We start from the raw sequence: 72089 nt of genomic DNA, 5'->3' as shown, positions 1-72089 counted from the left end.
TGATGAATATGTTGTAAGCCCATGTTTAAGACAAAAGGTTAAAAATCTCTAAGTACATTGTAATGAAAGATTAAGAGGGAAAGATGAGTGCATTTGTTGTAAATGGACCAAAGCCCATTGAAACAAAAGGCAAAGCCCATGAGAGGAAAGTGAGTGATTTTGTAATTGGGCCTTAATTAAAATGGACTTAAAGATTTTCTAAGAACACCTAAAAACAAAAGGAACCTTTTTAATTATGACATGGACTTAATAAAAATGGGACTTCTTTTCAGGCACCATTGCACCTCCAATGTAAAATAAATAAAAAGACACGTCCCCACTCCAATTTGGACTCGAGAAAAGCACAGAAGGTGTTTGGTCAAGATTGAGGACACATATCAAGAAGAAGAGTTCCAAGTAGGGGAATCTTTTCAAGCAACAATGTCCGCTCCAATTAGTGATGAAATTGCACAAAAGATATTCAAGGCAATGGAAGAACAAAGTGATGCTCTTAAGAAGATGGGAGTCGCCTCACTAAGCTAGAAGAGGCCAAGTTGAAGAAGCCAAACCCACAAGTAGAGGTTCTCGATGATGAATAAGGGGAAGATTAGGATGAAAGGGACAATGCTGATAATGAAAGGAACAAACAATTTGAGAAACTCACGGCGGAAACCATAGTTATGAGAGAGAAGATGGAGAAAATGCAACTAGCCTTTCACAAGGCCCAAGGGATGGATGATTGTCTCTATAACATGGGGGGCATAAACTCTAAAACTCCCATTGCAGTACCTCCAAAGTTCAAGATTTCCGATGCGAAAAAGTTTGATGGAGCTGGAGATCCAAAGCAACATGTTAAGAGGTGCCTAAGCATTGCCGAAATGAAGGGCTGGGATAAAAAGCAAACTTTGCATGCATTTCCTTTCTCACTTACGGGAGGTGCATCAAGATGATACTATAGTTTGGATCCTAGTAAGACTAAGGTGTGGAAGAGCTAGTAGAGTTGTTTGTGGATCAATTCATCTTCAATACCATGATTGATGTGACTTTAAGAGACTTGGAGACCACTAAGCAAGGGGTAGGGGAGGCATTCTCCGAATACATGACAAGATGGAAGGGAAAGGCATCTAGGGTGATTAATAGGCCAAATGAGAAAGATCAAATCCCTATGATTATCAGGAATTTGCTTCTGACATATAATAGTAGGCTCTTGTCATCGTCTATTAGTTCTTTTGGAGAGTTGTGTGATTGTGGAACTAGGATAGAGGATGCCATCAACAATGGACAATTGGAGAAAGGTGAGAGCAAACCTCCAATCAAGAAGACATATGGAGGAGGAGCAAATACCTCTAAAGCTCCCAATCTTGTGAATATGAGTGCCATCATACCTCAATAAACCTTAGCTTACCCAAACTTCACAAAGAAAGCCCGTAGAGAATTTTCTGACCTAGGAATGACCCTTGCCCAAACGTATGAGAATTTATCTTCCAAAGGATTCATCAAGCCTCTAGATCCCACACCTATGCCTAATCCCATACCTCCTACTTAGAACCTCAATGAGTATTGTCACTTCCATCAAAAATCCGACCATAAAACCGACAATTGCTTGATTAGGAAGGACCCTTTCCCTGATTACCATAAAGATCCTCCTCCATATCAGAATTGGGTGCAAATCGATGAGATTGAATGGGATTTTTCAAAGTTGATAGAGACCGTGGAAGTTAATACCGTAGAAGTCCAAGGAATATGGGATAAAGAAGATCAGGCTTTGAAGAATGTGGTGATTGAGCTCCCCAATTTCAAGACTTAACTAACCAACGAAGGTTTGGGATTCTTTGAAGGCTGTGACGAAATCAAAAAGAACCTTGGTACCCTTAATGGAAACTTTGTGAAGGAGGGAGGAGACTTCCTTTATTGTGGCTTCCCCAAACTTTGGGAGATATTCTTCAATGAGAAGCTTACCTTCAAGGAGAAGCCTATGATGGTGATCAAGGAGGTTCAAGAAGAAGTTGACTGGGTGGACTACATGGATACTGAAGTAATGAAGACTATGCTAAAGATGGAGGGGGACGTGTTCACCATCACTAATGAGGAGCCAAGTGATCCTTCCACCTTCATCATGCCTATTGTGGGGCAACTTAATATTTGGACTTGGGTTGGGAATTTGAAAATGTGGGAAAGAAAATGTGTAATGCAAGTCCCAATGTACTTTTCAACATTTTTAATAAGATGAATTCTGATTTGGCTTATTTTAATGTGTCCTATAATATTGAAATTTTGCACTTAAATGATTCAAATGAATTTGAAAATGAAATTAATAAGCAATTGGAAAAGAAAATTGAACCTATGGAACCAACTTTTGAAACTCTTAATTTGGGCAATGATAAGAATCCTCGTTTAATTAAAATTGGCTCAACCCTAAATGAAAAAGAAAGAAAAGATCTCAAAGAGTTGCTCACCGAGTTTCAAGAGGTGTTTGCATGGTCCTATGAAGATATGCCCAGTATTGATCCCGAGATAGCCCAACATCACATTGACACTCATGCTCACATGGTGCCCGTCAAGCAAAAGTTGAGACGTATGAGAACCGAATGGCTTTTAAAGATCAAAGAAGAGGTCACCAAGCAATTAAAGGTAGGGTTCATCAAACCCGTACACTAGGCTGAGTGGATAGCCAATGTTGTGCCCATACCCAAGAAGGATGGGAAGGTAAGAATGTGTGTGGATTTTAGAGATTTGAACAAATCTTGCCCTAAGGATTACTTGCCCCTTCCACATATAGATGTCTTAGTGGATAATATTGCTGGTAGTGCCTTGATGTCTTTCATGGATGGTTTCTCAGGATACAACCAAATAAAAATGGCTCTAAGGGATATGACCAAGACTACCTCTACCACAGAATAGGGAATCTATTACTACACTGTGATGCCATTCGGGCTTAAGAATGCAGATGCGACCTACCAAAGAATGGCTACAACCTTGTTACGTGAAATGATGCACAATGAGGTAGAAGTGTATGTCAATGATATGATTTTGAAATCCAAGGAGAGAGAGGGTCACATTGTTAACTTAAGGAAGTTCTTCGAAAGGATCAAGGAGTATAGGCTGAGATTGAACTTGCAAAAATGCACTTTTGGAGTAACTGCAAGAAAGTTGTTGGGCTTTTTGGTAAGTGATAGGAGGATAGAAGTTTACCTATCAAAGATCAAAGCCATATTAGAAACTCCTCCACCCAAGAGTGAGAAGGAGATAAGGGGATTTTTGGGCTAATTACAATACATTAGCTGATTCATTGCCAAACTCACTTCCACTTGTGAGCCCATCTTCAAGCTCCTAAGGAAGAATGAACCTCATGAATGGAATGATGAATGTCAAAAATCTTTTGAACTCATTAAGGAATATCTCCTCCATCCACCTATCTTGGTACCCCCGACGCATGGGAAACCATTACTCCTTTATCTTTCTATCATATAGGATACGGTTGGAAGTATGCTTGCACAAGAAGACGATGATAAGAATGAGACTATTTAAGCAAGAAGTTCCATGACTATGAGACTAGGTACACCTATAGAAAAATTGAGCTTTGCTCTCGTATGGGCTGCATAAAAGTTAAGACACATTATCCTACCTTTCCAGATATGGGGGTAGTAGCCCTAATGGATCCATTGAAGTACTTGTTTAAGAAGCCCGCTTTGAGTGGAAGATTGTCGAGATGGTTGATCCTACTAGCGGAATTCGATTTGAAGTATGTGGCAAGGAAAACTATCAAAGGGAGTATTGTATCATATTTTTGTGCCAAGAACCCCGTGGAAGGAGATGATGGTAGAGAAGACTTTCTAGATGAGGGTATTTTGGATGTTGAGCTAAGGGCATGGAAGATGTATTTCGATGGAGCTGGGAACCAATATTGAAATGGGATAGGAGTACACTTGATCACTCTCGAAGGATCTCACAAACTTTTAGCAGTTAAGTTGAACTTTGAGGCAACCAATAATATTGTAGAATATGAGGCTTGTATTGCCGAAATGGAAGCTCTCCGAGAATTAGGGGTGAAAGAGGCCAAGGTCTTTTGAGATTCGACTTTAGTAATAGCTCAAGTGCAAAGGTTGTGGAAAGTAAAAGAGGAGCACTTAAAACCTTATCAGCAGTATCTAGAGGATTTGACCAAAACTTTTGACAAGATTGAGTACACAATCATCCCTAGAGCTTAGAATCAGTTTGTAGATACTTTGGCTACCTTAGCTTCCATGGTTGAAATACCCAAAGGAGTATGGATACGACCCTTAGAAATTGAACAAAGTTATGGGATGGTACACAAAGAGAAGGCCGAAGCTCCAGTCTTGATTATAGAAGAAGAAGGGGTTAAATGGTATTTTGACTTCATGAAGATCTTGGAATTGGGGGTATATTCAAATGGTGCCGACAAGAGAGAGTGTCATTCGATTAGGATGATGGCAATGCAATACATCTTATGTGGAGGTCAGCTCTATAGGAGATCCTATGATGGTATACACCTTCGTTGTCTAAAGAAGGAAGAAGCCGAGAAAGTTATAGAAGAAATTCATCAAGGGATTTGTGGTCCTCATATGAATGGGAGAGTGTTAGCCAAGAAAATCTTAAGGATAGTGTACTACTGGAACACGATGAAGACTGATTGTGTAGACTTTGTGAAGAGTTGTCACGATTGCCAAACACATGCAAACTTGAATCATGTACCACCTAGTGAACTATACAGCATGACCCTCTCTATCTCCTTTCTTAGTTTGGGGCATAAATGTGATTGGAAGGATAGCCCCTAAGGCCTCGAATGGATACGAATACATCCTAGTGGCAATTTACTACTTCACCAAGTGGGTGGAAACGGCCTCCTATTTCATGCTAAAGGCCAAACATGTGGCTCGATTCATAGAGAATAACATCATTTGTCGGTATGGGGTACTCCAAGAGATTATCTCCAATAATGGTTCGCACTTTGAGGGAGAGGTTAAAACAATCATGGAATTGTACAACATTGAGCATCACAAGTCTACACCGTATTGACCACAGACCAATGGGGCCATCGAAGCAGCCAATAAGAACATCAAGAACATCCTAGCTAAGATGGTAGTGACAAACAAAGATTGGACTGTGAAGCTCCCATTTAGCTTATGGGGTTATAGAACTTCTATCTACGCATCAACTAGGGCAACCCTCTACTCTTTGGTCTACAGTAGTGAAGTGGTACTCCCTATTGAGGTGGAGATACAATCTTTAAGGATACTAGCAGAAACCAAAGTTCTAGAACAAGATTGGGTGAAACAAAGATATGAGCAATTGGATTTGATAGATGAGAAGAGAGCTAGGGCACAATACCATGCACAAGGGTACCAAAAGAGGATTGCTAGAGCATTTAACAAAAAGGTGAAATTTGGAAACCTTAAAGAAGGGGACTTGGTTCTGAAAGTGCTTAGAGATGAAACTTTCGATCTGAGAGGAAAGATGAAGCCAAGATGGTCTGGCCTTTTTATCATCAAGAAGATCATGTTAGGAGGTGCTACTAGAATTACAGATTTGGATGTGGAAAAGATGCTTTGCCCAATCAACTTGGATAGAATCCGAAGATACCACATTTGATAAAAAGAAAAAAAGAAGAAAAAGGCCTGCTAGGTTGAAAACCTGAAAGGGCGGCCTAGGCAAAAGTTAAAGCAAAAGAACCCCGCTAGGTTGAAAACCCGAAAGGGTGATCTAGGCAAAAGATAAGGGCAAAGACCATGGGAATGGCAAAAATTCCTCAAAGGACGTCATGGGCAAAAATTACATGACATGGAAAAAAGGAAAAGAAAAAGAAAAAAAGAAGAAAAATGATGACAATAAGCAAAGATAATAAATGGGTGGTTCTTTCATTGCTTAAATTAAAAGATGATAAAGTGTTTCTATAGGGGATGTGAGACATTCCAATCCTTTATTAAATTCATAAGCAAAGACATGAGAATCATAAAGTGCAAAAAAGTAAAATTTGGAGCATATCAAGGTAGTTGGTTAGTCTTTCTTTCTTTTAATTGATTGGACTTTTATAAGCTTTCTCAACTATGTGAACCCATTTCATGACAATCCTAAGTCATTTCTTATATACTAAAGTTGAATGAGAGAAGATGTGAGAGAAAGGAAAAAAAAAAGGGAGAAAAAAAAATGATGAAAAAATGAAAAGGAGATCAAAGACGATATAATGAGCCTCAATGGGTGGAAAACCAAAAGGCAATCCATGCACAAGTTAAAGGAATCCCGCTAGGTCGAGGACCTAGGCAAAAATTAGGGATTGAGAGAAAAAAATTCATGCACTTTAACTTGGTGATATGGGAAGGTACAAAGGAGATACTAAAGAAACTATTCAAGGCATAATTCAAGCATAGAGTTTCCAAGAACAACAGAATAGCATAAAGTTCCCATAAGTTTGTAATTTAAGTATATATCCCAAATAAAAGCATAAATGTAAAAGGTGTTCTTAAAATATATCCCAATGTCTCAAACCAAATGTAAAGTGCAAGAATGTGTGCTAAAAAGAGAAAAATAATAAAAGCAACAAAAAAAAAAGAAAAGAAAAAAAGTATGCTATACTGTTTGTGTCTGTGTCTGTCTATCTGCAAGATCATCTGAAGCACCTCTTCCTCTATTGATGGCTCGGAGTCGACTCTGAACCTCCCACACCATCACCACCACCACCATCATCATCATCCTCTTCGACCCCACTTTCGTACAGCTACCGAGAGTACTTAGTCAACTCTAGCTTAAGGTTTCCCACAAGCAAGACAGACTCCTTATACTCCTGGATAGTAGGCTGAATTTTGAAGGAAAGGTTGTTGGAACAAGTATTCAAATGCAATGATAGAAAGGAAAAGGGAACATGGATGAAAGAGAACTCACATCCCAGGGGCCTTCAAGAAAGGGGTAGCCCATGACATTTGTGTTGCGCCCAATAAGATGCTCCCGAGCAAAGTCATCAGGGTCGTAAGCATAAACCAGCCAAGGCAGATAGGGAGGATCAATAAGAGCACCAGTAGCAGGGCCTTCTTGACTCAAGTGTTTCATTTGAATGTTACTAATGTATAAGAATGCAGATGATGACTGATTAAAGAAAATGAGAGAGAGGCTGAAGGTTTTTGTAGGGAGAGTTAGAGAATGTGACGAGGTGAGGGAGACGAAGAGAATGAAAAGAAAAAGAGATGGTTGGTAATCGTTGGAGAAAAATGAAGAGGTGGGAACGCACTAGATGGCTAAACTATGCGTCGTTTAGGCCTCCCGCTAAACTACATGTAGTTTAGCCCCAAAAAAAAAAAAAAAATCAAAAGTCCCCATGGAGTTCCCAGAAGGTTAGAGTGCAAAGGAAAGTTCAAAAGTACATCCAAAAATGCCAAAAATATCCCCAATGGATTAACATACATCAAAAGTATCCCCAATGGATCAAAAGCATCAAGATCACTCCCCAGCGGATCGTAATTATCAAAAAAATATCCCCAATGGATCAAAGGCACCAAACATCTCTCAATGGACCAAACATCATCATGAATACTCCTCTGTGAGTCAAGATCATCAACTAAATCTCAAGTAAATCCAATATCATAGACAGACTCCCTCATGCGTCTAAGGCATAGAAGTATCTCCCTCGAGAGTTGCAAAACAAAATTTTAACAGTAGAGTTTGGTAAAATCCCTTCGAGGGTGGAGTCAACATCAATCCTCAGCAATTTATGAGAAAGAAGAAGAAAACCATTTCCCCTATAGAGGGAAGTTCCCTAGTGAACAACATATCGTCAAAAAATCCCTAGTAAGCTACCTCCTCCTTAGTGAGCCATACACCATTAAGACTTCATGGTAAGTCAGAATTACCACCCAAATCACTTTCCAACAGAATCATACTCCCTAGTGAGTCCTCCAGCATCCCTAGTGGATCTTTCATCCAAAAATAGTCAAGGAAGTCAGAATGCAGATCTTGTGCACATATCCTTTGGGAATTGTATATGCAGGTACAGATCTTGTGCAAGTCAGAGTGCTGCACATATCCTCCGGGAATTGAATATGCAGGCACCGATCCCATGTAACAGATTTTATGCACATATCCTATGGGATTTGAACATGCTGGCATAGAACTCATGCAAGTCAGAGAGTCAGAGTATAGACCTTGTGCACATATCCTACAAGAATTGAACATGCAGGCACAGATCTTCTACAAGTCAGAGTGGTGCACATATCCACCGAGAATTGAATAAGCAGGCACTAATCCCATGTAACATAGATTTTCTGCACATATCTTACGAGAATTGAACATGTAGGCATAGATTTCATACAAGTTAGAAAGTCAGAATACAGACCTTGTGCACATATCCTACGGGAATTGAACATACAGGCACAAATTTCATACTAGTTAGAATACAGACCTTGTGCACATACCCTACGGGAATTGAACATGCAAGCACATATCTCATACAAGTCAGAAAGTTAGAACACAGAATTCGTGCACATATCCTACGGGAATTGAACATGTAGGCACGAAATCCCATACAAGTCAAAAAGTTAGAATGCGGATTTTGTGCACATATCCTACAAGAATTGAATATGCACGTACAAATCTTATAAAAGTCAGAGTTGAACATGTAGGCACACCTACAAATTTCGCGCACATATCCTATGAGAATTGAACATGCAGGCGTGGTAGAAGAGGTAGAGATGGAGGTGGAGACCAAGTTCTGTTAGGGACATATTTGATATAATTAGCTAATTCTTTGACAAAACGCACTTTACTTATACTTGGGTAGATCTAGGATGGGTTTAGTACTTCAAGAAACAAGTGTTCAAGTTTAGTATTGAAGCCAAGCAAGTCTAACTAAGAAACAAGTGAAGAAGTGCTGTTCTTTAAAGCTTGACAGATGTCTTGACATAATCCTTTCTATTGAGGTTTAATGTTGAAGCTCGACAGAAGCTCAACAGAAGCTGTATCTATCGAGAATTACGAAATCAGAAATTTCAAATCTGATTACATGCATATCCTTGAGTATTTGTGTAGGGGTTCTTTTCTCACAATTCTAGACATATATAAGGATTATTTTAAGGGCTGTCACACTTGATGCAAAGGTCATTGCACTTGTTGTTACAAGTAATTGTGACCAGAGACAGAAATTGTCCTAGTTTATCTTTCCCTCTATAGAAGCTACTGTGTCTTTACACAAAGTGTTTTGTGACCAAAGAGCTTCCTGATCTTCATCGTTGATGAACTGAAGAACATTGCAGCCAACATCTTCCTCAAGTTGGTATGTTAGTCACGTACTGGGATTCATGCATTGAAAGGAGAGATTGCCGCTACAATACAAGTCCAATTAGGTATTGGGGTAAGGGTTCAACTGTAGGTTAATATTAGGTACTGGGATTCCTTTTACTTGTAATCGCTTGTTTGATAATAGTGGATTCTCGGGAGTGGTGACCCTAAATTCATCCGGTGGGGTTTTGCCTCGGTGGTTTTCCCCATTCGTAAACAAATCACCTATGTCAAATTTATTTTCCACTGCATTTAACTTAATTGGTGATTTGTTTGTGCTACCACACTATTGCATGTTAAATTGACTTAAATAATTCACTTGGTTAATTAATTAATTAATTTGCCAAAGGGGTCAATACATTCTTGGCCTATCAAGTGGTATCAGAGCTGGCACACTCGGATTAGGTTTAATCTTTGTTATGTGATCCATTGACCCCTGTTGTCATGGCTACAAGCGGCATGGAAAGATCTTTTATTTCAAATACATCTTTCTTTTCTAATCTCTATTTGACTGAGTGTTTCAGAAAATGTAAGTCTAAAAGTTATTTGAAAGCTATCTTGATGATTGTTGAAAAAGGTCTTAGTATGACAAGGAAGAAACTAGACTGTCTTAAAATGAAGATATGTAAAGGAGTTCGTCTGAGAAAGGTGAAACTTAAAGGTTTTATTCACAAATGGCAGATGAGAGAGAAAACCATTCCTACTAATTGGTCAAGCAAGCATGAAGTGTGTTTTATGATGAAGTCTGCATTTAAGGTAATGGACACATATTTGTGGTACCTTGACAGTGGATGCTTGAGATACATGACTGGAGACCGTTCTCTCTTTATGTTTTTCGAGTCTAAGAAAAGTGGAAATGTCACTTTTGGTGATGGGAGCAAATCACAAATAAAGGGGAAGGGAACCATCTCCCTATCTGGACTGTCAGACATTACAAATGTGTTGTATGTAAAAGGCCTAAGAGTGAACTTGTTGAGCATATGTCAGATATTTGATCAAGACTTCATGGTGCTGTTCTCAAAAGGGAAATGTCTCATTTTGAATGAGTCTGGAAAGAAACTCATAAGCAGAGTCCGCACTCTAGATAACTGCTATGGATTGGTACCTAATGCTGATATTTTGTGCAATAGTATTTTTTTGCCAAATGAAGACTTACGGCACCAAAGAATGGGACATGCTAACTACAAACATCTGTCAATTGTATCTAAACATGAATCAGTGTTGGGAATATCAAAGCTCAGCAGGGTTAGCAATGTTGTATGTAGACCGTGTCAGCTTGGGAAACAGATGAAAGCAAAACATCCAGACACTCATACATCAACTTCATCTAGACCTTTGGAGCTACTACATTTGGATCTCATGGATCCAACTAGAACCAAATCTCTTGGAAGAAAGAGATACATCATGGTTGTAGTAGATGATTTCACCAGGTACACTTGGGTCATTCTTTTAAAATCCAAGTCAGATGCTTCTGAGCACATTGAAGCCTTGTGTACAAGACTGCAAAATGAGAAGAACATGAAGATTGATCGAATTTGAAGTGATCATGGTAAAGAATTCGAGAACTCATAAATGGAATCTTTTTGTACTAGATCTGGTATATCTCAAGAATTCTCTACTCCTATTACTCCTCAGCAAAATGGTGTAGTAGAAAGAAAGAATAGAGTCATTTAGGAGGTGGCTAGAGCCATGTTACAGAATAAAAATGTGGCTAGAAATTTATGGGGAGAAGTAGTTAACACCGCATGTCATATGGTTAATAGGGAATATTTTAGAGTTGGTACAAAGAAGACTCCCTATGAATTGTGGAAAGGAAGAAAGTCGAATGTGAAGTATTTCAGAATCTTTTGAAGCACTTAATTCATCCTTAAAGATAGAGAGAATGTGGGAAGTATGACTCCCGAAGCGATGAAGGAATATTTTTGGGATACTCCTCCACAAGCAAAGCTTATCAGGTGTATAACAAAAGAACCAAGAAGGTGATGGAAACCATTAATGTTGTTATTGATGAAGTTTCAGATTCTGGTTTCGTGAAAAGTAGTGAGGAAATACCTAAGGAAGTTCTTCCTTCAAAGCCTAAGGTTGTTCAAGAAGAAGTTGATCAAGAGCTCATTTCTCCAAGTACTCTAATTGTTGTAGAAGTCTCAGCAGGTATTCTTACATCACCTAAGTTTGAATCTCATGAAGAGAAAGGACCTTCCTCAAGGATCAAGTTGAATCACCCTCTTGCAGTTATTGTGGGAAATATGAATGAACTTACACTAAGAAAGTGTACAGTTGATAAATGTGTTACTAACTTTTTGTCTTATTCTTGCTATTTGTCGCAGTTTGAACCCACCAAGGTTGAGGATGCTCTCCAAGATGAAAGTTGGGTTGAGGCCATGCATGATGAATTGCTCCAATTTCAAAGGAATGATGTCTGGACCCTAGTACCTAGACCGGAAAGAGAGCACATCATTGGCACAAAGTGGATATTCTGCAATAAAACTAAAGAGGAGGGAAATGTGATTCACAACAAGGCTCGTCTGGTGGCCCAAGGATACTCTTAAGTGGAAGGAGTAGATTTTGATGAAACATTTGCTCCAGTAGCTCGCATGGAATCCATTAGGGTTCTCCTAGCCCTGGCTTGTCACTTGAAGTTTAAGCTTTACCAAATGGATGTGAAGACTGCATTCTTGAACGAGTTTCTTAAAGAAGATGTCTATGTTGCTCAGCCTAAAGGATTCATTGATCCACACTTTCCGGATCTTGTGTTGTACCTCAAGAAGGCTCTCTATGGACTAAAGTAAGCACCTAAAGCTTGGTATGATCAACTTACACAATACCTGGTCTCACATGGTTTCACAAGAGGACAAGCTTATCAAACTCTTTTTATTAAAAGGGAGAATGGCAAGTTGATAGTTGCTCAAGTCTATGTTGATGATATCATCTTCGAATCTACAAAGGATGAACTTGCTCATGACTTTTCAAAGCTTATGTAGGTCGAGTTCGAGATGAGCATGATTGGAGAGTTGAATTACTTCCTTGGATTGTAGATTCATCAGCAAGAGTCAGGTATATTCATATCTCAATCTAAATATGCCAAAAATCTTGTGAGAAAATTTGGTTTGGATTCTGCTAGTCCTGTTAGAACCCCCATGAGCCCTAATTTTAAACTCACTGTTGACTTGTTAGGCAAAAGTGTTGATTCTTTTTTATATAGAAGCATGATAGGTAGTCTTCTTTACCTTACTGCTAGTAGACCTAACATTCGTTACAGTGTAGGAGTGTGTGCTAGATATCAGGCAAACCCTAAAAAGTTTCATATGATTACCTTAAAAAGAATCATAAAATATGTCAAATATTCTGGGCTGGGAATGCTAATGATAGAAAAAGTACTTCGAGGGGTTGTTTTTATGTGGGTAATAATTTTGTCTCCTAGATGAGTAAGAAGCAGAATTCCATCTCATTATCCACTGCTGAGGCTGAATACATTGCTGCTGGTAGTTGTTGCACCCAACTTCTGTGGATACAAAAACTCCTCCTTGATTATGGTATTTGTGAAGAACATCTTGCCATTTATTGTGACAATACCAGTGCCATTAATATTTCTAAAAATCCTGTTCAACATTCTCAAACAAAACATATAGAGATACGACACCACTTCATTCGGGAGGTCGTCAAAGATGGCACATTCACTCTTGAGTTCATCCATACTGATGATCAGAAGGGCGATCTGTTAACTAAGCCTCTTGATAGCAAATAGTTTGAATTCCTAAGCCAAAACATTGATGTAATCTCCATGGAGTGATCTCTCCTCTTTCTCCTCCTTCCTCATGCATTTGCATCTAGTTTTATGCTTTGTATGTTTCTTTATGTTTTTGTTTGGTTGCTTTTCAGTTTTTGTTTATTTTGCTTTTCATAAAAAAAAAAATTAAAAAAATCAGAAAAATATAAAAATAGTGTGTGTTTGTGTATATTGGTACTTGTGTACCTTGGATGGCCATTGAAACAAAGTTTTCTAAACTTTGTATCTCTTGTAGCTTAGATGAGCATTTCAATGCACAACTAAGCAAGTGAGCTTTGTGGCTCATGTTTGTGATGAGTACGATTAAGTAATCTCTTATACTTAACACTCATATCACTCTTTTTGACAAGAATGACTAGAAAATCCTAAGAAAAAGGCATAAATAACCATCTCACCACTAAAGTTCGCCAATCATATATAACATCTGTGTGCTTCGGCATAGCAAAATTGTGATGTTTAAGCTTACATAATTGGGTATTTCTTTTCTCTCTCTTATATGCCCATGCATGCTATGCTCAAAAAGAAAAATATGCAAAGAAAATCAAAAGCAAAAAGAATCAAAATGCTTTTACATATGGTTGCAAGCATGTTTCTAGGAGATGTAGGAGTTATAGGATGTACCTCGAAGGTGATAATCCCCTTCAAGAAGTTATGATTATGTGTAAGTGTATTTGATTTTCTCATATCTCGAATTGTCATAATATGAAACACTTATGAACTCTTGCAATGTTTTTCACACACAACACGCAAATTCTTTGCTACTTTTGATACATGTGCAGGTACAATGTGATTTGGCCATCATAAGGAATACATGTGTTAATATATGCTTACTAAACTGTCTTAACTTGTTTTTGAAATATAAAATTGGTTAGACTTGTTTAGTGTATGCGCGTGTGTATTTTGGATCTTGAATGCTTTGCATATTTGTTGAGAGATGTTTTGAGAGCTTAACATGTTGATTGGATCTATGTTTGAGTAGCTTGCTTGTTGCATTCATCTCTTTGTGTTTTTCCCTTCTTTGAAAAACTCCTTTTCTTCAAGCTCGATAGCTTCTCGACAGATCCTCGACAAATTCTCTTCTATCGAGCCCCTCTTTCTTCTTTTCTCAATAGATCTTATTGCAATCTCAATCCATCGAGGTTTCTAGATTTCTTCTCGATAGATGCTCGATAGCTACTTCGATCCATCGAGCAACTTTCTATCTAGTCGAAAGATTCTTGACAGCTTCTCGATCCATCTAGGTGTTTTTGCCGTTGATAGATCCTTGATAGCACCTCGACAGATTCATTTCTGTCTAGATTTAGTGCTCGACAAATATCTCAATCTATCGAGCTGCAATTTCTATTTAAGGTCTGAGCGCGAATAAATTTCATTTCTTCTTCTCTCTCTCAATAGAAAACTTCTTTCTCTCCCTCTATACACTCTTTTCTCACTCAAATCTCTCTACCCATTGCATTTTTAGCCTATATCAAGATCAAATCACTTGGTAAGCTTCCTAAAACCCTCATTTTTCATGCATTCATGCATTTTACACCTAGGTTTTGGGGTTTTTGAAAATTTTTGGGGTTTTTGAGATTTTTGTAAAATTGTTGGGTTGGGTGTTTTTGATTTGATGTTATATGTTCATGCATTGCGTTCTCACTGCATTTTAACAATGTTTCATGCATTTAGATGTGTGTTTGATTATTGGAATGTGTGCTGGTAGGTTTGGATTAGGTTTTACCCATAATGCAATTTAAATTTTGCACGTCACATGTTCATGCATACGTCTTTTCTTTTCTTTTTCTATTCTTGTTTTCTGATTGTAATGTTGTTCTCTCTCTCTCTCTCTCTCTCTCTCTCGCGAATAAACTTTGCATGGCACCCAAAGCGCGTAAATCCACTCCGAGCCAGAATCCTCTTCAAGGTTTCGATTCTTCTTCTTCTGATCCCATTCCCCCTCCTCACGTTCGGTACCATGATGAGAAGGCTCGAAAGGACTTCTTGGAGAACTTTCAAAAACGTGGTGTTCATCCGGAGCGTCATGTTATTCTGTCAGACTTTTCTGACACTCCTTTCCCCACTTTTATTTGAACTATGGGCTAGGAATCTTTGCTTGAGAGTCCCTTGAGGTGTCCCATCATGTTTATACATGAGTTTTACTCTAATATACACTACATCGATACCTCTGTACCTCAGTTTGCCACGACATTTCGAGGTACACATATCGTAGTTACCTTGGATCTTATATCTGAAGTTCTACATTTTCCAAGGGTAGCGCATCCTAACTACCCCGACTGTGATCGTCTTCGAACTGTGTCTAGAGACGAGCTTCTGTCTCAGTTTTATGAGACGCCTGCCTTATAGGGTGGAAAGCAAAACACCCCGTGCTCAGGCTTTATAAAAGGTCCAAGATTCCTTAACATGGTGATGACATTTACTCTTACTCCATTGTCTCACTATAACTCTATCACAGAGCCTCGTGCTCGTTTTCTTTGTCCCTCTTAGAGGTTCTTTCTATAAACTTCCCCTCTCACTTCATCACTTCTATCATCAATGTCTATCAGGATACGGCAACCCATGATAAGCTCATATTTCCTTCGGCTATCACGCAGATCCATTGCCACTTTTCCATCCCTATTCCTGATTCTCTATACTACACCACCATAGGTGCCATCGACGCCAGTTCTGTTCGATGAAGTGAGGCTCAACTTCGACCGAAGTGGCCATGTGTGGAGTCTACTGGTCCTACAGCTCCTACTATTCCTTCCACCTTTTCTTCTTCTTCCTCAATTGGTGATGTGACCCTAGAGGCTATCATGGCGCAACTTCAGTGCTTGGATGCTCGCCTTGACACTCTCATTGATGAGTTGTGTCAGGTGAACACCCGTGCTGGTCGTATAGCACGATGACAGGCTCGCCTTGGTGGTTTTGCTGCTTCTCCTCTCTTTCTCCAAAGGCTTCGGCAGATAAGGATGATGAGGATAGTGATGATGGTGATGATGAGGATGCTAGCTCTTTCAGTGATGATGAGATGACGACCTCTCGGTGACTTACCCTTTGTCATTTGTGACAAAAAAAATGGAGTAGTTTTGGGATGAAAGTAGTCTTGTACTTAGAGGGAGAGTTAGTATAGGACATTTTTGTTAGGGGGAGTGTTTATAGATCTTGAGGGATGTAGTGAGGTTCTTATGTATTTTCTTTTCTTTCTTTTACTTTAACCTCATGTATACTGGTCTTGTGACCATTTATTGACATACATTGTACTCATATTTTTATTTATATATGATGATGTATGTTTTTCTCCACCTATCTCTCCATGTGTTGTTTCTTTTCTCTCTTTATACACATGTTTCTTTATGTATGCAATCCTTTATTTCTGTATCACACAAGATGCCTTGATGAGTTTTGTTTAAGTGTTTCAGAAAGACAAGTTGTGAAAGTCTACCATGCCATGAACTCTCTTCTTGCAAAATTTTTCAAGAGTTTATGTTAGGGTTAGATTTGTTTTGTAATTCAACAAGTGATTATGAGTTTAGTGATTTAAGACTTCTCTCATGATTCATTTGTTTGTTATGGTTTTGTCACGGATTGCCAAAGTGGGAGATTGTTAGGGACATATTTGATGCAATTAGCTAATCCTTTGACAAAACGCATTTTACTTGTACTTTGGTAGATCTAGGATGTGTTTAGTACTTCAAGAAACAAGTATTCAAGTTTAGTATTGAAGCCAAGCAAGTCTGACCAAGAAACAAGTGAAGAAATGCTGTTGTTTAAAGCTCAACAGATATCTTGACAAAATCCTTTCTATCGAGGTTTAATGTTGAAGCTCGATAGAAGCTCGACAGAAGCTATATTTGTCGAGAATTACGAAATCAAAAATTCTAGATCTAATTACACGCATGTCCTTGAGTATTTGAGTAGGAGTTCTTTTCTCACAACCCTAGACATATATAAGAATTATTTTAAGGGCCATCACACTTAATGCAAAGGTTGTTGCACATGTTGTTACATGTATATTGTGATTGGAGACAGAAATTGCCCTAGTTCATCTCTCTCTCTGTAGAAGCTACTGTGTCTTTACGCCAAGTTTTTTGTGACCAAAGAGCTTCTTGATCTTCATCGTTGATGAACTAAAGAACTTTGTAGCCAACATCTTCCTCAAGTTGGTATGTTAGTCATGTACTGGGATTCAACTATTGGTTGGTATTAGGTACTAGGATTCCTAGTACTTGTAATCGCTTGTTTTGATAATAGTGGGTTCTCGGGAGTGGTGACCTTAAATTCACCTAATGGGGTTTTGTCTCGGTGGTTTTCCCCATTCGTAAACAAATCACCTGTGTCAAATTTATTTTCCATTGCATTTAACTTAATTGGTGATTTATTTGTGCTACCATGCTATTGCATGTTAAATTGACTTAATTAATTCACTTGGGTAATTAATTAATTAATTTGCCAAAGGGGTCAATATATTCTTGGCCTATCAAGTTCAACCTGAGGCAAGAGCCCCAGATGGACACCGCAAAGATATATCCTTTTAAGCTCGTAAGAGCACTTTTGTTTGATTGTTTGAGCTTGTAAGAGCACCCTTGTTTGATTGTTTGAGCTCGTAAGAGCTCCTTTGTTGTTCTTTTTAGTGACTCTCGGATAGTAAGTCACTCACCTTTTGCTTGCAATTGGCAAAATAGGTTCTGGGATAGCAAACCTATCATTGCTCATTTCTTGAGCAACAAAGGCGGGAATTCGAATGTATGAAATCCTACATAACTCTTCGGAGTTGCACCCTGCCCTATGTGTGCGTGAAACGTGTCATGTGCGTGGGTTGGGCCTGAGTCGTACGTCGTAACAAAATGTTTTGTCTCTTATTCTTTTGATTCTGCTAGCAAAGCTCACGAATCAAAAGAAGGGCATCCATAGACACCACATTTTGTATCCCTTATGACTAGGGCCCCCGTTCCTCAATGATGCTGAATTCTAAAACCCCAATGTTGGTTTAGGGCCCAATCAGAAGTTTAAATTGACTTGAGAAGTGTTAAAATGAAAAATATAACATTTAATGAACAGATATATCAGTTTTTGAAAAATAAGGCCAAAGGAAACCCTCACTATGCGTAAGCGTGAATCAGCCTACATATGTGGCTTTTTGTATGCGTATGTAGGCTTGATCTTGTGCATGCATAGCGATTTCTAGAAAGTTATATAAGGCAAGTTTTTTGCATTTATGTTGAGGTTTGGAACGAATCCCACATCGTCTGGGGATCATTCCAAACCCCTTTTTTTCACACTATAAAAAGCCTTACATGGTATATTTTCAAAACACACAGAAATCCCATAGCAAAAGACTAAGATTCACTAGAAATAGTGAATCAAAAGGGAGTTTTTCACAAAACACCCTTAAGTCAATTTTCTTTTGATTAGGGCCTTTTTTAGCCTTAATCTTTGAGTTTAATCTTTACTAATCACTTTTTTTTTTATTGAATTTTAAATAGATTTGACTGAAGGGAACGGTAAAAATCAAGCTTGGAGAGCTTTTCTTTGAGGTATCTAATCTAAACTTTTCTTTTTCCTTTCTTTCTTTTTCTGCTTTAAATCTTTCTGTTTGTCATGTTTCTTTGTTATAATATGCTTTAACATGTTTATCTAGTTTAGGTTTATATATTTGTATGTTTAAAATGCATGTTAGGTTGTTAGAATTCCCGTTTTGAGGTTCTGCCCTGTTTTTGGGCAAGAATTTGCGTACGCTTAATCTTGCTTGTGTATGCAAGCATGATTATGCGTACGCAGTTTTGTTCTTGCGTACGCAAGCCATTGCCTAGAAACCCTAATTTTTGGTTGTTGATTGTTTTGCTTTTGTTTTCACATGTTTGTTTGTTTAGCTTCTTTTTTCATGTTTTTATTCTTTTAAAGTCCCTGTTTCATATGTTTAATTGCTTGTTTGCTATCACATGATAGAATTATGGTTTATTTTGTGTTTTTATTGTTTTGATGACATGATCATTCATTCATATGCTTATGCATGAGGCCATAGGTGCTGAGTTATTGCAAGGTAAGTGCAGGGTAAGTCATGCATTTGAAATGTTTATGCATTTGTATATGATCTTGTTTTGGTGTTAGAGATGAATATGCTTGTTAGAGATGAATATGCTTGTTTGGATGAGTTATGCTTAATCACATGTTTGCTTGATCTTTTCTTATGCTTATGCTTATGCCTTGATTTGATTATACATGTTGCTACCTTGAATATGATATGATGCCATGCTAGATGAATGCTGGGATGATATGATGAGATTTATGTTAAGGTATGTTATGATGTGATATGACTTGTGATGAAGCATGCTAGATGTATGTTAGGAGATGCCAAGCTAGATGAATACTAGGGTCTATGATGAGATGTTGTGCCATGATTAGATGTATGGTAGGCTTTGTTTGCAAGCATGATAGATGTATGGTTAGGGATGTTTGATGCCATGTTGATTGCTAGATGTATGTTACCGTGTGTGTGAGTTAGATACAAGTATTGAGTGTGCCTTTAGGATTAAGACATAAGACACAATGATAAGAAGTCAACCTTAGGGTTTGGCAGTTTTGGGTGCCTAACACCTTCCCAAGACTGTACCTTAACTCTGAACCCTTATCTCTGGTAGTAAGATCAAAAGGTCCTTCCTCGAAAGGACGCTAAATATATGGTTCCTAAACCATTGCAAAAACTAGGTGGCGACTCCATTTCGACCCCCCCCCCCCTTGCGTCCACAATTAGCGTCCTTCATGGAAGGATTAATCTACTACTAAAGCACGTGTTCGGAGTTTAGGTTTAGGGATGGGAAGGTGTTAGACACCCAACCTCACCCGACTCATGGGTCGGCTTCCACTCATTGTGTTTCACGTCTTAATCCCATTAAAGGCATACTCAACATTGTTATCCTAACTCACACACACCCTAGCATGCATCTAAAGCAAGCAAGCATTAAACATATATTTCTAAGGGTAGAAACATCCTAAGGCAGAGACATGTTATGGTAGAATCAACATATTAGAGTGATCTAAACATCAAAACGCATAACATTCAAACAAGCATGTCCATATCCATCCATAAGGCAATGTCATCATCAAATGCATGTTCATGTGAATGCATGACTTACCTCACTTACCTCACCGCATCACAACACCTATGCATCAATACATGTTCATACTCACATGCATATTCATAGTAAACAAACAAGACAAATCCTAACTAGCATCATAGAGGCAAAATAAATGACACAAAACAAAACAGAGAACCAAAGACTTATAGATGTGAAAAACAACTCAAACAGAGGCATGTTGCATAAATAAAAAAAGAAAAACAGAAAAGCATACATAGATTAGGGTTTCTAGCAAGAGTATGTGTGCGCATACATAGGGCATGCGTGCACAGCCCAGTTGTATGCATACGCATACTTCGAATATGCATACACATGCAATAAGTATGTGCACACATACATGCCATAAACCCTAAACCCATAAACTTGCAGACCAGAAACACCAAAGCTTTAATCTAGCAACCTAACATACTTTAGACATAAAACAAAATGAAAACCTAATCTAAACTGACATATCAAAGCCATAAAACATATGAACAAACAAAGGAATCAAAGAAAACTAAGAAAAAGTGAAGAGCTAAAGATAGAACCTTTACCACAACACAAGAACTCTTTAGAGCTTGATTTTGACCGTTCCCCTCAGTCAATCTAGTCACAACCAAACCAAAATTAGTTAGTAAACCTTTGAAACTTGAAGATCAAGACCATAAAAGGTCTCAATTAGAAAAATATTGACTTAAGGGTGTTTTGTGAAAAACTCCCTCTTTGATTCACTATTTTCTAGTGAACCATGTGTATTTTCCTTCAGAAATCATCCTCCTTTGAAAATCTACTATTTCAAGCTTTATATAGTCGAAAATAGGGGTTTGGGGTGTCTTCCAGATGATGTGGGATTCATTCCAAACTAAGTTTTTAATGTGGAAAACCTTTCCTTTCTGGTTTCTGGAACCCTAGCATGTGCACGCATGCCCCGTGTATGTGTACACATACATGAAGTATGCACACGCAGAGCTTGAGCATGCGTGCACATACGCATGTATGCATATGCAAGCCCTACGGTTTCCGTGGTCTTTATTTTCCAAAAATATATTTATTTAGTCCAAAAAGAGTTATATTTGTCAAAAAACACTTCCTCAAGTCAATTTCTTTCCGAAAAAATGTTATGTTTTTAGTGGAACCAAACATGGCCTTAGATATTCTATATACAAATCTCATTCCCACACCTAAATAAAATGAGATGGATCTCGTGGTATACGCATAATGTCTAATGTTCATATAATTTTGATAAAAGATAACACTTTTATTTGTTAGATAATGTCATATAAATTGGATTTCAGTGCAAAAAATTCCCAATGCCTCCCACTATATAACTGGAGGAATAAAGCACATTTAACGTTTGAGTATTCGAGAGAGATCTTGAGAGAGAGCTATTAGGTGATTGTTATTCCTTTTTGTCAACCACGATAATCTTCCCCCTAAAAAGCCGAAGAATTTTTAGTTTTTGAAACTCTAAAATTATCTCAAATTAACACTTGACTACCTCGATAAATCGTAATAAAAAAGTAGTCATTGTATTATTGACTAAGAAACATATTTATTAATAGACTAGGAGTAATTTATTGTTGGGTATATTTACTTAGTGCTAAGACATTAACAAGGAAGTACATTTAATGCTTGACAATTAACTACTCATATTTATAAATATAAAAAATTAATTATGACAAATAATTTTTTATAAAACAATCAAGTTTCATGCCAGACATTGAACAACTAAAATATGACAATTTAACTTTGTGTATTTATTAAAGTAAGACAATTTAATTTGTGCAAATATTAAACAAGCATATTTATTGCAATAATTGTTTTGATTGATATATGGAAATAAATTTAGTATACAAATATTGAAAATTTAATTTTGAAATACACTTAATGTGTTATTAAGACATTTACTATGCACCTATATTTAATGTTGGATATTACAAAAAAACATTTGTTAAGACAATTGTTAATCAATGCCAAAAATAAAAACTGAAAAAATTAAATTGTTTGCCATTGATGTTAATCATTTAATATTTGAACATGGTTTGTAAATGTACAGCTGACAATCTCCAGTTATAAATAAGAAGGGCAATGCATTTCAAGTGTTACCAAATATCTTTTGAGCACTAGAAAAATGAGTCAAATGATCATAGCCCAACTCTATTGTTTTGTGCTTATCCTTCTCTTAGCCTTTGGCCAAAGTACTTCTTTTAAGTTAGCATCCTACCCAGCAAGGCGCTATGTGCGAATTGTCGACCATCTCAACAACAAAGCCCTCACCTATCATTGTAAATCTGCGGATAGTGATTTAGGCCTTAGAACTCTTCAACCCAATGGAGTTTGGGAATTCTCTTTTAAACTCGCTCTTTTTAAGACCACAGATTTCTACTGCTATTTTTTTTACGAAAACTTCAGTGCTTCTTTCGATGTTTATATAGAAGATAGTAGTCTTGATTCCAAATGTGGAGGGGACCATTGCATTTGGACAGTACAAGAGGATGGATTCTACTTACATAATACATTTTTGAATACAGATAGGAAGATGCATGATTGGAACAAATAAATATTATGGTGGTGAAATGTTTACATATCGAAAGAAATAAAATTGATGATTTTATGTGGAGAAATTTATATGGATTTTGCAACCTAACTGAAGTAGAAGTCTTGTTGACATCAATATTGGCTCGGTTTTTTATTCCTTCCTTTTATTAAATAAAAATAAAAACTTTTATTTTTATAAACACCCGATTTTGTAACATACGTTTAACTTCACAAAAGGGTAAAAAAAAATCATTTTTCAATGTACCAGAAAATCCTAATTTTGACGATTCAATCTTTTAATAAGTTCTGTAAAATAAATCTTGAATGAGAATTAGGAGGTTTCATGTGTTTTATGTAACGGTGTGTATGTTATGGTTTTTGTTCTAGAGATAATTATAATTTGCCTCCCCACATTACTGGCTTCCTTTCTTTTCGCTATTTACAGTGGTGTTAGAACTAGTTCAAGACCAACCAAATGAAGCAGAAAGCAAAAATGTTATGTTTTTAGTGAAACCAAACATGGCCTTAGATATTCTATGTGCAAATCTCATTCCCACACCTAAATAAAATAAGATGCATCTCGTGGTATATGCATAATGTTTAATGTTCATATAATTCTTATAAAAGATAACCCCTTTTATTTGTTAGATAATGTCATATAAATTGGATTTTGGTGCAAAAAATTCTTAATGTTTCCCACTATATAACTGGAGGAATAAAGCACATTTAACATTTGAGTATTCGAAAGAGATCTTGAGAAAGAGCTATTAGGTGATTGTTAATCCTTTTTGTCAACCACGATAATCTTCCCCCTAAAAAGCCAAATAATTTTTAGTTTTTGAAACTCTACAATTATCTCAAATTAACTCCTGACTACCTTGATAAATCTTAATAAAAATGTAGACATGGTATTATTGTTTAAGAAAACTTATTTATTAATAGACTAGGAGTAATTTACTGCTTGGTATATTTACTTAGTGCTAAGACATTTAACAAGAAGTACATTTAATGCTAGACAATTAACTAGTCATATTTATTAATATATAAAAATTAATTATGACAAATCATTTTTTATAAAACAATCAAGTTTCATGTTAGACATTTAATAACTAAAAAATGACAATTTCACTTTGTGTATTTATTAATGTAAGACAAATTAATTGGTGCAAATATTAAACTAGCATATTTATAGCAATTTTTTTTTTTAATTTTTATATGGCAAAAAATTTAGTATTTAAATATTGAAAATTTAAGTTAGAAATGCATTTAATGTTTTATTAATACACTTAATATGCAACTATATTTAATGTTGGATATTACAAAAAAAACATTTGTTAAGACATTTGTTAATGAATGCCAAAAATAAAAATAGAAAAATTTGCACTATCGGCCATTGATGTTAACATAAATTACATTGGCCTACCCTGTATTTCTAACTTTAAAATACTCTTGTTCTTAAAATAAACTTCAATCACATTTCTTGCAACTTAAAACAGTTTAATCAAGTAAAGGAATTTTAAATATAATTTAGACACTTTTTTGCATTTATACATTTATCCTCCTTTATAAATGTCAATACAATTTTCTTATCAATATGGGTTTAGAAACAAAAGGAAAATATTTTTAATCACAATTCAACAACGAACAAAAATCTAAAAATGTACCAATATTGCACAATTAAATATATCCCAACAAATGAATATAAGATTTCCCAGTAAAAATAACATTATTCTTAGGAATGAGATCAAAAACTTTATGGTGCACTATTTTTCCTTGTTTAGTGAATTTAAGTCTGAATAGAAGCTACCCAGAAAATTGCAAAAAGCATTCCTATATTTCATTGAGTTAACAATTTTCTTACTAATTTTATGTTTACAAAAGCTAATAATTTTGCAGAGGCCGAAGGTTGTCTAGAGGAAATTGCACAAAACATATCCTTTGAGAATGAAGGGTAAAAGCGAATGTATACAAAACATTTAGTTTAATTTTTTTATATTTGATTTAATGTTTTAACATTATAGGCAGGTGAGTGCAAAAATTCTTTTTGAAAAGTTATGGATGTTTGGGTACAATTTGAAAGAAGGGAGATGACAATATAATTTAGTAAACCTCAAAGGAGGTCAGTGCAATTTTCCTAATGTAAAGTTAATGTGCATTCATTATGTCTACCAATCATTTAATATTTGAACATGTTTTGTAAATGTACAGCTGACAATCTCCAGTTATAAATAAGAAGGGCAATGCATTTCAAGTGTTACCAAATATCTTTTTTGAGCACTAGAAAAATGAGTCAAATGATCATAGCCCAACTCTATTGTTTTGTGTTTATCCTTCTCCCAATGCGACCCCAGGTCAGGCGGGACTACCGGCAGAGTTTAAGCATATCAATAAGCAGAGGAAAAGAAACTTACAAGGATTCCCCTAGTAACGGGGAGCAAACTGGGAACAGCTCACCTTCGAATTGTTGTCTGGAGGAGCATCCTCAGCGGCGGACCGAGCCTAAGTCCCCTGGAAGGGGGCATCGAAGAGGGTGAAAGCCCTGTTGTGCCCGGACCCTGTCGCACCACGAGGCGTTGTCGGCGAGTCGGGTTATTTGGGAATGCAGCCCCAATTGGAAGGTAAATTCCGTCCTAGGCTAAATACGTGCGAGAGACCGATAGCAAACAAGTACCACAGATTTCTACTGCTAATTTTTTTTTATTTTATGAAAACTTTAGTGCTTCTTTCGATGTTTATATAGAAGATAGTAGTCTTGAATTCAAATGTGGAGGGGACCATTGCATTTGGACAGTACAAGAGGATGGATTCTACTTATATAATACATATTTGAATACAAATCGGAAGATGCATGATTGGAACAAATAAATATTATGGTGGTGAAATGTTTACATATCGAAAGAAATAAAATTGACGATTTTATGTGGAGAAATTTATATGGATTTTGCAACCTAACTGAAATAGAAGTCTTGTTGACATCAATATTGGCTTGGTCTTTTATTCCTTCCTTTTATTAAATAAAAATAAAAACTTTTGTTTTTATAGACACTCGATTTTGTAACATCCGTTTAACTTCACAAAAGAGTAAAAAAAATCATTTTGCAATGTACCAAAAAATCCTAATTTTAACGATTCAATCTTTTAATAAGTTCTGTAAAATAAATCTTGAATGAGAATTAGGAGGTTCCATGTGTTTTATGTAATGGTGTGTATGTTATGGTTTTTGTTCTAGAGATAATTATAACTTGCCTCCCCACATTACTAGCTTCCTTTCTTTTCGTTATTTACAGTGCTGTTAGAATTAGTTCAAGACCAACCAAATGAAGCAGAAAGCAAAAATGTTATGTTTTTAGTGAAACCAAACATGGCCTTAGATATTCTATGTGCAAATCTCATTCCCACACCTAAATAAAATAAGATGCATCTCAAGGCATATGGATAGTGTTTAATGTTCATATAATTCTTATAAAAGATAACCCCTTTTATTTGTTAGATAATGTCATATAAATTGGATTTTGGTGCACAAAATTCTTAATGTTTCCCACTATATAACTGGAGGAATAAAACACATTTAACATTTGAGTATTCGAGAGAGATCTTGAGAAAGAGATATTAGGTGATTGTTAATCCTTTTTGTCAACCACGATAATCTTCCCCCTAAAAAGCCAAATAATTTTTAGTTTTTGAAACTCTACAATTATCTCAAATTAACTCCTGACTACCTCAATAAATCTTAATAAAAAAGTAGACATTGTATTATTGTTTAAGCAAACTTATTTATTAATAGACTAGGAGTAATTTACTGCTTGGTATATTTACTTAGTGCTAAGATATTTAACAAGCAAGTACATTTAATGCTAGACAATTAACTAGTCATATTTATTAATATGTAAAAATTAATTATGACAAATCATTTTTTATAAAACAATCAAGTTTCATGCTAGACATTTAATAACTAAAAAATGACAATTTCACTTTGTGTATTTATTAATGTAAGACAAATTAATTGGTGCAACCGTGCAAATATTAAACTAGCACATTTATTGCAATTTTTTTTTTTTAATTTTTATATGGCAACAAATTTAGTATGTAAATATTGAAAATTTAAGTTAGAAATGCATTTAATGTTTTACTAAGACACTTAATATGCAACTATATTTAATGTTGGATATCACAAAAAGCATTTGATAAGACATTTGTTAATGAATGCCAAAAATAAAAATAGAAAAATTTGCACTATCGGCCATTGATGTTAACAAAAATTACATTGGCCTCCCATGTATTTCTAATTTTAAAATACCCTTGTTCTTAAAAATAAACTTCAATCACATTTCTTGCAACTTAAAACCATCAAGTAAAGGAATTTTAAATATAATTTAGAAAATTTTTTGTATTTATATATTTATCCTCCTTTACAAATGACAATCCAATTTTCTTATCAATATGGGTTTAGAAACAAAAGGAAAATATTTTTAATCACAATTCAATAACAAACAAAAATCTAAAAATGTATCAATATTGCACAATTAAATATATCCCAACAAATGAATATAAGATTTCCCAAGAAAAATAACATTGTTCTTAGGAATATGATCAAAAACTTTATGGTGCATTATTTTTCCTTGTTTAGTGAATTTAAGTCTGAATAGAAGCTACCCAGAAATTTGCAAGACGCATTCCTATATTTCATTAAGTTAACAATTTTCTTACTAATTTATGTTTACAAAAGCTAATAATGGGCAGAGGCCGAAGTTGGTCTAGAGGAAATTGCACAAACTATATCCTTTGACAATGAAGGGTAAAAGCAAATGTATACAAAATATTTAATTTAAATTTTTAAATTTTTTGATATCAGATTTAATGTTTTAACATTATAGGCAGGTGAGTGCAAAAATTCTTTTTGAAAAGTTATGGATGTTCGGTAACAATTTGAAAGAAGGGAGATGTCAATATAATTTAGTAAACCTCAAAGGAGGTCAGTGCAATTTTCCTAATGTAAAGTTAATGTGCATTCATTATGTCTACCAATCATTTAATATTTGAACATGTTTTGTAAATGTACAGCTGACAATCTCCAGTTATAAATAAGAAGGGCAATGCATTTCAAGTGTTACCAAATATCTTTTTTGAGCACTAGAAAAATGAGTCAAATGATCATAGCCCAACTCTATTGTTTTGTGTTTATCCTTCTCCCAATGCGACCCCAGGTCAGGCGGGACTACCGGCAGAGTTTAAGCATATCAATAAGCAGAGGAAAAGAAACTTACAAGGATTCCCCTAGTAACGGGGAGCAAACTAGGAATAGCTCACATTCGAATTGTTGTCTGGAGGAGCATCCTCAGCGGCGGACCGAGCCTAAGTCCCCTGGAAGGGGGCATCGAAGAGGGTGAAAGCCCTGTTGTGCCCGGACCCTGTCGCACCACGAGGCGTTGTCGGCGAGTCGGGTTATTTGGGAATGCAGCCCCAATTGGGAGGTAAATTCCGTCCAAGGCTAAATACGTGCGAGAGACCGATAGCAAACAAGTACCATGAGGGAAAGATGAAAAGGACTTTGAAAAAAGAGTCAAATAGTGCTTGAAATTGTTGGGATGGAAGCGGATGGGGGCTGGCGATGTGCCCCGGTCAGATGTGGAACGGCAATAGCCGGTTTGCCAATCGACTCGGGGCGTGGACTGATATGGATTGTGGCGGCGGCCCAAGCCCGGGCTGTAGTTATGCCTGCAGAGATGTCGTTGCCACGATCGTGGCTGGCAGCGCATGCCTCACGGCGCGCCTCGACATCTGCACACTCCTAGCATCAGCCTCCGAGCTCTCCATTCGGGTCGTCTTGAAACATGGACCAAGGAGTCTAACATGTGTACGAGTTAACGGGCCAGTAAACCCGTAAGTCGCACAGAAGCTGATTGGAGGGATCCCCCTGAGGGTTGCGTCACCGACCGACCTTGATCTTCTGGGAAGGATTTGAGTGAGAGCATACCTATCGGGACCTGAAAGATGGTGAACTATGCCTGAGTGAGGCGAAGCCAGAGGAAACTCTAGTGGAGGCCTGCAATGATACTGATGTGCAAATCGTTCATCTGACTTGGGTATAGGGGCGAAAGACTAATCGAACCGTCTAGTAGCTAGTTCCCATCAAAGTTTCCCTCAAGATAGCTGGAGCCCACGTGCCAATTCTAACGGGTAAAGCCAATGATTAGAGGCATCGGGGGCGCAATGCCCTCGACCTATTCTCAAACTTTAAATAGGTAAGACAACGCGACTGCTTCGTTGAGCTGCGCCAAGGAATCGAGAGCTCCAAGTGGGCCATTTTTGGTAAGCTGAACTGGCAATGCGGGATGAACTTGAAGCTGGGTTACGGTGCCCAACTGCGCGCTAACCTAGAATCCACAACGGGTGTTGGTTGATTAAGACAGCAGGACGGTGGTCATGGAAGTCAAAATTCGCTAAAGAGTGTGTAACAACTCACCTACCGAATCAACTAGCCCTGAAAATGGATGGCGCTAAAGCGCGCAATCTATACTCGACCGTCAGGGCAAGTTCTAGGCCTCGATGAGCAGGAAGGTGCGGCGATCGCTGCAAAACCTGGGGCGTGAGTCCGAGCGGAGCTGCCGTAGGTGCAGATCTTAGTGGTAGTAGCAAATATTCAAATGAGATCTTTGAAGGCTAAAAAGGGGAAAGGTTCCATGTGAATGACACTTGCACATGGGTTAGTTGATCCTAAGAGACGGGGGAAGCTCGTCTGATAGTGTGCTAAGCATGAGCTTTGAAAGGGAATCGGGTTAAAATTCCTGAACTGGGACATGGCGGTTGACGACAACGTTAGGGAGTTTGGAGATGTCGGCGAGGGCCTCGGAAAGAGTTATCTTTTCTATTTAACAGCCTGCCCACCTTAGAAATGGCTTAGCCGGAGGTAGGGTCCAGTGGCTGGAACAGCACCGCATGTCGCGTGGTGTCCGGTGTGCCCACAGCGGCCCTTGAAAATTTGGAGGACCAAGTGCCTCCCACGCCCGGTCATATTCATAACCGCATCAGGTCTCCACCGTGAACAGCCTCTGGTTGATGGAACAATGTAGGCAAGGGAAGTCGGAAAAATGGATCTGTAACCTCGGGAAATGGATTGGCTCTGAGGGCTGGGCATGGGGGTCCCAATCCCGAACCCATCGACTGTCGGCAGACTGCTTGAGCTGCTCTTGCGGTGAGAGTAGGTCGCTGTGTGCCGGCCGGGGGACAGACTAGGAACGACCGCCTCAACGATCTTCCCCGAGCATCGAACAATCAACTTAGAACTGGTACGGACATGGGGAGTCCGATTGTTTAATTAAAACAAAGCATTGCGATGGTCCCTGTGGATGCTCACGCAATGTGATTTTTGCCCAATGCTCTAAATGTCAAAGTGAAGAAATTCAACCAAGAGCGGGTAAATGACAGGAGTAACTATAACTCTCTTAAGGTAGCCAAATGCCTCGTCATCTAATTAGTGACATGCATGAATGGATTAATGAGATTCCCACTGTCCCTATCTACTATCCAGTGAAACCACAGCTAAGGGAACGGGTTTGGTAGAATCAGCGGGGAAAGAAAACCCTATTGAGCTTGATCGACTTTGTGAAATGACTTGAGAGGTGTTAGATAAGTGGGAGCCGAAAGGCGAAAGTGAAATACCACTACTTTTAACGTTATTTTACTTATTCTGTGAATCGGAAGCGAGGCTCTACCCCTCTTTTTGGACCCAAGGCTCACCTCAACAGGCCGATCTGGGTGGAAGACGTTATCAGAAGGAGAGTTTGGCTGGGGCGGCACATCTGTTAAAAGATAACGCAAGTGTCCTAAGATAAGCTCAACGAGAACAGAAATCTCGTATGGAACAAAAGGGTAAAAGCTCATTTGATTCTGATTTCCAGTACGAATACGAACTGTGAAAGTGTGGTCTATCGATCCTTTAGACCTTCGGAATTTGAAGCTAGAGGTGTCAGAAAAGTTACCACAAGGATAATTGGCTTATGGCAGCCAAGTGTTCATAGCGACGTTGCTTTTTGATCCTTTGATATCGGCTTTTCCTATCATTGTGAAGCAGAATTCACCAAGTGTTGGATTGTTCACCCACCAATAAGGAACGTGAGCTGGGTTTAGACTGTCGAGAGATAGGTTAGTTTTACCCTGCTGATGATAGTGTCACAATGGTAATTCAACCTAGTACGAGAGGAATCGTTGATTCGTACAATTAGTCATCACGCTTGGTTGAAAAGCCAGTGGCGCGAAGCTACCGTGCGCTGGATTATGACTAAACACGTCTAAGTCAAAATCCAGGCTAGCAGCAATGCATGCTCCTGCCACCCATTATGGGTTTTGTTTGATTTTTGAAAAGATTGAATCTCAGATCGGATCTTTGCGTATATGCTTGTTTTTTTGGGGCATTTGGATCAGTTTAGATGGTTGTAGAAGCTAAAATAATAGTGGGTTTTGAATATGTGATTGTCCCATTTTTAAATTTTCTTGTTAATTGATTGGCCCTTAGTAGCAACTAGCTACTCTATGCATTCAGTGAAAGCATCTTTAGTGCATTCGAGCTATTCAGATGGTCTAATTAGGGATATGCCAGTTATTGTTGACTTGAACATCACCGGTGTTTCAGAGATACAAGATACACCAATGTCACCCTCCAAAAACTATGCAAAAACAATCAAACCCAAAAAATACTCATTTCCGTCAAAAAAATCAAAACCCAATTAACCCAGCATTTCAAAACACAAACCCTAATTTTGAAAATGAAAATTCATACAACATTCATCAAATCAAAACTAACCAAATTTATCATTAAAAAAAAAACCCTAATTTCATTCCACCAATCAAAACCAAATAACCAAAAACCCAAACCCCCAATATCAAAAATTCCCATCCCACAAAACACCAAAAAAAAGCCAAAATGTTTAGTTATCTCAGCAGTGAGATATTCGAGCATGACGGAGAGATAAATCGGAGCACTAGCACCAACACGCTTGGTGTACTTTCCAACCTCGAGAAACCTAGCGATCAATGTGCAATGTGACTAAGAGGGAGATGAAAGCATGTGGGAGAGCGAGAGCAAGATTGAGAGAGTGAGAGAGTGAGAGGGAGATTGAGAAAGTGAGAGTGATGAGAGAGTAAGACTTTTTTTGATATAGATGAGAGAGTAAGATTGAGTGGGAGTAAGTTTGAAAAAATGTTTTAAGTAGCTCGGCCATACCCGAGTTTAGTGAACTCGAGTATAAGTTTGCATCATGGAAGTAAATTAACCCGAGCCATACTCGAGTTATAGAAACTCGGGTACACACTAACATAGTACTTGAGTCCTAGAAACTCGAGTACCAAGTGGCATTTTTTAATGCCTAAATGCCATGTCAGATAGTGCCACGGTCGAATGCACGGTAGGCTCGAGTTTACTAAACTCAAGTACCATTTAGAACTCAAGTTTAGTGAGCTCGAGTACTAGAAAAGTGGTAGATTGCTGATTAGTTCCGAAACCATGCTAAATTGCTACAAATTTTGCAAAATGATGGTATTTGGCCATTTTCACCGTAAAAATTGCGTTTTATTATAGTTAAAAGTACATTTTGCGTGCGTTACGTATAGCGTTATATTCACCTACTAGAATACGAGTTTAAAGGATAAAGAATTCTGCTCAAATGAAGTTAGTTGTTGCCGTCAAACTCGGCAATATCTAAAAGATAGATTTCAATTCAATATAAACTCCACTACTATTCCTTCATTTCTTTGCAATCAAATTTTATTGTGCTTTTATCATTTAAAAAAGAAATTTATTATGACTTTCATCTAAAAAAAGAAATTTATTGCGATTGTGCCTCACAATTTCCCAAGTGAAGATATTCCAAGTTCTACCCTTCAACTCAAAACAATTTTTCTATTATAGGCACACACTTATGTCACTTTAACAACTTGCACATTTGTTACGTGTGATTGAGTTATATCATTTATATATGGGTCTTTAATAGAAATTTAGTGAAAAATAATCCAATCATCACTTATCAAGTGGCTAAGTTATTTCAAAGTGCTCATTAAAAAAAAAAGTTATTTCAAAGTGTGTATTACATTAGTGTATTCTAATTAAATTGTTAAGAATTTTCTATATGATTATAATATGTTGGATTATTTTATTTATTTCTATATGGAAAATGCATCCATATTTTTGTTGCTAAATTTAAAAATATAATCACATTATATCCGTACTATGCACATGCGGTTCGTTTTCTATTTTTGTATTTTTTTGCCAAATTTTTGAAACGTATTTTTAATGAAAGATGCTAAAATATAACCGTCGTATACTTAACATATCATACACGTACCATATTTTATTTAGGGATGGCAATTTCTACCCGACCCGCGGGTACCCGGTCCGGCCCGACCCTAATGGGTCGGATTTTACCCGGCCCGATAAAGAATAGGGTCGGGTTTGGGTTTTAAAAAAAAAAAAAACCCGAAGCGGGTCCGGGTCGGGTCCGGGTTTTGGTAGAAACCCGGCCCGAACCCGTACCCGTACCCGACCCGGTTAGATATATTTAAAATTACAAAAAAACCTACCTATATATATACATCAACTCTAACCCTAAAACTCATTTCCCTCATTTCTCTCTCAACTCAGCCGCCTCACTCTCACTGACTCAGACTCTCCCTCTCATGCTCACTCACATCTCATCCTCCCCTCACTGACTCTCACTCACACTCACATCTAATCCTCACCGTCACTCTCATTCATTCATCGACCCACCCTCACCCTCGTGGAGGAGCAAAGATCTCATGGTGGTTGCCGTTTGTCACGGAGGAGCACTAAATCAATAGATCGGAGCTTGGGATTGTTAGATCAGAGAGAGATGAGGTCGTGTTGTTAGATCGGAGCACCGCCGATGGAGCTTTAGTCAGTTTAGTGGTCTGAGTTCTTCATTTTTTTTTTTTTGGTTCATTTTTGTTTTGGGTTCATTTCCTCTCTCAGTAGTTTTTGGGTATTTGTTTGAGGATTCGATTTGTATAGAATGTAATGCATGTGTGTATTTTGAGTTGGTTTAAATGTGAATTGGAGTTGATGTTTGTGTTAATGTAAAAATCGGTCCATAAATGGAGTTTTTTTTTTTTTTGATGTGATAAATGGTGTTTTATTTCTTCTATTTTTTGTGTTTATTTATTATTTATTTTCTGTCTAAGAATCTCATTTCAACAATGTTGATTGATTTGTTTTGCTGTTTGTGTTTGGGTTTTTATTTATTTATTTATTTTATATATATATATATATATATATATATAAGATTGGGCCACGGATTAGGCCCAGAAGTGGCTGGCTGGACGGGGCCCACGGGGCCCACGGAGACCCGACGGGCCGGGTATGGGGCTAAAAAAAAGACCCGTTTATTAAACGGGTCGGGTCCGGGTAACAGGAGTAGACCCGCGGGTCGGGTCCGGGTTTCAAAAAACCCGGCCCGAACCCGACCCGTTGCCATCCCTAATTTTATTAATTAATAAATAAAATATTTAATTTATTAAATTTTACGTTTGACGATTATCTATCTATTAACCATATAAAAGTTGAACAAATACATTTGAAAGTTGTTTTAATTAATATTTGTATAATTTGGTCTCTGTTATTTTTAAGTTACAGTCAATTTAATCTCCTCGTGTAGGAGTTCTCTTTCTCAACTAGGTGTGAGACTTCTCCTTCCCTAGGACTTTCTCAGGGTTTGTCTTTTCTTTTTGCTTTAGTCCTATCACCTAAACCATGGCTGAAGATGTCATTAACGGCTTAGAGAAGATGAAGTTGACGACGGAGGAAGAAGAAGTGATAACGATATTGGATGAAGACAGGAGGGACGAGATTGAAAGTTGTTCTCTGAGTCTGCTAGGCAAGTTTCTCACATGTAAATCGTTTAACAAACGGGTTGCTCAGACTAGGTGAGCTTGGGGATTAGAGGAGTCGGTGCAGATTGTGGAAGTAGGCTCCAACCTCTTCCAGTTTAAGTTTGATAAGGAATTTGATATGGACCGAGTTTTCAAAGAAGGACCATGGTCTTTTGATAACCAAGTACTCATGTTGCGAAGGTGGATGCCCGGTATGACTGCGGCAAATGTCAAATTCGATTCGGTTGCTCTTTGGGTTCAGATTTGGGGGGCGTCGTTCGACATGTTCTCTCCTAAGGTTGCATCTGAAATTGGGAGTCGCTTGGGGGAGGTGGTGGAGGTTGAGAAGCGACAGAAACTAGAAGCACAGAACTTTTTCATGAGAGTTAAGGTTGCAATCCCAATGTCCAAACCTCTTCGACGGGGTGGCTTTATTGGTGGATCGGATGGGAAAAGGTATTGGGTTACTTTTAAATATGAGCGCCTTCCATTGTTCTGTCACTTTTGCGGATTCTTGGGCCATGATCTAAAGCACTGTGCTGAATATTTTGCACAAAGCAAGAATGGCGGAGAGGTAGGGTGTCAATATGGGGAGTGGTTGAAATCAGCAGGTGGTCGTCCACGTTCACCCTCAAGGATAGGCTCGGCCAAGAACTAGTATCCAAGCAGTGAAGGTACAGCTGAGGCGCAGAATGTGAATGGCAGCAGTCAAGTGAGGCCGGCGGCGGAGCTAGTGCACAACGAAGCAAACCCTACAGAGGGTGACCTGCATGCAAAAGGAAAGGACGTGAAAACAGGGGCATCACCAGATTGCACGGATCATGTTTCCGTAACGGGTGTGTCAATTAAGGAACGGTTGATGCCACATTCATTGGCTAATAACTCAGAGGTGCCATTTTCAAATAATGAGAGCATATCTCATATTTCTAGTGAGCAACACATGGGAGTTAAGCAGCCAGAACCATCTAAGGATCACGTGGATAGCAAGGGGCAAGATGGGCCTCAGGTTACAAAACAAAAGCCCACTTGGACCAGGCTTATTAGGATGGAGTGTGGGCCGAGGTTAAGGGAAACACAAGCAAGTTCATAATCATTGGGGAAAAGAAGAATCCAGGATGCAGAAATTGAAGCAGATACAGACACAGGCAGTAAGGTGGGGAAACGTGGTAGACAATTTGAAGATGTTCAAATGGATGAAGCGGCGGGGGTGCAGGAACACCCTTGCCAAGCACAATGAGGCTATTAAGTTGGAACTGCCAAGGGCTTGGGAACTCTTGGACAGTTCGTAGCCTTCACAAGTTGGTGAGGGATCAAGCTCCCACAGCATGTTTCTTAATGGAGACACGCTTAGAAAAAGAGGGTTTTAATAAACACTGTAACGAACTTCCTTTCCCAAATAAGTTTATTGTCAAAAAGCCTTATGGGGGAGGAGGGTTAGCTCTTATTTGGAAATCTGAGGTCAAGATGGAGATTATAAATTTTACGGACAACCATATACTAGCAAGAGTGGAGGAAGAAGATGGCTTTGCTTGGATGCTAACGTGTTTTTATGGATGGCCTGAAGCTTGTCAAAAACCAAATCATGGGCTCTTCTAAATCATTTACGCTCCTTTGTTGATGGCCCATGGTGTTGTGTGGGTGACTTCAATGCAATTTTGCATTCATCAGAGAAACAAAGTAAGTATCCTCCTTCGTTTAAACAGATGGATGATTTTTGTAATTTGTTGGATGATTGTAGGCTGGCTGATTTGGGCTTTACTGGATATCCTTACACATGGAATAATAAGAGGCCAGGACTGGAGAACACACAGGAAAGGTTGGATAGGGTTGTGGCCAACACGGGTTGGAAGGAAAAATTTCATGCAAGCTCGATGACCCATCTTTTTTCTTATGCATCTGACCATCAGCCTTTACTACTACATGCCAAATCTAATCTAAGGCGCCGTGGCAAAAGTACAAGGAGCTTTAGGTTTGAAGAGGCTTGGTTAACGAGGGCTGATTGTGAAGAGGTCATAACTGACGCGTGGGGTTTAATGGGTAGTTTGGAATCGAGTTTGAGGTGCATGAAGGAGAAAATCAGCAGATGTGGATCAGCCCTTCAGGCTTGGGGTGCTTCTGATACTACTCTGAATGCAGAAGAAATAAAAAAAGTACAAAAGAAGGTGGAGGAGTTAAGTGAGGCTGAACCGACAGTGGCAAACAAGTCTGAGTTTTTGTTTGCTTGTAAGATACTGGATGATTTACTTCTCAAACAGGAAATCTATTGGGCCCAATGGTCTAGGGTCGCTTGGCTGAAGCATGGTGACAAGAATACTAAATTTTTTCACTCCAAAGCTTCTTAAAGGCGGAGGAGGAATTTTATTCATGGGGTGAGGGATAACCATAATATTTGGGTGGAAGAACTAGAAGAGGTGGCGGGTGTGGCAATTGAGTACTTTGAGAGTATTTTTCATTCAGGATCATGTCTAAGAATGGAGGAATGTCTTGATGCAGTGCAACAGAAGGTGACCCCAGCAATGCGGGATATTTTGTCTAGTGACTTTAGTGTAGAGGAAATTAAAACAGCGTTGTTCCAAATGGGATCAACAAAGGCTCCTGGACCTGATGGTATGAATGCTCTTTTTTATCAAAAATATTGGCATATTGTTGGGGATGATGTGATTGCTGCTGTTCTTGATTTTCTAAATTCGGGTTACATGATTCCTGAAATTAATTATACTCGCTTTGTTCTTATTCCAAAGGTTAAGTCTCCTAAAAAAATTTCTGATTTTAGACCTATTAGCCTTTGTAATGTCATTTATAAAATTATTTCAAAAGTGTTGGCTAACAGATTCTTCCCCAGCTAATAGCCCCTACTCAGAGTGCTTTTGTTCCAGGCAGACTTATAATGGACAATGTGTTAGTGGCATATGAAACTCTGCATGCTATGCACTGCGGAAAATCAGGGAAGAAGGGGTCACTAGCTCTAAAATTGGATGTTAGTAAGGCCTATGATTGGGTTGAATGAGAGTTTTTGAAAGGTATAATGGTCAGGTTGGGTTTTCTTATGACATGGATTGAGAGGGTGATGTGCTGTGTTTCTACTGCCTCATTTTCAGTCTGCATTAATGGCAAAGCATACGGGAACATTATTCCTTCGAGAGGACTCAGACAAGGAGACCCACTGTCTCCTTACTTATTCTTGCTATGTGCAGAGGGGTTTACAACTTTGCTGGCAAAATCAGAAAATGAAGGGAGGCTTAATGGGGTGGAGGTTTGTAGGAGTGCACCTTGCATTTCACACTTACTATTTGCAGATGACTCATTGCTATTCTGCCAGGCATCCCAGGAGGAAGTGCAGTGTATTATAGATATTCTTCAGTTATATGCAGACTCATCTGGTTAATGTATCAACCTTGAAAAATCATCCATGTTCTTCAGCAGCAATACAACTGGGGGGCAAAGAGAACTCATAAAAAATATGTTGGGGATTAAGGAGGTGGAAAATTTGAAACCTACTTAGGATTGCCCTCGCTCTTAGGGTGATCAAAATACCAAGCTTTTTCCTTTTTGAAAGATAGAGTTTGGAAAAAGTTGCAAGGGTGAAAAGGGAAATTGCTTTCAAGAGCGGGCAAAGAAGTATTGATTAAAGCTGTTGCCCAATCAATCCCCACATATACAATGGGTGTTCCTAATTCCTGCAAAGCTTTGCCATGAACTTAATGCCATGTGTACTAGATTTTGGTGGGGTCAAACGGGAGATGAAAGGAAGATTCACTGGAAAAATTGGGGGGCATTATGCTTACCTAAACGTGAAGGTGGAATGGGTTTCCGGGACTTGCAGGATTTCAATTTAGCTATGCTTGCTAAGCAAGGGTGGAGATTGATTCAAGAAAAAGACTATCTGCTCTACAGGTGTTTTAAGGCACGGTATTTCCCACAGTTTAATTTTTTGGATGCTTCGGATGTCCCTAACAGCTCCTATGTGTGGAAGAGCTTAATGGCAGCACAAACTATTTTGAAAAAGGGGTGTTGTTGGAGGGTGGGTGATGGGTCTGCAATTAGGGTCACTTCTGATAAGTGGATACCGAATCAAGTCACAAATCGTGTACTGTACCCACCAGTGGAGGAAGAGTGGGAGTGGCGTGTTTCAGACCTCATTGATTGCAGGACAAACTCTTGGGACCGTGAGGAGGTAATGTCTAAATTCCAGAGGTCAGATGCAGAGGCAATCCTTCAAATTCCCTTAAGCCGTAGACAGGTCCCTGATGTAATTTTCTGGCTTCATACAAAGAGTGGTGAATATACGGTGAAATCCGGATATCACACCGCAAGGTTAATTTCCAAGCAGGAAGCAGATAAGGGAGAGAGTTCAGGGGGGTGATTGGAGGTTCGGTTTGGGTGAAGTTATGGAAGCTCAAGATCCCAACTAAAATAAAAGTGTTTGGATGGAGAGCCTGCCTTGATATTCTTCCTACACGAGAGAATCTGGCTCGGAGAAGGATTATTGAGGATGCCAGGTGCAGTGTCTGTTCTTTGGCTACAGAAACAGGGTACCATGCATTGTGGGGTTGCGGGTTGGCCCAGGACATATGGGTTGGTTGCACGAGCTGCTTGCAAAAGGGTACGGTTGGTCACGCTGATATGTTACAGCTGGTTAAAGATTTGCATGGCAGATTGACCAATGAAGAGCTCGAATTGTTTTGGGTTCAAAGTTGGTTAATTTGGAACCAACGGAACTCCATCTTGCATGGGGGTGCTATCCAAGACTTGGGTAGACTGAACCAAAGGGCTAAAGACTATCTGGAGGAGGTTAGGGCGGCTCAAGTACAGCTGGGGATTACGGTGAATACAGCTCCTGTGCAGTCGTGGAGACCTCCAGTGGGGCTGCTCTACAAATTGAACTTTGACGCTGCGATCTTCACCAATACGAACTCAACGGGTTTTGGGGTGGTTATCCGTAACAACATGGGGGAGGTTATGGCGGTGCTATCTGCGAAAGGACCGACAGTTGTGGACAATGAAGAGGTGGAGGTGCTCGCGTGCTGGAGAGCTCTGGAGTTTGCAGTTGATGCTGGCTTTACAGAGTTGGAGGTTGAGGGTGATAATGCCACGGTTATAAGGGCTCTGGCTTCATTGCGCTCCATCAAGTCCAGACTGGGTAATGTTTATGGGGATATTTGGGTACTAGCAGCAGGTTGCAGGAGTCTTTCTTTTAGTTGTGTTAAACGTAGTGTTAATAGTGTAGCCCACTCTTTAGCTCGGTATGCTAGCTTGATTTCTGATGATATCTGTTGGATGGAGGAGTCTCCCCTTCCCGTTGTTGAGGCATTGTATATGGACACTGTTTCTCTAAATGTTTAATAACATGACAGGCCTAGTTTCAAAAAAAAAAAAAATAATAATATTTGTATTAGTCAAGTCTGCTAAATTTTATAAATTTAATATTTGTATTTGTGTTTTAATTAATTGTTAAAATTTATTTACTCCCTATTTCCCTTTTGTTTAAATAAATAAATAAATCTCTCCCACTCTCCTCTTTCACCCCCAAAACACAGGAAAAAATTGCCAAACAGACTATTCCTGGGAAAAAATTAGGCGCGTGGCACATGTTCAAAGTTATTTAGTAAGTTAGACTGTTTTTGAAAGTCGAGTTTGGCAAACTCGACTTTGGGCTAGAAAACAAACACTATAGTGGCGTTTTTTTAGTGGCTATAGCAGCGTTTATAGAAAACGCCACTATAGGGAACCTATAGTGGTGTTTTTGACAAACGCCACTATTGTGTCTGTATTCTAGCCCAAAGTCGAGTTTGCCAAACTCGACTTTCAAAAACAGTCTAACTAACTAAATAAGTTTGAACGCATGCTGTCCGGCTAAAATTTTTCAGAATTTTCACTGTTTGGCAAATTTTGCCCCAAAACGCACCACGGCACCAGACCCGTTGCCGTCTCTCTCTCTCTCTCTGACGAGACCGGCCTTTGTCTCTTGAAAAATTCCCAAAATCTTCTCTCCTTATCACTGCTTCCAACCTCCAACGCCAGAAGCTTTCTCGCAACAAGGTTTTTTCCGAAATTACAAATGTGTTTTTTATTTTTATTTTTTATTATATATATAAATATACATGTACAAAGGAAACTTCAATCTGTTTGATAAAATGCTTCAGTGAAGATGGATTCACTACTTTGTTCTCAAACTATCATCTATCAACAAAATGTATAATAATAACGTACATGAATTTTTTTTTTTTTTTTTTTTAATGTTCTTTTGGATTAGATTAAAAATGGTTAGTTTTTTTGTACTTTCATAGGTGGAAAAATAAAACTCCTTTCTTTGTTTATGATTTAAAGTATTTGGTGGGTGTGCTTGATTTTCAGCTTTTATTTATTTGTTAAGACAGAATTGCTCTTTTTCAACTATGCATTTTAAAGATTTATTTTCTTTTAGATGCATTTATGTTTGCAATGTATTGTATGCTGGCTTACTTGGAGTTTTCAGAATTTGTTCAATTCCTTGTAATAATGTTTTTTTCGTAGTGCAGGGATGGATGTGATGCTTTTCTTCTATTGTGTTTGCTGAAGGAACTCATTTTGAGAAGTAGTCTCTTCCTAAGAGTCTGCTCTAAGGTATTTAATCCATCTTTTCCTTTGTCTTTTTTACTTAGTTTAAGTCTTTAGATGAGTTATTGTAGAAAATTATGAAATTTTGATGATTGGTATGAAGCCACTTGATTGTGCGTGTGTTTCTGGCCGAGGACCAACGGGTGGTTGGCGGCATGTTTTTTTTTTTTTTTTTTTTTTTTTTTTTTTTTTTTTTTTAGATTTTGTGGCAGTTTATGCTATGCTGTTATACTTATATGTATATTGAGTATGATTCAAAACTATCCCAAATTGCCCAATCAAATTCAACCATTCTTATCTCTCTCTTTCTCAACTTCTTTTCTCTCTTTATAAATTCAGTCCAACACAAAGCAAAACCTAATCCACCCAATTATTTATCATTTCTCACACTTTTCCTCTCAACTGTCTGTGTGAATTGGATATCCAGTTTCCATATATCCTCAAACTCCACAGAAACTTAGAAACGCATTTTCCCCTATAAATCTAGAGCCTTTCTGCTTAAGAAAACTTGAGGAAAATTAAACAACAAAGCTTCGCTCTTTCCCAATGTACGTTCTTGAGATGGGTCTCTTTTGACCATGCCACAATTTTAATCTCTTTTACTTATATAAGTATTTTAGATCTCATCAAGCTATCCCATTTAAGCTTTTTGTGTTTTAAGTTGTGATTTTTATTTTCTTCAAGCGTCACGCCCCAACCTGACCATTAGACTAGGCACATGACAATGGTTGCACTCTTATAAGGTTTACACCTTACTAGTGTGCAACACCTGTAAGAGACTAACAAATATCCTTGAAGAAAATTACCTCAAACAAATCCAAAAATATCCTTAATTATGCAATTGTTAAAAGATCTCTAAAATACCAATAGAAGCAACAATCCAAACTTCATGAGCATTAATACTAATCAACAAAAAGAAATACCAATTATTACAATATCATCTTGCCCAAAAGTTCCTAATCTCCTTTCATGTGCACAACCTCAGGAAAAGTCCCCAAGCATGCTATTCTTTGTAATCTGAAACTAGAGGGAAAGGGGGTGAGTTGACAACTCAATAAGTAACCAAAATCCTAACTAGCCGGATCAAGCATATAGATCAACAAAGTAGTACACTGTACATAAGATCACACATATATCAAAATTTACAATGGGTTCCAAAAGCATAAGAAGTTTCATGGACTTAAAACAGTTCAATTATTCAAACAAATTCATATTCTTAACAATCTTATATGACTATAGTCACGCTATATCCTCGTGACTAGGCATCATATTTAGGAGAAACTAATTTCGTGCCAATGTATATCCCCCATTAGCTAGGTCTAGAAACACGATGGGCTTGTGATGCCTTATATGAAACTAGTTATGGTATTAATGAATAACCTTCATTGGCTGGGTATTAGAGATTAGAACATAATCAAATTGTCCAAAATCATATATAGTAAATGAAGTTCATTTATGATGTTTCGTTATTCTTTACTTTAAATCAATGTAGCTAAAACCATTGAAATAAATTTTTAACAATTGTAAAACAATGTTTAGTAGCTGAAATACAGTAGTATAAGCAAAAATATAACCACTTAGGAGAAAGGTTACTTACCTCCAAAAGCCATACCAAAAGAACACCAAAGTTTAGGAGTTCAACTTAATACGATCAAATACACAAATTAAATTGTACACTAAAACAAAGCCACTTAATCCAATTTATTCCTATTTGCCTACACTGAATTTAATCCTCTCTAGAAACCTCACTTCAAGGAACACTCTAAAAATCTATTTAATAGAGTAACCGATTTCACTAGGCAACTGTAGAGTCCAACTAGTGCAGACCCTCATCCCTTCACTGTAGCAATTTAATCCATTAAATCTAAGGCTCTTCCATTCACTTAAACCATCTTTAACTCCAATCCATAAATAAAATTCTGTGTGTACTGTATTAGTTAAGAAAAGTCTTAGAATGGAAAAGGCATAGTTGATTACCTGGATATAGGCAAACCAAGCCTAGAGTTGCGAGTTTTCCCAATCCCAATTGATCTAGATGGAACAAAATGATTAGAGGAGTGAGTGATCAGCCCTTGGGTGAAGAGTGATTAGTGGAGCGAGAGAGAGTGATGTAGGAGGCAATGGGAAGACAAATTTATTATTTTATTTGATTTTATGTATCAAGGGCAGTGTTATAATTTCATAATATTCTGGAATGGGCTGTGCTAACAGTCCATTAGATCTTCTTTTGGGCTTTATTTTAAGTTTGGTTATTTAGTTGGGCTTATTAGTAAAAGCTTGAGTCCAAGTCCAAGTCTTATTAGGGTTTTAAGAAATCCTAGTTCAACTAGGATTAGGTTTTAGTTTTCTATTTAAAGAGTTGTAGTACTTTCTACTGGGGGAATTATTAATTAATGTTTTCAGAATTTGAGAGCTATGAAGCTTTCTTATGGTTTGTGTGATGCAACCTTCTCCGAGTTATGATGCCAAGGAACTCTAGGTGTGATGCTTAGGAAGTCTAGGTGTGATGCCTATAATTTATCTATTTTCTTTAATTTTACCATTCATGGTTACTATTCACAACACTGTTCACAGCAACCCAAATATTGATTTTCACCTTTGTTTTCATTCTGAAACCCTACTAATCCTTGTCCCCTTTGGAAACCCTATAATTCCTATTATTTTCTAACCTATTCCCCACCAAAACCGAACCCTAATTCTTCAAAACCCAAGCTATACCAGATCTGCCCCTGGTGTTCTAAATCAGATTTTGTTGTTCCCCCTTGTCCTATGTCAGTTTGGTATTAGAGCAGGGATTTTGCATCATGTCTGCACAATCAGGTAGATTGTTTAGGGGGAAATTGAGTGATTGTGAGCAAGATGAAGGTAATATGGAGGATGCATTTGATTATGGAGATTTTGCTATGGATGACTCGGAGGAGGATGAAGTGGATACTTCTCTTTTATCTATAGTTATCTGTTGTGAGACGTATTTTAGCAGCCCCTAAAGCAGAGAAAGAGGATTGGAGGCAAACTTCAATATTTCAGATGTTGGTTCGTTGTGGAAACCAACAAAGAAGCTTATTATTGATGGGGGAAGTTGCATGAATGTTGTGTCATCTTCCATGGTTGAACGCCTTAAGCTTCTGGTTGAACCTCATCCTCAACCATACAAAGTGGCTTGGATAGACAACACTCCTATTCCAGTAACTCATAGATGCCTTATATCTTTTTCTTGCAGTATTTATAGTGATTCTATCATGTGTGATATAATTCTTATGAAAGTTATACATATCCTTTATGCATATCCTTCTTGGTCGACCTTGGCTCTTTGACCGAAATGTAAAACATTATGGGGGAGAAAAAACCTATGCTTTAATAGTTGGTAAGAAGGAGGTTGTTTTGAAATCTATGACCTTAGCCAAGATGGATAAATTTAAAGTATCAAAGCCAAAATTTTTTGAAGGAAAAGATCTCGAAGCTAAAAATTATGGTGTAGCAACAGAAGCTACCAAAATAAAACCTGACCAGCCTATAGAAGTGCCTAAAATTCCAGCAAATTTTTTCAAAGATTGCACTGATTTTTCTTTGAAAGATTTATCAAAGCCCTTATGTCCTATGCATGAGTACTCTATTGACTTTTTCAAAGGTACAAGTTGTCTACTGAGGATTTTGAGAATGGTAAAATATGGGGGTTAGTTTGTTCAGGATTCAAAGCTGATCCAAAATTTTGGGATTAAGGCTTTGTTCTTAGGTCTCATTTATTAAGAGGGAGTAATTACTCTCTCTTCCCTTGAAGTTTGGGTTGCCACTCACCATTGCTGAATTTCTAGAGGCCCGGCTACCTCAAATTAGTCAGAAATATTGTTCCCGATTATTTTTTTACGTCTGTCTTGGATTGTTATGGGTGGATTTCGCAGTTTTTTTATTGAATCGAAGCTGTTTCAATTGGTGGTTGAGGAAGGGGGGAACTTTTTTTCCCTTAGGATTTATGAACGGGGAAAGTATTTCATGCAATCAGTTTTTATGGGTAAGAGTGCAGCACGATGGTTAATGCAAAGCTTGGAACACACAGTGATTGGGATTAACCCCAAACACTTCTTCACGCTCAGGGAAGGAGACACTGCATACACAGTGCAACGGGGCTCTAACTCGTTTGGGCAATATTTGTTAGTAACAGAGTTAAAAGTTGGCGGGATGAGAAGATCGATCATTATTCCTGCAGGCAAGGCACAACGAGGTTGGAGGGCCTTTGGTATTGAATTAAAGAGAATGCTTGAACCTTCTCATTATGCGTTGGGTGTTCCAAAAGCTGTATTGTCTAAGTTGGGTTCAGAGGTTCACCCTTCTCGGTCTTTTGTTGAAACGGTAAAAGCGTCTATGTAGGGAAGGAAGCATGCGTTCCAGCCCTCCATTAAAGAAACAGAGAAGATTCAAGTAGTGGAGAACACTATGCCGCCTCCGAGAGATGAAGATGGGATTCAGGTGGTGGCTTTTGAAGTTCCAACTAATAAGGCTACTCCAATTGCCGAGGGTGGGGTGGAGGGGAGTCACCGTGGTATTAATGTAGATGCTAAGGTTAAGGAGAAAATCCCGGAACAAAATAAATTCAGATTGAATAATTTGAATTTGAAAGAGGTTGATTTTGGTAGGAGAAAATCCTATTGCTCTTAAATTGATATATGTTTACCATTATATGAAAAAAAAATGTTTAGCAATATATAGAAAATATAAATAACAATATATTTAATATTTAATTAAAAAATGTATCCCACCACACCTGTCTTACTTTTTCAAAAATTGTCCTGTCGCCACACCGCACCCGCACCCAAACCTGAATCCGCACCCGTGCTTCCTAGGCTTAAAAGTCATTTTGTTTTTTCTTCTACTTGAAAATATGTTTTTCAGATAAAAAGTGTGGTGAAGTCTCTTTAGTAGCATAATATCTCATTTTGTCTAACTCTCACTTTAAAACCTCTCCTTTTCAAGTTCTTATTTTCCTAACCCATCTTCTCCTTCCTAAATATTAAGCCATCCTTTTTTCTCTATTCTCCACGGCAGACCCTCTCTTTCCTCATATCTCACCTAGTCATCTCCTTGCTTGTCTCCACTGACCTCAAGGACCGAGATCAATGAATCTTTATTGGCAGTATATAAGATGTAGAAAGCGACACCATTGCGTTGGTAGCTTTGCTTGCCTTTTGCTTTTCTTTTCAAGTTGTTTTGTATTTTTAACCCATATTTTGTTATGTTTTTTCCCCCTATAGATGATCTATCTTCCATTCCTAACATCTAATCCCATGTGATCGTTTTCCAATGGCTTTGCTTCTAGGATCTATTGGTACTCCTTGATTACCTTGTTTTTGTTTAGGAATTTATGGAATGGAAGGATTGGGAAAGATTTATAGTTAAGTAAGTTGAGTTATCTTTTCTTGCTGTTTTAAGCCCTCAATCTTAGCCATAGAATTTGCAATCACATCTATCCAATGTCCAATTTCATACAAAGAAACACCTACATGATTGTGTGAAAGCCAGTAGTATAGTATGAGTGTATGACACAAAGAGCTCATATTTTCTTTAAATGAATAAAGGACCATCTATGAATGTCCCTGAATTACCCGGCAACTAGTTCTAGCGGTTAGAGTTAGTTGCTTGTTGGTTTTACTGGTTAGAGGCGAATCTAAAGGGCTCTTCCTTAGAAAGGTTCCTACATTATTGAATCATATCTATAGCTAGAATAATTCAATAAAGTTCATAGATGTGCAATATACAAAGTGAGAATTTGTTTCAGCTCAATCAAGACTTTTATGTGACAAGTACTTATCATCTAGGTTGCACCAACATGCCATTTTTGGCAAAGTACCGGTGTCCGACATGTGTCGGACACCGATACCGGTAAGACTCGCCGGACTCCGGTGTCCGAGTGGTGTCTTTTTTTTTTTTTTTTTTTTTTTTTTTTTTTCACTTCTCCAACATGGCGTCGACGCGGCACTGATACAGCAGACACACCAGCAGTGAAAAACAAAAAAAAAACAAAAATTCACAGATTTTGACAGATGGACAAACCATTACCATTAATTTTGTGATATACTCTAAAACAAAAAAGCTTGAGCTTGAGAAATCATTACCGTGAAAGTTGAAACCCATAGCCCAACCCTCCCTTTGCCTGCTGCCCTCTATCCCTTGCTGGTGCTAAATCGGGCCGATCGGCGAGCTCCATAGACAGTCGTCGTGCCCTCTGTCCCTTCCGATCTCTCTCTCTCTCGGTGTGGACAGGCTCTTTGTTTTGTGATTTCTCTTCCTTTTTTTCTATTTTTTTTTTCTGCTTTGGGTGGGTAACAGGTGTTACTTTACTTACTTATAAGTTATAAATTTCTTTCTCACGTGCTTTTTTTTTTTAATCCCACTCTCACCGTGTTATACTGTGTGTATATATATATATATTTAAATTTTTTTTTTTGTTTCTTTTTTTTTTTTTTTTGATGAAAGACGATAGCATTAAAAAAAACTAAGCACCAAAGCAAGATTCAGGACAAATCCTGCTGAAATACATCCCATTGAGGTCTCCCTCAAACACATCTAAAATGTCCATAGGCGGACTATCATAAATAATGAAATTAGTATTCAACCTAAAGTTCATCCTAGCTAAGCCATCAGCACAATGATTAGCTTGCCAGAAGCAATGCTTAATACGGACATTGTGGAACCGTGTAATCGATTGCCTACAGTCATCTAAAATAGGGGATATAACATAGTTAACATAACCTGCATTCTGAAGCACCTCAACAATGGACTTGGCATCCATCTCAACTTCAAGACAGCGGATATTTAAGTTGCAGTACAGCTTGAGGCCCTCACGCAGCCCCCACAGCTTAGCGGCAAAACTGCTAGTGATCCCAATATGCTTGCTAAAACCAGCTACCCACTGCCCATCCTCATTCCTTACCACTCCCCCACAACCAGCCAGACTGCGAAGCTCACTGCAAGCCCCATCCATGTTCAACTTCCTCCACCCTTGCTCAGGTCTCTCCTATCGAATGCTCCTTAGGACTCTACGTGTTTGCAATCTTGGTGCAGCCACACAATGAAGATACTCCTTTGCTTGATACACAATATCCATTGCCAAATTTGGACTCCAACCTTTCCTATTGAAAACGTTATCATTTCTACTCTTCCAAATGATCCAAATACCAAAGGGAAACACAATTTTCCATGGGGTAACCGAACCATGCAGCTTATCATTCTTCCTTACATTCAGTGACAGCCAATCCACCAAATTAACATGCCAAAACTCATGATTAGAAGCCGTGACCCCTAGTTGATTCCACACATGCTTCAAGTGGGAGCAATCCCTCAAGGCATACAATATAGTTTCATCCCCATTGCAGCAAACAGGACACACTTCATCTTGAACCACTCCTCTTCTTCGTAGACAAACTTTAACACCGATACTATTGTGGGCACACAACCAAAGAAACAATCTAACTTTTGGCAACAAATCTACCTTCCAAATCCAGCTAGCCGAAAAAACAGTAGCATTAGAAGAAAAAAAATGCTTGATGTGGATTCATTTTTTTTTTTTTTTGGTTTCTTTACTCAACCTTTTGCCTTATAAATTATAATGTTTTCCTTTTATGTTTTTAGTTTGATGTTGAATGTAGCCTATTTAAACTTTTGGTTTGTACTCTAAACATTTTGTGTATTATTGTACTACTTTGGGTGTTAGTTTACTTATTTGTAGTTCTTACATAATTTAAATTCTAGACATAAACGTATTTTATGTCTAAAAATCTTAAAAAATATACCTAAATATAAATTTTAATTAATTATTTAATTGCCGTATCGCCGTGTTATACCCTTATTTTTCAAAAAATGCCATACCCCGTATCCGTACTTGTGTCGTATTTGTACCTGTGTCCGTGTCCTGCGTGCTCTTTTTTTTTTTTTTTTCCTTGTAATGATCTCCTTCCATTTATTTGGGTTATTTCATAGACCTACATCTCTCTCTCTTTGGGGATCTGTCATGGTAAGAGGACAGAACAGATGAGTTTTCATTTCATTTGATGCTCAAATTTGATTGTTACATGCACATTTGTTTACAAGTTCTTAAATTTAGACCAGGAATTTTATATTTTGCTTATATTGTCAAATGGGTATAATCATTTTATTGATTTACTACTTTAGATTTCAGTTGCTGAATTTGGGTTACTTACTGTACTACTTGTTGTTTCTCTAAGGTACTGTGGGTTTTCAAATTAAGACAAAAAAAAGAGCAGTCAATGAGTTGGAACTGAGAATTGAGAAGGGAATGTCAGGATCGAAAGCGAATACTATTGACATGAGATGTCATCACTGTGCAGGTCCTCTTTCCAAGGACATGGTGAAAGTTCTAAACTTTTTTCTTTTTCTATAATCTATTTCCACACCCCTTTTTTTTTTGCTTCATAATTTTCAAGTCCTTTTATAGTGCTTCTTGATTGCAGGAAACTAGTGAGTGGACTGTTCCACCACTTATCAGGGATAGCTTTTCCATGGTAATTTCTTCATCCGGATATAAATTCTTCCCTAAATACTATTAATTTGGGATGATTTGGTGATTTTGCTATAATGGGTTTGTTCAGATTATGCTTTGTTTTTACTATACCCAATGCCATATTTTAATAATTCAGTGGGGTTATTTGAATTTTTCTTCCTATTTTGGGTGTTGGGTGTTGTGTTTTATTGTATCAGTCATGACCTTTCTTCTACAAATCGATTTTTTCCCTTAAATTCTAATAATTTTGGCGAATTGGTGAATTAGCTTCAATAGGTTTGTTCAGATTATAACCTGTTATATCATACCTAATGCCATGTTTAAATGTTTCAATGAGGTTCTCTGAATTTTGCTTCTTATTTTGGGTGTTGGTTTTTATTGGTGGTGTTCTCTTATGCTGCAGATTGGTTCAGCTGTTGGTGGTACAACAAGTGCATTCTATGGATTCAACCACGGTATTATATTCAATTTTTTGTTCATTATAAAGATTTTTATTGATTTCTTTATCTTGTATTTTATTCAATTCATTAGCTTCACAGCTTGGTAAACCTTCACTACTCGATGATTCTTTTGGTAGGCATATGCAAATGTGTATCTAGAACGATGGTCTTTATTGCTTTAATGGCAACTAAATGCAGTCCTATGGGGTCCTTAGGGGCCTCCAACAACCAACCACCAAAGATACAGAAGGAAAAATATATCAATTAAGAAAGATATCATTAGCATCTTTAGGAAGCAATCTGTAAACACCAAAATGATAGAGTTGTTACTCCATGAAGGCTGTTGTCATTGAATAATTCTAGAAATGTGTTTGACCGACTCTTATTCTCCTTGCAAACACAACAATGTGAAATACCCACTTATGACTGGTAAATGATCCACCATTATGATTTTCGTAATACTACTTACCAAGAAAAGAAAGCTGTCTTATATGAGCAAGAGATATTCTAACGCCTGTTAATAAAATATGATGTCCACAACTAGTAAAGAGATGTTAATAGGAGTCTCAAGACAAAGGAATTTTAATTTCTTAAGGACATCTACATCTGCATCTATTACCTTCATCCCCCTCCCCTCTCAACCCTTCAAAACCTTATGAGCCTCTGATTCACTTCGTAATTCCTTTTTGTCTCCATGCTTCCTGCACAAATATGCTCTGGAAAACTATTTTATTATATATGAATATGAACCGTGAAGCTTATCATGTAATGTTTCATCATATGTGAATGCAACTATTGTTCATTAGTCAACATATATCTTTGTTTTCTTATTTTATATTTGGCTTTTGTGAGTAAATATTGACTTAAGTGAGCAAATGGATGTGTTATTATGGAGGCATGAACAGTGATCAAGAGATTCATTGCTTTGTTTGTTTGCCATTTCAGTAATGCCAAAAGTCCGGAGGTGGGTAAAAGGCCCTATGTGGTTGCATTTTCTCATTGGTGTAAGCTCCTTCTCAATGCTTTCAATATGGATGAACTTCTTTTGTGCTTATTAGTCTCTTTTGTTCCCCCGTCACACCCTTTTTTTTGTTTATTTTGAAGTCCATGCAGTCCTATACTTTGGAGGTGTATCTTAATATCTTAAATTCCTCAAAAAATTATATAGGTTTTCTTATTCGTCATGACTATCATATGAAATAGGAATAAACCTCTTAGGTAATGAGGTGTCCTAGCAACAATCTTAATCTTTATTATATAGGTAATCAATGTGTGCTGGTAACCATGGTATTGTAGGGGTATCTGTGTGGGTGTGTATGATCTTAGCCTGGGTGTACGTGTGTGCACATGCATGTGTTTTTCTATGACTTTAGTTCCTTCGAAATTGCTTAACAACTTAAATAGGGATCCTTTATAGTTGGCCCCTTTTTTATTTCTTGAATGGAGCAAGCTGAGGTAGATACTGTGAAGACATGAAGACATGAAGCACTCTTCTTCTTTTATTTATTTATTTATTTTTTATGGTGGTGGTGGGGGAGGAGGGGGGATGTTTCTATGCTTTTTGTTATGTTAAGTTAGGGCATGTCTGTTGTAGGTGTACAAGTTATCACTAAACAGGGTCCACAGAATGGGGTGGCATGAACAGTATTGTCAAGACATCATCTGTTTACTTATTTATTTGTGTTTAAGCAAATGTAAGAGTCTCATATAAGAGAGGGTTATGGTTGAATGCTGAAGGTAGGTTTGAGCTTGTTTGTGATGGTCAACAGAGCAGAGGATTTATCTAGATCTGCCTCCAATAAAGTGACAATGATAGATTTGCATGGAACCATTTCTACACGTGATGCCATTTGCATCTTAATGCCACATTCATTTTTATTTTTATTTTTATAGCTAATAAGACTTCTATTGAAAAAAATTGAACATCATGTTCACGATGGTGAACATTTTGAACAAGAAACAAATACAACCTAATCAAGAACTAAAGGAAATAGAGACTAAGAATTTAGATAAAGAAATACAATTCGTACACCCCCAAATACGAGCCCAATGAAACAAAGCACCAAAGAGGAGAGATTTTAGGTGATCTAATGTTCTCTCCTTGTCTTAAAAAATGCAGGTATTGCATTCTTGTCAAACTAACCACATTAAACATGCTGAGACCATATTCCAAATGGTTGAAAGATGCTTTCCAAACCAGTTTCTCCAGATAAAGAAAAAAAAGCTAACTAACCTCGGCCTTACTCATTGGATCCCAAACATTGCAAAAGCTTCACACCATAAGGCGTGAGAAAACTTACAATGAAGAAGAAGGTGATCCACTGATTCCCCATTGCAACAGCATAAACAACACCTATTAACCAGGGACTGACCTCTCTTAGCAAGATTATCAATGGTGAGTAGCCCATCATTAGCTGTTGTCCATAAGAAAGACACTCGTTTAGGCACCTTTGCACACCAAATGCACTCCCAAGGAAATTCATCAGTGTTAGGACCAGACAACAGCTTATAAAAAGAGCGTACATCAAATACCCCAAATGTAGTCAATCTCCAAACTGGGTGATCATCCCCCTCACCCCTCGGCATAGAGGAATAAATAAGCTCAAAAAAGGAATAAACAGTTTCTGCCTTCCAATCCTGAGGACCATGATGGAAAAGTAAATTCCAGCTCCTACTACCTCCTTCTGAAGCAGATACTACCAAGTTAGAGACCCATGCTTCTTTAGATAAAGAGCAAGCAAACATAGCAGGAAAGATTTCCTTCAAAGGAATAGACCCACTCCACGGATCATGCCAAAAACTAGCATGGCAACCCTCTGCCACATTATGCAGAATCCGACTAAAGAACTTCTCTATTCCTTCCTTAATACTCCTTCACATCCCACACCCATGTGAACGTCTTACCCCTCTAGTGCACCAGCCTCCTCTCGCCTCACCATATTTGGCTGGTATAACCTGACGCCATAATCTGTTACTTTCTTTCCCAAAACGCCACAATCACTTCCCAAGCAAGGCCTTGTTAAACAACCTAATCCTCTGGATCCCTAAACCACCACACTCAATTGGCAAACAGACCTTATCCCAAGCAACTAAAGGATATTTAAAAACATCCTCTGAGGCACCCCAAAGGAAATTCCTCTGAATCATTTCTATTCTAACTGTCACAGCCTGAGGGATAGTAAACAAAGATAAAAAGTAGGTGGGAAGGCTTGAGAGAGTACGTTTTTAACAAAGTAAGCCTGCTACCTTTTGACAAATAAAGTCGTTTCCAACCAGACGGCCTTTTCTCTATCTTTTCTATAATAGGATTCCATATCGACGAATCCTTATACTGGGCCCCGAGAGGCATGCCCAGATATCTCATAGGTAGAGTACCCACCTTGCAACAAAGGGTACGAGCCAAAACATTCAAATTCCCAACATCACCAACAGGAACAATCTCATTCTTGCCTACATTAACTTTTAGGCCCGTAATTGCTTCAAAGAAGATCAGCACCATCTGACTGTGTAATAACTATTCCCTAGCAGCATCATAGAACAATATAGTATCGTTAGCAAAAGGTAGATGAGAGATATGCACACCTTGTTGTCTATGGGACCCCGCTTGAAAACCACAAAGAAAACCACCATTTTCCGTTCTCTTCAACGGTCTACTCAACGTTTCCATAACCAAAAGGAATAAAAGTGGAGACAAAGGATCCCCTTGGTGAATACCACAAGAACTACCAAAAAAACATGCAGGAGACTCATTGACTCATTGACTAAAACTGAGAATTTAACTGTAGAAATGCATGCCTTAATCCAATTACACTCCACCTCGCTCCAAAGCCCAACCTTTCCTAAGATACAATAAGGCATTCTAGTTCACATAATCATAAGCCTTCTCAATGTCTAGCTTAACTATAACACCAGGAGTGCCACTCTTCAACCTGCTATTTAAGCATTCATTAGCAATTAGAATCAAATCAAGAATTAGTCTCCCTCCCACAAGAATTCTGAGAATCAGATATCTACTTATCCAAAACTCCTTGGAGTCTATGAGCCAAAACCTTATAAAGGCTGCCCACAAGACTAATAGGACGAAAGTCTATAATATTGACTGCATTAGACTTTTTAGGGATCAAACATAGAAAAGTGGCATTAAGAGATTTCTCAAAAACACACTGGCTATGAAAATCCGTGAAAAAAACCATGATATCCCTTTCTAAAACACTCCAGCATTTCTGAAAGAAGGCCATAGTAAACCCATCTGGCCCAAGGGCCTACATTCATAGATCAGCAAAATGTTGATAACTATGCATTACAATGGGACAGTGTTTATTGGATTTCCCAAAGCCCTTGAGGGCATCAATTGACCACATGAGGCACTAAGGCATGTTTCTTGCTGTTGAAGCTGATTTTATGCTTGTCAATCCCTTACCAATCAATTGACTCCTCTTATATGCTTCTTTGAAACTTGGACTAGAAAATAGGGATTTTTTATTTTTATTTATTTATTTATTTTTTTCTTTCCTTTCCCCTTGGGAGCCTTTACCTTAAGCTTTTGGCCATCGTGTCCTCAAGGTCAAGAGTGATTCTTCTTGGATCGAAAACCCCATTTGTCTTGTCCATTGGTGCACCACATACATTAATTGAAGAAACTTTTTTGACTTGTAGATAACACCATGGTAAGGACCAAAGGGTCATATTTCTCAAAAAAAGCCCGGTTTTATCCTTTCATTTTTAATTATAATTATTATTTGGATTTTTTATTTTAGAATTCATAGGGCTCAGAACACTCCTGAATTTGGCTATTTTGTGCATGCGTTTCAGCTAAATATTTAGATGTTTACTCTCTCTTATGTGCCTAAAACCTTGTTAAAATGCAGGCACCACCTGTGATCGTATTCTCTTCAGCTTGTGCAGGATTGGCAGGTCAGAGATTTTCCCTATTCCTTTTTTTCTTTCTTGGCTCTAGTTTATGTAGTAATGTTCTCAATATTGTTGAATTGATAGTTTGATCCTTTTTTTTGTGATAATTAATACATGGAATTTTCTGATACTATATTAAAAAAATACCTCTTATATCATTGCCTAATAATCTCCTTCAGCAGAGACCTCTGTCGTTCCTGGGCTGTAGGTTTTGGCCTATTAGGTATGCTATATAAGTTTTATATGGAGTAGTGTCCATTACTTACATGGAATTAAAAATTTTTTTGTCCAAAGTAACTCATGTGAAGAATTGTTTTTAATAGGTGCCCCTAACTTTTCTTGGGAACATATTTGAAATCACTAAAACATGTTTTATATTGTCTGGAATTTGACTTGGGTACTTCCATATGCAAGTTATAAGGAAAGCAATAGTTATTTTTGAAATTGGATTTTCTCCCATCTGGGCTGTCCGCCTTAGTAAAAATGGGTTCATTTCTTCTTGTGTGTCAAGAGTAACGTTAGGTCTTTCTCTATGTAAGTGGTAGAACAAAGGTTCAATCCTCCATGCTAATTGGGAAGTTTACTTATAAAATATGTCAGGACTTTCTAGTGATTTGACAAGCTATGTTGACTGTTAAATGTAGAGCAATGTATTATCGTTTGGTATGCTTGTTTATAGATTCATCCTTAAATTGTGTGTCTTCTTTTTTTTTTTTTGTTCGGTTAAATGGTGTGGCTTCTTAAACCTTAATTGATAATCTTACTGGTTCACTCACTAGTCTTCAGGACTATCCCATTTTGGATAACTGTTTTCTCTCTTCTTTATGTATATGATAGAAAGAAAAAGAAATTTAAATTGATAGTGTGCTTGATACCTAGTGTCTCCCCTTGAAATGCTGGAGAGCTCATTATTGTTCGCTGACTAAACAAAATTCTGATAGATAAATAGATTGGTTTTTTTGTTTTTTTCTCTGAGAACTCTGTTTCAAAACCCTTGGCCTATGCATTAAGTTGAGCAAGCTTTTCATGGCCATTTGTCTTGTCGAAGCCAATTAAGTATTATCTTGGTTCCCAACTAGACCAATGAGCTATAGTTCTACTCTCCCATAATAATGGGGTTGTTAGTTCAAGACCCATGGTGTTTGTGTAGCTTACCAATCAATACCTATAAAAAAAAAAAAAAAAAGTGTGTAGCTTACCAATTTAAAAAAATTAAAAAAAAAAAAAAACCTTGGTGCCTAATGAGATTTTACTATTAGAAAACCCTCAAGAGGCACACTTATAACTGGCCAGGGACTCATTAGGACAAGAGAAGAGCTATGTAACCCTCCTTCAATAATAAAAATAGGGAGCTACATCTTTTATTGAAAATACAATTACATCTGTCAAATAGATGACAACAAATAGCGATTTATTTCCTTTTTCAATGGGGACTCTAATTCCTTAGCATAGATTGTGTGTTTGGATTTTGGAGAGAGGAGAGAGTAGACAGTGCAAGGGGGAAGGAGAGGAGAGAGGAGGGGAATGGAAAACCATTTGCCTTGTTTGGATCTTTTAAAAATTATGTAGGCGTAGGGAAATATATCTCTCTCCCCTTTGTTTGGATGCTTAAATAATTAGGACGAATTACAAATTCTATTCCTGTGACATACTTTGAAACATTAAGGGCACATTTGATAGGCTATAATGGTGATTACATAGGAATAGGAATAGGTATTACAAGGAATACAAGATGTTGTAATATAATACTTATTACTATTCATTTGTTTGATGACAGAAAACTTGAAGACAATGGAATAAAAGTACTTTAAATTAAATTGTCTAAAATACCCTTAATATAAAATTACAAATACACTTGATAAGGATTAGTTTAACGAATCCAATCTTGAACAGAGGACCTCCAACAAACCCAATCTCTCTTATTCTTCTTTTTTGTAAATAAAATTGCTTTTATTTCATTGTACAGAAGTAGCTACATAAGTAATCAATTGGTCTTTCAAAAATTCTTGTGGGTCTTCAATCAAGTGTCCCACAGTTGTAAAATTTGACCAACAAACTACAATCTTACTTGAACAGTGGTAAAATACTCAATTTTATCAAAGTTCTCAATCTTGATTCAATATCTGGCTTTGCTCTTTTTTTGGATAGGTAAGCATAAAACTTTTATAAATGATAGAAAAAAGATAAATACAAGACGTTCATGATGATGAACAACAAGGGAAATTAGGAAACTAAGCTAAGGGAGGACAAAAACTCAGAGAGAGAAGAACAATCAGTAAAACCCCAACAACGAGACCACTCCAAAAGACTACGATGGCATAAAAGCTTTAATTCATCCAACGTCTTCTCTTTGTCCTCAAAGGATCGACGATTTCGTTCCAACCACACAATCCACATTAAGCACCCTGGAATCAAGTTCCAAATGTCCGAGTTATGCTTCCCATGCCACTGATACCAGCAAGATAACAAACCTGCCACCAAACCTGGCATAACCCAAAGAATACCAAAGGCCTGAAGCATAAAAGTCCAAAAGGAATGGGTCACAGGACAATGAAGAAAAAGGTGATTTACCGACTCCTCATCACAGCAACACAAACAACACCTACTAGCCAATGGGCGACCCTTAAGCATTAGATTATCCAGAGTGAGGGTCTGACCATGCGCAGCAGTCCACAAAAACAACGCCACGCGCTTAGGAATCTTTGGTTTCCAAACCCCCTTCCAAGGAAACAAAGAAATCGAAGCACCCTGGATTGCAAGGTAGTAAGACCGAGTGTCAAACTTACCATCCCCTTTAAGCTGCCAGTAAAGGGAATCACTCTTAGTACCCTGAGGAATACGAGATTGGATGAGCTAAAGTAGAGAATATGATGCATCCAACTCCCAATCTTCAAAAACTCTATAAAACGTTAAATTCCACACTCTAACAGTACCCCCTTCAGGAATTCACAAAACCTCAGAGATATAAGCATTCTTGACCGCTGAACACACATAGAGCTCAAGATAGAGATCTTTTAGAGTAGTGTCACCAATCCACCTATCATGCCAAAAGCGGATACGAGTACCTTCACCCACTACAATAGACAGATGCTTAGAAAAGCTCTCCCATCCTTCATTAATGCTTCTCCATAGGCCACACCCATGAGACCTCATGCAAACATTAGTACTCCACCCCCCTTGACCCTCGCCATATTTTGAGGAGATAACACGCCGCCATAGATGGGTAACTTCATGACCATATCTCCACAGCCATTTCCCTAATAGAGCTTGATTAAACGGCGCCACATTTCTTATCCCCAAATCACCCATCTCAACGGGTAAACACACCCTATCCCAAGCCACCAAAGGATATTTGAAGCACCCCACAGAAGATCCCCAAAGGAAATTCTTCTGAATACTTTCCAATCTAGCCGCTACAGCTTTAGGAATAGTAAAAAGAGATAAAAAATACGTTGGGAGACTTGATAGAGTACTCTTTAATAACATGAACCTACCACCCTTAGATAAATAGAGACGCTTCCACCCAGATTGCTTCTTCTCCATTTTCTCCAAAATAGGATTCCAAATCGAGGCTGTCTTAAAAGAAGATCCCAACGGCATCCCCAAATATTTCATAGGCAAACTGCCCACTACAATGAAGAATATTAGCCAAAGCATCTAGATTATTCACCTCCCCAACAGGGACAATCTCGCTTTTCCCTACATTGACCTTCAAACCCGTAAAGGCCTGAAAACAAGACAACACCAACCTTATGGATAGCAGCTGTTCCTTAGAGGCATCACAAAACAAGATAGTGTCATCAGCAAATAACAGATGGGAAATACTCCCCCCAACAGAGTTCATAGCTCCCACATGAAAATCCCAAATAAGATTACACTCCTCTGTCTTCTTCAAGAGTCTACTTAAAACCTCCATAATCAAAAGAAACAACAGTGGGGATAGTGGGTCCCCTTGTCTCAACCCACAAGAACTTCCAAAAAAACCTTCAGGGGATCCATTCACCAGGACTGAAAAACGAACATTCAAAACGCATGCCTTAATCCACCCCCTCCATTTCAATCCAAAACCCATCCGGCCCAACAAATAAAACAAGGCCTCCCAGTTCACATGGTCATAGGCTTTTTCAATATCCAGCTTGCAAACCACACCCAGAATTCTGCTCTTCAATCTGCTATCGAGGCATTCATTTGCAATAAGCACTGAATTCAGAATCTGCCTTCCGCCAACAAATGAATTTTGAGTCTCAGATATGAGATTATCCAAAACCACCCTCAACCTATTAGCCAACACTTTGCTCTTAACTCAGCATTAGGTAATTTGGCAGAAATTTGTCCTTCCAAGACTTTCAAATGTCCAGGCTTAAACTTATTCTCAGGGTTACCTTCCCTTTCATGTGATTTTCTACCAAAACCTCCACTAGTTTCAAATCTTCAATAGGAGTCCACTTTCGTTTAAAAGGACCTTGAGAATTAAGTGTATTTGATTCCATATCTAAAAAGACAAGACAAATCATAATGCAGCTAAAATACTAACAAAGAAAATTGGAAGTTGATAAATAAAATGTAAATAATATACAAAAGCTTAGACACAATTTTAATAATTGAACAAAATGATAATTTAAAGAAAGAATAAATATGAACGATAAGAATTGAGATGATTTTATTTTTTCCCAATCTCAATTTTTCCCCAATATGAACGATAAGAATCTCAATTTTTCCGCAAAGAGAGAAGAATGAAAAGCAGCGCATAAACAGGCTATATGAAAATATTTGAGAAACTTTAGTTTGTCAATCGTACCAGAGTGATTTTCATTTAATGTATAAATAGCACTTAACGATTTTCATTTAATGTATAAATAGCACTTAACAATTTACGATAAGTCTATAATTTAAATAAATTTACAAGTGATGAATAGGCATATATAAATACAAGTTTGAATCCTATACATATCATCTATTATCTATCTTCTGGTGTTTATCTTCTTAGTAGACTTTGAATTGTTTCCAACTCTATCCTCTTTATCTGCTTGTTTCCTATTTTATTGTTTTTGAAATCACAAATATAAAACAAAAAGTTTCAGAACAAAAAAATATAATTTCAGAACAGCCTATTCAATCACAAATAAAGTTTCTTGTTTGTTCTGTCCTTCTAAGCTTTGTTTTTGAAAGCGCATAAAGGACACCAACAAGTTTTTGAAAACACAAAAAATAGTAGAGAGAGAGAAAAAGGGGGCAGTACCTGTGGCATTGCAGAGATCTAGTAGGGGAGAAAAAAATTCTTAAGAAGAGAGAGCAGCAACTGAGGGGAGGGAAAGACTGTACCTATAGAAATAGAAAATATCTGTAGGAGATTAAAATTTTTGAGAGGAGGGACATAAAATATTTCAAAAGGGAGGGAGATAGAAAATTTTTGAGAGGGAGATGAAAGTTTTGGAGAAGTGGGTAAGAGGGGATTTTTTGGGAATTTTTTCAATTGAGTGTGTTATTAGGTGAAGGAATAGGAATTCAGACATTTTAGTAAGGGATGACTATTCCTCATTTTAAGGAATAACTATTCATAAGGAATAATTATTTCTTGTAATAAAAACTTTGCCAAACAACTGTATAACTAAACCATAGGGTTAGCTATTACACTACAGTGTTTATTACAGTCTACCAAACGTGCCCTAAAGTTATCTTGTGCTTTATTTTGTGATATTTCTCCTATGATTTGTCTTACGTGGCATTTTCACCAACTTTAACAGAATTGATAATGTGACAAGTGCCAACAACACCTGTTAGGAAAGAATTTAGGCAAAAAGATCATTTTTCCTTGAAGTTTACACCTGTTGAACAAACAAAAGTGCAAACAAGGATCGAATGAGAAAGTTAGAGACAAAACCAAATATGTGACAATAGAACGAATTTTTTTCCTCCAATTCTTTCTTAAAGAGAGTAAAAATGTCTCATAAATCAAATTACGGTGGAGGTGGGTATCACAAAATAAACCATGTGATAGGCTCCATATTTTTATATTTTAAGGGTATACCACATGGATGGTATCTGTAATTTTCCATGAAAATTAAAACAGGATGATGGGAAATGTTAACATTATAAATTGACGTTCATAAAAAGGAAAAAAAAAAAAAAAACACATTATAAATTGACAATTATACCCCGCTCTTGTTTAATTTAAGGAATAGATATGGATTGACATCATAATGGCAAAATTGGCAGTTTAATTTTTTTTTTTTTTAATATAAATGGAATCCTCTCCATTTAAATTCTCCCTAATTTGGGGCAATTAAAAATGAGGGGTAAGATAAAACACACCCTAAGTTTTTTACTAGTATCTCTATAGATCTTGCCATGTGGAAGCCAAATGGAATAATTTCCTTTCACATTGGATATTGAAACGCCCTGTAATTTATTAATGCTGATTCTATTACCTGGCAGTCTCTGGGATACCACAAGGCAATCTTAGGAAGTTTGGCCAAGTTACTTTTGGAGCTTTGTACTGATGTTAGGAAAAGTATGAATGCTTTTCAAGTGCCTGCATTTGCTAGATAAGATATATTTCTGAGCTGTGATCCCTCTTTTACAACTGGTACCATGACATCTCCTATTCGTCTTCTATGGTTTGGTTGTTTTTTCAGTTTTTGTGAACACTAGAATCTCTTTAAAAGGACTGTTGTGATGTTAGTTATCCTAAAAACATTTTTTACTTTAATCATTGTTTATTTTGCTTCTACTAATGGATGTCTGATGGAACTGTAAACTAATGAAAATTGTATCTCCTGGAAAATTTACAGGTGGTGCCGTTCCAGCTATTGCCCAGCTTGCTTCTTCATCTTATCACGCGGTAGTCTCATCTCCTTCAATGCCTCCACCTTCACAAGATGACAAGATGCACAAGTCCAGAACTTCCTCCACTCTTTAATATATATATCTGCTTTCTTGTTCTGTGTGAGTGACCATGTGTGTGTATGAGAGTCATTGAGTTTTGCGTGTGCAGATGCCCAATTCAGTAATATGCTCCAGAAAGTCACATGAGCGTGCATGGACATGCTCAAGTGGACAATGTAATATCTACTTGGCTAAACAAAATTTTGTTATTTCTTACTTTAAAACAATAAAAATTATATGAATCATTTAAGGTGATAAAAGGGCATGCATATGAAATTTTGACCACAGATGGAATCAGTACAAGCCAAGCTGTCAAAAATTGGATTGTCTTTTTGTCAACTATAATTATACTGTTGAGTTAATTTGTACTGCTTTGTCTGATTTTTAGACATGGTATCAAAATATGTTCATTTTTGGTATGGAAATATGTGTGGACCAGAATAATAGAGGTTAAAAATGAAGAAATGATACTTCTCCATTCTCATAGAGAAGTCATAATTTGGGCAATTATGCAGCTATGTCTGAGTCCATGACATTCAGGGCTGGAGATAAATATGCTATGCTTAATACATTTCCCAATGGATATACTTCTTTTGGCCCTTATAAAATGCCATTCAGCTCACAATATAAATTGTTATAATCTGTTATACTAGCGTACAAACTACAAACCGTTTTTTGGTTTTATTTATTTAGGTTATTGTCAAAATCATTCGTGAAGGGAATTAATTTGTTGAGTCCTTAAACGGTGCAAACTACATTACTTGGTTTTCATTCGTGAGGGCAGAAATCCAGAATAAGAATAAAATTGACATAGGGTCAAAGGGGAAACTGAAAATGTGTTCATGACTTGGTTGATTTTGTATAAATTCATGATTTGATCATCGCTTATTTGGAATTAAGGCTTGGTAATTGTTGTTGAAATAGTATAAGCATTATCATGATACCATTTGTTACAATCTAAGAAACGGTAAGCATATGTGTTATACACCAAAAATAATAGATAAATTATAATTAGGACCCTTAGCAAATGCCAAACCAGTGGCGGAGGCAGGACTTTAACCTTTGGGGGCCAACTAAAGAATGAAATAGAACGTTTTTATTTTTATATATTATATTCATATTATGTACATCATTAGTGTAAACTAGTACTTGAAACACAGGTTAGCCATACATGTTGCAAAGAGTAAGGCTTTTAGCCATACACGTGTTCTTCTTGAAATTGATGCAAGGAGTAAAATAATTTTGGACTTGGGATATAAATTCCGTAAAACACTAACTTTCATAGACAATTGAAGTAAAAAGAAAAGATTTGAGAGAGAGAGAGATTCTAAATAATTATGTGATTATCATAGGTTGATGAATATCCAATAATTTGTCACTAATAGAATTGTAAACCGATTTTAATCGAAGGATAGGAGGTGCCAAAATGATATACTTGAATTTTTTTCAAAGAATTTAGGATAATTCATAGAGGACTTTCTCTCTCTCTCTCTCTCTCTCTCTCTCTCTCTCTCTCTCTCTCTCTCTCTCTCTCTCTCTATATATATATATATATATATCAACTTTTTATAAAAAAGTTGGGGGAGCCATGGCCCCCCTTAGTCATAATGTGGTTCCGCCACTACTAAACATGAGATTTTTGTCACACCTTGTACATGTGATAAGTTGAGTGGTAGGTTTATGTAGCTCCAAAATTGTTGAGATAATAGGAAAAGTCAAGTTGCCACATGAACAAGTTGCTGGCAAGTTATGGCTTTAGTTAATTGTCCTAGCATTACTGCTGAGACGAAAGGAAAAGTTTGTCACCAACTTTTTCACCTAAGTTAAGTAGCTTCTATGTTGTAATGGATCCCGGTAAGATTAGTTTGTGAGAAAGTTTGAGAATTTTTCTGTAAAAATTTAGTGTTTCTAGCGAAAATTGAGACAATAGTTACAACAAAGGGAATGGTGCAGCACAAAATTCTTTCTTCCAAGAAATTTGCGGATAAAACAAAATGTAAAATAAATAGACATAAGAATCAACACTTAATATTGTTTGGAATTAACAAGAAGCAAGGATTGAAAAGCTAGTTATGAGCACCTAGAGTTGTCCTAAATCCATACCAGGCCATTGGAGGTCATTCCGATTGAAATTTTTATTAATCAAGCAAACTAACCAATTGGAGTACAATAGCCCCCTTATGTAGACTTTTAGAACTATAGCTAATCAAATTTGACGTGGGGACAATCCCAATTATTGAATTATGAAAATAACCTTGACTCTAAAAAATTAAATACAATACAAATAATTTTAACTAGCAAGACCTAAAATAAAATCTCCCTGTCAAAAAACAGACATAAAATAAAATCCAATGGTAAAAAATACAATTTGACTTTTAAAACTAAATAAAATTGTTTTCGTGCTCCCTGAATCAAGGGAGTATCCTGAAATGTGCACATCAATACAAAAATGGGAATTTTCTAGGCATGCTTCGCACTTTTTTAACCTCTCTAGGTAGAGGTGAACCAGACAGGCATAACTCATCATAAGAATGCATTCCTTTAGAATTACCTGAGAGTCATCCTTAAGGGACCTGTCTTCAGATTTTAAATGACTTTCCAAGCACCACCTTCAACAAAACTGATGCCTTCTCTAGCCGCCACAGCCTCCACTGTTACAATCAAATAAGCAATCCTTGTGTTGATGTCAAAGGATTTTCCAAATATTTTGAAAACCCCATTCCTGGTTGTTGCCAGTGAAGCTTCCTCCTAGAACTAAAAGTTTGCACACTATTATCTGCTTTAGGAGCCAACTTTCTGCATAAAACTCACCAACTAGCTTCACAGCTCTATAAGCTACCTACACATTGTGGGAGTCTTTTGACTGGAAAAATCTTACTGTCAACTCTCCCACATATTACAGCTGCTTTGTCTCCGGCAGTCCTGTTCATGTTCCTTTCCTGGGAAATTATTTTTTACATTCCTCCAAATTTGCAGAAAGATCAAGAGAATCACATGCTTACTGAAACTTACAGAGAAGAAGAGACCAACCAAACTGATTTCGCCGAGGCACATAAGGAAGATGAGGAATGGTTTCAGATGCTTGCTTGCATAAGCACCAAAGCTTATTTCAATTATAACCTTTTTCTTGTACAAGATTCAGCACACTTCCTCTACATCTTTAAAATAGCTTCATAGAATTTATTTTAATTTTTATTAGCACATCAGTATTTCCTGCCAGCCACCACTCCTCCTCCTTTCTGCAACCAGATTCTCCTTCATTTATCTATAACTGGGTTTGTGCACATTAATTTTGCAGGCTTTTGGGTGCCTATGTGCTTAGTGCTTATATGTGCCAATCACCTGAAAATGACTTCCCTAGCCATATTAGGGTATTTGTGCTATTCATTTGCTAAAGATTTTGATTGAGATGATGATGCTCCCAAAGAACCACCACTCCAGAACACCCAGAACATATGCTCATATTAGGCAGCCCTGCAGTATAGTTCAGAGGTTTTTCTGTGAAAACTGACGGATATCATTAATTGAGAAACCAAATGTAATGGGATAGCTCAATAGCCATACATAAATGTGAAGACAACGGAGGGCGGGGAGGAAATGAAATAGAAACAAGAAAACTTGCTGTAAATTTCGAGACAAACAAGAATGAGGGAAATGAGAGATTTGTGAACAAATTCCAATGCTGAGCATTAGAACAAAGTTACAAGTTGAGATCCAAAACTGCATTCTGATTTAGATTTTAGAGTTTCTAGCTGGTAAAGATATTGGGCATGAGTATGATATGATAGGAACAAAGCAATACATCAATTCTTATGAAATGATAGGGACAAAGCAATAACATCAATTCTTGAAAACCTAGGATATGATGTAACTCAACAAGGACACATTAACTAATTGATATATAAATAAGTATTTTTATATATACCTATCAAAAAAAAATAAATAAGTACTTTTAAATGCATATTATGCTAATGTTTAGTTTAAAGATAAATGAGAAACATCAAAAAGCATATAATACGTAGAAAAATCCTATCAAAAAACTTAAGGTAGAATAATGAAACTAACATAGATGCTATAGATAACAAAAGAACACATGATCCATGTTTGACATTCTCAGAATTCTTGTATTTGAAGATTTCTGACTTTCTGAAGGCTGAAGCACAAGATCCCATAGTTTACATTTAAATTAAAACCCTTTTTCCTTTAAAAATAAAAATAAAAATAAATAAAAAGGTCCATTTTTATTCCTAAAGGCATCCATGTCATATCCTATCATATCTGTGATAACAAATTAACTTTGGCTTATGATGGTCCCTCATTAGCCAATTCCATCTCAGGGGAGAGATACAAAATCAGAGGCTTTGTTCTATTTTTTGACAAATGTGTTGAGTGGACCTCATGCAAAGCACCTTTTTCACATAGAGCTGCTCTACGCAAAAAAAGGTGGTTTGCATTGTCGTTCAATATGGTATACACACCAAATTATCATCAGGCCAGATACATACACAATATGTATATTGACATATATGTGTTAGATATATATCAGATATGGCCATACAAGTATGACAGCTACTCTAAAGTATCTGTTCTTCTTAGCTTTCTAGTATCTTCCATCAAAATCATCAGATGCTCACACAATCATTAAATTTTTCATGGAAAGAAAAAAGAAATTGTTCATTTTATTGATTTTTGACAAATGTGTTGAGTGGACCTCATGCAAAGACCCTTTTCCACATAGAGCTGCTCTATGCAAAAAAGGGAAGTTTACATCTTCTTCCAATATGGTATAGACCAAAATATCATCAGGCCAGATACATTACAAAATGAATATTGGCATATCTATGATAGATAAATATCAGATATGACCATACGGGTATGGCAGCTACATTAAAGAATCTATACTTCTAAGGTTTCTAGTATTTTCTACTTATGAAAAAATTAAAAAAGTTTCTAGTATTTTCAATCAAAATCATCAGATTCTAGAACAATCATTAATTTTGCATGGAAAGAAAAAAAGAAGTTAACTTTATTGGTTTACCCATGAATAGATATTTCAGAATTTACATTCGTCAAAAGAGGATACATTTGAAGCTTCAATAGTAAGAAATAAAGTGGGTTTACTTACAGCTCATTTGCTATAATAATATCATTGGAAGCTTAAAGTACTCCAATTAGTTCAAAAATAAACTTCTCATATTTCATTCATTCCCAAAAAAAAAAAAGAAAAAAAGAAAAAATCAAAAAAATTATTTTTGATTAAGTTAGTAAAGGACAATTTTTTTATTTTTTTGATAAGCAAGAAAAACGTATATTCAAAAAAATACTTTATGCAAAGAAGCACACAGCATATCAAAGATTACAAAAAAAGAGAGAAAAGCAAAAACAGAGGAAAGAAACTAATTACAAAGAAAAAGAGAGCTAAGAAACAAAGGGAGAGTTTCACTAGAGGAAAAAACCATTCCTCTCCAGAACTAATTAAATATGACATAAAAGAAAGAGAAAGAGAGTATATAACTTAGTAATGAAAATTTTTCTCTAAGTTAAATCTGAAACCTCCATCTCCAAAACCAACCAAATATAATATAAAAAACAGAATCCAGTATTTTAAAAAGAATAAGTAGAGAACATCCCCACAACTACTAACAATATAACAACATGCACTGAAAGAGTAAATTTTCTCCTTTTGAGCATCTCAACTTGCAAGCTACTTATCACATCCATAAAAGTTTTTTTTTTTTTTTTAATAAACAAATGTCTCTCAAACATTAAATGTCTAGATACGACTTGAGTTTTTAGAATTCATTGACCAATCAAATATACTCACGAAGGAATACATAAATGATTACTATTAAGCAAAAAAAGATTAGATTTATACCTGAGCATGTGTAGATGACGCGAACATCCTTAAGCCAGAAAAGCTTTTAACATTCACTTGTAAGGTATTGATAGGGAAAGAGCATCCACTTTAGTATGGGCCCATCACAAACACTTAACAGATCCCCCATTAATGCAGCAAACTCTTTCACCAGTATGAAACCTAGAGCCTTCTAGCTAGCAGTCTTTGTCACAATCTTGAGGTATATCCACTTTGCATGTCAGCACTATGTATCTTCAGATCACACCAATAAATTACAAATTTCATCCTCAGATAATTATGCTTCTCATAAATCACTGTCATGAGATCCTACACTCACGAGCTTTGTCCCAAGCTCCTCCCTTGGTTTAGCCGAAAGCCCTTTTGCTAACATCTCTTTATCATACTTCCGTGCCATATCTACCATTCCTTTATCTACCAAAGCATCAATCAAAGCATTGTAAGCAGACTCATCTGGACTACACCCAAGTTCCTCCATCTTCTCCCACACAATAAAAGCTGGTCGAAGAAACCCCCATCTCCCAAATTTTCTCAAAAGCATCACATAAATATCCATCCTGGGATGAACCCCGCTTTCAATCATTCTATCGAGAAGTCTAAGAATCTCTCTGGGCTTCTCAAGACATCTAAAAATGCAATTGAACGTGATAACATCTGGTACACAACCCTTCTCATGCATTCGATCGAGCAACTCATAAGCCTCCTTATATATACCATTTTCACAAAACAGCTTTATAATCGTATTATAAGTCGCAACCTCAGGTTTACAACCGAAGTCCCTCATTTCCTTAAACACTCGAACAGTACAATCCACACCCTCCGAAAGACCAACAGCACGAATAACCGTATTATACGCCACCACATCCAACCTTATACCCTTCTTCTTCATCTCCTTATACAACTTCACAGCCTTCCATGGCTTCCCACTCTTGCACATTATATCCATATATATCGAATAAGAATGCAAATCTTTACGGACACCCATTTGATCCATCTATTCCCAAAACTCCCTACACTTAAACCACCCGCGAAGAATCATATTATAAATCTTGGTATTCTTCGCATCAACACCAAACTTCTTCTTCTTCGCAAAACACAAATCATAGGCCTCAACCACATGCTTGTACTCACACAAAGCATCAATAAGATTACAAAAAGACGTCTCATCCTTCAAACCAAACTCGTCTAACGAATCATAAATACCTACAGCTTCTGTAACTAAATGTGCACATATACTGTATATATCGCTTAAACAAAATCCAAAAGGTGGTATGGTCTGGTTTGGAAAAAGGGTTTGTTTCATTCGATGAATTAAGTCCCAAGAAAGCTGGAATTCGAAGAACTTGCATAGAATGTCGAGCATACGATTGTACGTATGAGTTGTGTGTTGGAAATGGGATTGGGTTTGGACCCAGTTGAAGAAATCGAGAGCACGCTTCCAGTCATTGCAGTAGGAGTAGAGGGTTTCGTGGACTGCGGTGGGATCGAAATCCGTGTGGGATTGTGAAATGGGTTTGGTTGACAAAGATTGAGAAAGAGGAAAGAAGAGAGAGATGGGGGTGACTTAACGATGGACCGTCTGCTCGTGATTGAATAAAGCATTTTTTTTTTCCTTGTTTTTGAGTTTTGTTCTGCTGATTATATAAAACCCTGAAAGCTTCGTGAGTCAACTTGAACAAATCGCGGTAGACATGACAAACGGGCCTGGTTAATCGGGTTTGAGTCAAAGTTGGGTCATTTTAAACCATTAGAAACGGGTTGGGTCAATCGGATTACAAACTGGATTGGGTTGGGCGACCTGTTTCACTAAAATTGTTCCATAACCAAAATACTACCATACAATGTCTTATACATAGCCATAATAGTACCATTTATTCCATAACCGTTATCTAATGTTCTTCACATAGAATATTGTTAACTTGAGTTTCACCACCATTTGAAGGTACCTAAGAGAATTAAACATGCCTCTGCCCTCTTTAGCTCAAAAATTAAGCCATACATTAGAAACATATATGACCGGACATAAGCTTCGTACTTTAACCTGAATACTAAGTAACATTAGTAGAAACATCATTAACCTTAGTAATTCAACTTGAATATAAATTGATAATGCTTAAAATTGTCAGTAGGTCTATTGCCCAAACCCGCGGTCTTCCATAAAAGGTGAAGAGTAAGTGTGCATTTGGCTCCAAATTAAAAAGACAGTTTATTTTATTATTTAACTTATTTTTGCTACTATTCATAAGCCCCATTGCACTTTTTGATATTATTCATGGGTCCTATTGTACTAGTTCAGCTAACTTTTACCATTATTTACAGTACTTTCAGCAAAAAGTTTTAGTTTTAGAAAAATAAACGGATTTCAAACAGATCCTAAGAAACTTGTCGAATGAAAATAAAGGTGAAGAGTAAAAAACCTGCAGAATGAAAATACCTTCAGAGTGCACTGATGTGGTGCCAGCCTAAGACCCTTCGAAGATCAATTTAGAAACTCACAGTAATCTCATTGAACTTGAAAGAAAGAACTTGAGAAATGTGTTTTTCACGTACATTGAAATTGGGGTGTCCCGGTGTTTATATAGGGGTCTGTGGATGATCACCTTAGCTGAATTGTAGGGAGTTTGGGTTATCTCTCAGCTTACTTGTAGGGGGTGGGAGTTATCCCACAACTGATTTGTAGGAGATGCGAGTTATCCCTTTGCTGGCAATTGCGTGAATGTAGGAGAGTCTTAGGTGATAGTTACCATGCGAGCGTTGTAGTGTAGGCTTCGTATACGCATCTTCACCTGTCTGCCTATTGGGGTGATAGGCTGGTGATAAGGTCAAGCTCGCAAGTGCTTATTCGTCCGTTCTTGTATGTGACAGATGACTTATTGGAGTAGACGCGATATATTGCATTTGCTACATTTAGTCTTCCACTTCCGAGAAGTCAGTACATTCGGAAGACGTAGCTTACATTTGGAAGACGTAGCTTGTGTTCGGAAGATTGACCGTGAAGTTAGCTAAAATGTTCCTGATCATAAATTAACAATTGTAGAAATATAATTAAAATAAGACCATATACATTTAAACATTAGCACAAAACTTGGTTATACATTTTACAATTTTTTTTTCTTCTAAAAAAAAAAGAAAAGTTTCTCTTTAACTTATCAAGTTTCATGTCATTATATTGAGATTCTGGAGGTTCTATTATAAAATTTCCTTAAAAAAGTTAAAAGTTTTTCGGTTGTAGAATTGTAACTAACGCTAGCCATTCCAATTTCATGGTTGCTAGGACTCAAATTCAAAATTAAGAATTCTCTGGGTTCAACTTGATAAACTCCGTTATCATGAATTGATCACAAAAAAAAAAAAAAAAAAAGTTAAAATTGAATATATGAAATACAAACTGATGAGTAATGAGGCACTCATTTGAAAAACTAAGCAGACTTCTCACCTAGGCCCTAGCACGCAGTAGGGGCCAAGGCAATGTTCTTTATTCACATGGATAGAGTTTTCCACCTGGACCACCATTTTTGATGGATATCATGTATGCAGCGGAAGAAATTAACAGATCTACTTCATTCACAATTGATAACATACACTATGTAAGTTTCAAAATTTAAGAATAAGAAAGTGTACCTTGGTACGGTGAAATTCAAAACCAAAGATTAGAAGTTCTTGAGAACACTTTCAATCTTTACTCCAATTCCACTTGTGCCCAAGAAGTGTGGTCTCTCAATCAGTTGTATGTTCTAGAGAGAATGAAAAAGTGTCCAGCACTCACATACATACCATTTCATGTCCTTACTAAATTCTGTATGTTTCTCTCAATATTATTGATTATCTAATTGGGCTAGCCTTTTGGGCTTTTCCAATTGGGCTTTAGTATGTGGCTTGGAGTGAGACCAAAAGAGAACAAATAAGACACTAGCTCCAATGAGCCTTGGGCTTTTCTGTCAACTCTTGACAAGTCAAAAGTTACCATTAATTATATTTAATACTACTATATAAATATAATTGCACTTTAGGCCTTATTAATAAATTCCATCCCAAGACTTTATTGTACATGCAACCCCTTCATAAAATATTCGTAGTAATACAAAGTCATGAATGCGGACTGCCACTTTGTAAATTACTACATCTTAATCCTTGAGTACCCGGTTTAATCTTTTTACGTTATTCATCATATATTTATGAAATCCAATTTCATAAATATATACTTTAGTAATTTCTTACCAAAGTGGTTAGGCCTAACTCTTTAAATAACAAACCCATTAAACTTATCTCAAGGGAATATTTTGTATCTCCATTAAGAGACTATGAA

General features: G+C 37.1%; 5 protein-coding genes, 1 long non-coding RNA gene and 1 other non-coding gene across 9 annotated transcripts; 5 read left to right on the top strand and 2 right to left on the bottom strand.

Annotated features, from left to right (window-relative positions):
- Positions 1–27881: 27881 nt before the first annotated feature.
- On the top strand, positions 27882–31249 carry LOC126707823 (28S ribosomal RNA). Its single transcript, XR_007649124.1, has one exon. It is a non-coding gene; the product is annotated as a 28S ribosomal RNA (ribosomal RNA).
- Positions 31250–34444: 3195 nt separating this feature from the next.
- LOC126704901 (uncharacterized) lies at positions 34445–36905 on the top strand. The gene is made up of 3 exons (XM_050403889.1): positions 34445–34617; positions 34765–35019; positions 36302–36905. Exons 1-3 carry the CDS (start codon positions 34445–34447, stop codon positions 36903–36905), a joined length of 1032 nt encoding a protein of 343 aa, XP_050259846.1.
- Positions 36906–37034: 129 nt separating this feature from the next.
- Positions 37035–37948, top strand: LOC126704900 (uncharacterized). The gene is made up of 3 exons (XM_050403888.1): positions 37035–37304; positions 37394–37544; positions 37662–37948. Exons 1-3 carry the CDS (start codon positions 37035–37037, stop codon positions 37946–37948), a joined length of 708 nt encoding a protein of 235 aa, XP_050259845.1.
- A 321-nt stretch (positions 37949–38269) lies between these two features.
- Positions 38270–38926, top strand: LOC126704899 (uncharacterized mitochondrial protein AtMg00310-like). The gene has a single exon (XM_050403887.1). The coding sequence runs from the start codon at positions 38270–38272 to the stop codon at positions 38924–38926; it is 657 nt and encodes a 218-aa protein (XP_050259844.1).
- A 1512-nt stretch (positions 38927–40438) lies between these two features.
- Positions 40439–62168, top strand: LOC126706128 (uncharacterized). 3 transcript variants are annotated; one of them, XM_050405430.1, is made up of 8 exons: positions 40439–40602; positions 41082–41166; positions 49377–49519; positions 49623–49673; positions 50076–50127; positions 51058–51116; positions 54981–55026; positions 61815–62168. In XM_050405430.1, exons 3-8 carry the CDS (start codon positions 49448–49450, stop codon positions 61940–61942), a joined length of 408 nt encoding a protein of 135 aa, XP_050261387.1. In that variant the 5' UTR covers positions 40439–40602; positions 41082–41166; positions 49377–49447; the 3' UTR covers positions 61943–62168. The 3 variants fall into 3 exon arrangements, with proteins under 3 accessions (XP_050261387.1, XP_050261388.1, XP_050261389.1); XM_050405431.1 differs by having other exon boundaries at positions 40441–40602; positions 41077–41166; XM_050405432.1 differs by lacking the exons at positions 40439–40602; positions 41082–41166 and adding an exon at positions 49038–49165.
- Positions 41968–47393, bottom strand: LOC126706132 (uncharacterized). The gene is made up of 2 exons (XR_007648521.1): positions 47268–47393; positions 41968–42177 (listed from the first exon to the last, which is right to left on the bottom strand). It is a non-coding gene; the product is annotated as an uncharacterized LOC126706132 (long non-coding RNA).
- Positions 62169–64193: 2025 nt separating the features above from the next.
- On the bottom strand, positions 64194–69492 carry LOC126706129 (pentatricopeptide repeat-containing protein At1g80550, mitochondrial-like). Its single transcript, XM_050405433.1, has 2 exons — positions 67784–69492; positions 64194–65382 (listed from the first exon to the last, which is right to left on the bottom strand). Exon 1 carries the CDS (start codon positions 68775–68777, stop codon positions 68070–68072), a length of 708 nt encoding a protein of 235 aa, XP_050261390.1. The 5' UTR covers positions 68778–69492; the 3' UTR covers positions 64194–65382; positions 67784–68069.
- Positions 69493–72089: the final 2597 nt, after the last annotated feature.

Source organism: Quercus robur, chromosome 11 (genome assembly GCF_932294415.1).
Source record: "Quercus robur chromosome 11, dhQueRobu3.1, whole genome shotgun sequence".
Taxonomy (NCBI): Eukaryota; Viridiplantae; Streptophyta; class Magnoliopsida; order Fagales; family Fagaceae; genus Quercus; species Quercus robur.
The sequence above is the reverse complement of the archived record's forward strand: the minus strand, read 5'-3'. Positions and strand labels throughout refer to the sequence as shown.

Bases quoted from the DNA above. Each gene is read 5' to 3' on its own strand.
- LOC126704899 (XM_050403887.1), top strand. From the start codon at position 38,270: ATGTGTACTAGATTTTGGTGGGGTCAAACGGGAGATGAAAGGAAGATT.
- LOC126704901 (XM_050403889.1), top strand. From the start codon at position 34,445: ATGGCTGAAGATGTCATTAACGGCTTAGAGAAGATGAAGTTGACGACG. The intron at 34,618-34,764 runs GTGAGCTTGGGG...CATGTTGCGAAG, and splicing joins AAACGGGTTGCTCAGACTAG to GTGGATGCCCGGTATGACTG. The intron at 35,020-36,301 runs GTATTGGGTTAC...GGATGATTGTAG, and splicing joins GGTGGATCGGATGGGAAAAG to GCTGGCTGATTTGGGCTTTA.
- LOC126704900 (XM_050403888.1), top strand. From the start codon at position 37,035: ATGGAGGAATGTCTTGATGCAGTGCAACAGAAGGTGACCCCAGCAATG. The intron at 37,305-37,393 runs GTTAAGTCTCCT...GTTGGCTAACAG, and splicing joins GCTTTGTTCTTATTCCAAAG to ATTCTTCCCCAGCTAATAGC. The intron at 37,545-37,661 runs GTAAGGCCTATG...CCTCATTTTCAG, and splicing joins AGCTCTAAAATTGGATGTTA to TCTGCATTAATGGCAAAGCA.
- LOC126706128 (XM_050405430.1), top strand. From the start codon at position 49,448: ATGTCAGGATCGAAAGCGAATACTATTGACATGAGATGTCATCACTGT. The intron at 49,674-50,075 runs GTAATTTCTTCA...CTTATGCTGCAG, and splicing joins TCAGGGATAGCTTTTCCATG to ATTGGTTCAGCTGTTGGTGG. The intron at 55,027-61,814 runs GTCAGAGATTTT...GAAAATTTACAG, and splicing joins AGCTTGTGCAGGATTGGCAG to GTGGTGCCGTTCCAGCTATT.
- LOC126706129 (XM_050405433.1), bottom strand. From the start codon at position 68,777: ATGGATCAAATGGGTGTCCGTAAAGATTTGCATTCTTATTCGATATAT.